This window comes from Daphnia carinata, chromosome 8 (genome assembly GCF_022539665.2).
Source record: "Daphnia carinata strain CSIRO-1 chromosome 8, CSIRO_AGI_Dcar_HiC_V3, whole genome shotgun sequence".
Taxonomy (NCBI): Eukaryota; Metazoa; Arthropoda; class Branchiopoda; order Diplostraca; family Daphniidae; genus Daphnia; species Daphnia carinata.
This window is the reverse complement of record NC_081338.1, coordinates 8,039,381-8,111,469: the sequence shown is the minus strand read 5'-3', so window position 1 is coordinate 8,111,469 and position 72,089 is coordinate 8,039,381. Positions and strand designations below refer to the sequence as shown.

Here is a 72,089-nt window from a genome sequence, read left to right as displayed (position 1 = left end):
AACCTTCCAAAATCAAAAAGAAGCTCTCACTTTGATGGTTACTATTGGTCCCAATTGCAGAAAAAAGAAAAAAATTCCAAGGCGGTGTACTGATGATTGGTATGTGAAATGGCGCGGAGTGATGAACAAAATTAAGGGAAAATAAGATTGACCAACCCGGGATCAAAAGTAAGAAGCTCTCAAGGGGTTCGACATTGTAATAATCGAGACCCAGTGACGTCTGACGCAACTGGGGGATCACTGCGCACACGAATGACTGACGACTGTCAGGTTAGTTGCTTAGTCTAATATTCTGGTACTTTGTGGGTGGTACATAGTTATATTGGTTGTGATCCGTCAGACAGTCACGTCGGCTGCCCGGATATGAAGAGAACAACTGTTTAGGAAAGATAAGAAGGGTGAACACGAGTTATTACTTACGCGGGAGCCATGGCTCTGGGGAGGCGGTGTCGAGAGGTGCGGTGGCGAGGCATTGGAAGAATGGAGGGCGGTGTAGGTCCGGATCGTGGTCTTTGCTAGGTGGTCGACTACCCGAATGGCAGGTTGCAAAATGACTAAAAAAAAGGCACAGCTCAGGCGTGGGTTTTATACCACGCTTTAGCTTGAGGACGCTAAAGTTGGCGTGGGGATGCTAACGTTTGGCGTGGGGTCATAAAAGAAATAAAAGTGTCACACGAGAAGCGAGGTCAACTGATTTACGTCCTATCGTTCACACCCCGTTGTGCGGAAGAAGGTAATAAAAAACGAAACAAGAGATAAGACCGTCATTGGGGGGGGGGGGGCGGAGGGGGGGAAACAACATGAACAATATGCGAACTAACTTAAGTAACTTATTTTTAACTTTAAGTTCATAGTAGTCCTTACAACATGCTTCTCCATCAATTGTGACAGGCACTGTGGTAATTCTCTAAGTTGTTGCTCAAGCGAACTGCACTCAGTGTATTCACTCTGCCACACCTAACACTCCAAATAGAACTGTCCACGGGGATAAGGGGATAAAATGTCTAAATATTTTGGAGCTCGTCAGGAGAATTTGTGACCACGGCAATGTCGTCAGCATATGCCGTGGTTTTGACGAGCGATCCAAATATAAAAATCAAGGGTTTATGTTGGCCCTGACGAGGGTCTCGGAAGCCAGGTTAAAAATAGGAGCACTAAGAGCGTCACCCTAGCGAACACCTGCTGTCGTAGAAATGCGGACGGATTCTTTGCCAACGACAAAATCCAACCGATTTCCCGAATAAATGTCCTCCAGGAGGCGCCGGAGGTCTCCTGGTATTGGGAGAGAACGTCTGGACGTCTGTCCTGCTCGGCCGTCAACAGCAGACCTGGCTAGGATACCTGGTTTTCACCCAGGAGGCTTGGGTTCGATTACCAGTATGGGAACATCACCAATCTATGAGTAGTATATAGTGTCCTTTTTGAAAAAATCGAAATGATCTCTTTTGTCAGAAAAAGCATCAACTTTCAAGCTTGCCTATAATCTCTGCCATTGCCAACATTCGACTAATAACTGGGAAATATTCATTTAAACATGTATGAAGGTGCTGGAGATCCTGGGCATCGGTCACCCTACTTCTCGCATGCTAAGCGAACGCTCTACCATCTGAGTTCCATCCCTGTGTGTTCAACAACTATCACACTTAATATGGGTTCATTCGGGAACTGAACCCGGAACCTTTCGCACCCTAAGCGAGAATCATACTACTAGGCCAATGAGCAACATATCAAACTTTAGCGTCCATAAAATTACAGCTACAACAAGCCAGAGCTGAAAATGCTTGATTTGTCCTGGCAAGTTTTTCAACAAAGCCTCTCTTGGCCGCAGGAAATACGTTATTGAAGGGACGGCTAGCACAAGAATTGCAAATTGATATAGCGAGCGTAGCTCGCGACGGACAATTGGGATTGTCTTTAAATGGAAATGAAGACATTAACTGGGGTGGTGTTGACCTTGATGTACTAGCTACTTTTCAGCAGGGCTAACAAAAAATTTTAACGAGGGTATACGCCCACCTTTTCCAAACTCAGGCCTTTTTATTTCCAGTTAGAGACAATTCCAATTGTCCGTCGCGAGCTACGTTCGGGGAGCTCGAGAAGATTCCTCATCTCCGAGAATCGTGTTGGAGTTTCACCAAACGTAAATAAATGACAAACAGATGGCGTTGATTAACACTCCTATGTTAGAGTTAGAACACTTATACAAGAGTGACGTTAGAGGGAGTTATCTACCACTCTATCCCAGACAACAATTGTAAGCCAGAAGACATCCTAAATCCGTCCCACTAGGACAACCAGAACGGGACCGATATAGGCGCGCTAATAGATGTGCTTCAGCGACCGTTGTTGTCTAGGAAAATCACAACATCTTTTCCTGACTTCTTTAGTCCCACATTTGGCCAAATCCTGTGTTGCCAGTTTTGACATACATGAAATTCAAACGTAGAATGTTCAAATTTTATTCTTTGCAACTAAAATAGTAAGTAAATTGATATGTAAATTTCATGAAACGAGGGAGTTAGAAAAATATATTTTATTTAGCACAAAAATGATCAAAACAAGCATTAGTTATTATAGGACTATTACCTCAAATAATTCATTTTCTTAAAATATTTACAAACCATGATTAAGTTTCAAAATCTAAAAAAATTAGCCTAATTTGTATAATTACATTTAAAGGATCGAAGGTCTAACTTAATTTCGACTTTAACTTTATGTTTAAAAATTTTTTTTGTGACCTGTTGTCGAAAAAAAACTTAAGTATTTTACTATGTTTCTATTGTATTGCTTGAAAATTGTGAGTTTTGTAAGTGTAGTATGGTCAAGTGGAAAGAGCGTACGACTGTGATGCGGGAGACCCGAGTTCGATACCAGCCACATCCACATATTTTAAAATTATATTATTAAGCGGTCCAAAAGTGGTCCAGTTCACCGCTTAAACTTATTGTGGACGACTGGTAAAAGATGCCCACGGGCTCCGTTTCTGCTGGACATCTAGATGTGCAGAAGGCAGCCAAAACACGCCATTTATGAATTTCACCGCGTCTTATGTACAGTATCCTCCAGAAAAAAGAGGCACCCCCCGGTCGCCCAAAATAAAATAATATATTACTAGCGCTAGATGGCATTCAATTTTTGCAACATGTAAACAAAAAAAGCATGCGTTTTTTTTTGTTTGTTTGTTTTGATGGCAAAATTCCAGACGGTTTGCCGATTTCCGATGTTTTCTGTAATTTTGCTTCGAGCAAAATAAAGAAAACTGAAAATTTGAGAAGTCTGGAGAAAGGCACACATTGTCTGAATCGTCACCTTTTCCCAACCTCACTTTTTATTCCAAATTTTCCGTTGTCGTATTCCTACCCGCAGGAAATATTAGGAAAACTTATTGGCCACAGGCGATTTTAAAATGCAAACAGAGGTTGGGAAAAGGTGACGATTCAGACAATGTGTGCCTTTCTCCAGACTTCTCAAATTTTCAGTTTTCTTTTTTTTGCTCGAAGCAAAATTACAAAAAACATCGGAAATCGGCAAACCGTCTGGAATTTTGCCGTCAAAACAAACCAACAAAAAAAAACGCATACTTTTTTTGTTTACATGTTGCAAAAATTAAATGCCATCTAGCGCTAGTAATATATTATTTTATTTTTGGCGACCGGGGGGGTGCCTCTTTTTTCTGAAGGATACTGTACGTCCTAGTGGTCCAATGAGGACCAAAAATTGTCGTCTAAAGGACAGCAGTGTGCTGTGTGGGATGGTGACCGGCCGTCTTTTGCTATATCGTTCTTCTACTCTGTCGTCTGCTATAATACACCACGCTGATTGATACTCCCTGCAACTTTTCTTTTTAAGGTATTTTCGTATATCTATATATATTATAATTAAATGTTTGCACAGTTATCATTTAACAATTGAATTACCTGTATTCAATGCAGAAGCCTGTGACAACACAGAAGTATGTGATAACACAGAAGCCTCTAACTAACTGATTACTCTTGAACTCAATAACAAATCGCAGATCCAAATTGATCCTGCTGCTTCTTTTCACGACGATAGAATTTTGCAAAAGTAGATTCGTTCTCCCAATGGCCGTGGTTTAAGATGGACTGGATGTTAACACCTGATACCGCGGCTTTCGATGCCACAGCCCCTCTTGTTGAGTGGGCCGAGAAGGTACTGGTGTCCACACCAGCTTCTTTTAATTGATCCATCGACCTATTGTCGAGCTGGAAACCGGCTTGTGTTTTCTATTTGAGCCAATGAAGAGGTATGGGACATTCTTGGCTCCCCTTGCAGACTCTGTTTTCGTAAGTTAAGCCTTAAGACAGGCTACTGGACAGATAGCGACGTTCCGACGCCAGACTGCGATTGAAATTCTCTTTAAGGTACCAGGATGCTGTGACTTTCTTGGTTTTCCCAGCTCAAACGAGGCTTCCGATTGCGAAATAACGATGGAGTGTGCTTGAACTGACGCTAACTCCCCACAGCGTAACAATGTTGTGATGCCAACAGTGTTACAAGCCTACGCGCTAACATAAGAAGAGAAGGGGCTTTAGTTTCTGTAGCTTTAAAATGGTCAAACACCAGTGCTGGATCCCAGGTATAGGTATATTTCGGAAGCGTCGGTTGACTGTTGTACATTCCCTTAAGAAGACAGGTTATTAAAGGGTGTTTGCCCACACCCGACAAACCGGATGGGGCTACTTTTAGAGTTGACGACAGCAGCGAGCAGTAAATATTGATCGAGCTGTAACTCATACCCTGTTTGAACGAATCCCTCAGGAATCTAAGGACTTCTATAACGCCAACTGACAAAGGATTAGCATCCCTTCGGTGGCACCATTTACGCCATGCGCTCCAGGTCGACTGGTATGCCACATGTGAATTTCACGCGTGGCTGCCAAGAGAAGTTCAGTAACCTCTGGCGGAAGGCCCTGGCTTCGGAGGCAATTCCGGAGAGTCTCCACGCGATTAGCCGAATCGAGCCGTTCTGTGTCAACGGATGGCATTCCCCCAACGGTGACGTCAACAGGTATATGTCGGGCTTCACAAGTCTCTGGATGTCTGTTACCAGCCTCAGCAGGCTAGGAAACCAGGCCTGGTTTGGCCAATACGGGGTAGTCAGCACCACTGAAGCTTGGCTCTTGATTATCTTCGAAATGCACATCGGGATCAGACCGAACGGTAGGAAGGCATATCCTTTTAGGCCCGCGAGTTCATCGAGAATGCGTCTGTCTTCCAGGCATTCGGTTGAGGAAACCAACTCACAAACGTGACTTGCTGGTGGTTCCAATCGCTGGCAAACAGATGGACCTCCATGTCCCAAACTGAGGGAATCGATTGGAATGCCATTGTTGACAGCTTCCAGTCTCCGCCAACAGTCTCCTGGATTCTATCGGCCAAATCATTAGCTGTGCCGGGCACAATGGTTGCGTGTACTTCAAGTTTTCTTGATACACACCAAGTGGCGATGCGCATTAATACGGAGCATAATGCGGCCGAATTGCAGCCTCCCAACCGGTTATGTAGCTAACCGCTGAAGTATGACCCAACCTCAATTCCACCTCTGTTGCTCGGCTTGATGACGTAAAGCATTCTAAGCCTTTCAGTGCGGCCAAAAATTCCGACTCGTTTATGTGATATTCACTTTCCCTCATAGTCCAAGGGCCGCCCGTTTTAACATTCTCCCACACCGCCCTCCATCCAGACTTGGATGCATCGAAAAAAATGGTAAGGGAGAGGCTGGCCTGTGATATTGGTTTTCCGTCAAAAAGTTTGCATGCCGATACCACCAACCCAAGTCCTCTTTAGCTTCCGGAGTAAGGGATACCTGGCAATTTAGGTTTCCCTTGGCAATTCCAATTGTAGTGCCTGGATATTTCTGTAGTGGGCTTGGGCGAAACAAACAGCTGGCGTTGCCTAGTTAAAATTACCAAGCAGAGTTGCGATTTCCCTTAATGAGAATTGCCCTGACCTACGAGCCTTCTTACATAGACCTCATATGTCCTCAACTTTCTCTTATGTGAGTGAGAATGACATAGGTATGGAACGAATGATGTAACCTATGTACTCTATAGATTGACAGCTCTCTTCTATAGATTTCTTCCCACTTATTACAAAACCCAGGGATTCCAACAATGCCCTTACTGTCTTTACTCCTTCCCATGCCATTTTCTCTGACGAATTCAGTATCAAAGTGTCGTCTAAGTATATGACTACTCTAATTCCCGCCCGTCTAAGAAATGCTACAACGAGTTTTAGCAACTTTGTAAAGGCTCGGGGTGCGCAGGCCAATCCGAAAGGCATACTAATAAATTCAAAAAACTTTTCTTCCAATTTAAAACAAATTTATTAAATTAAATTTTCTGAAATCTGAATGAATGGGAACGGTTAAGTACGCATCCTTAAGGTCAAGTTTTGTAAACCAGTCCCCTTTTCTGACAATGTGACGTAGTGTATCAATCCCTTCCATCTTAAAATGCCGCGAAATTAGAAATTTTTTTAATCCTCTTAAGTTAATGATAAGACGAAAGCCCCCCCCCCCCACATTTTCTTTGGAATTAAAAACAGCCCACTACCAAAGCCCGGATTGTTTGTTGTACGATTTCCACCTTATTAAAGAGGGATTCACCTCTAAGTTACATAACTCCCATTGAGACAAATTTGCTACTGAATTTAGGGGAATAGAGCTTTGGATGGGTTCAGACAGAAATTCCAATTAATGCCCCGAAGAGATTGTTGGCAAAATCCATGGTTCCTTTGTTACCTTCAACCAGGCATCAAAAAACGGGAAAGCTACCCACCAAAGGCTCCCGGAAAAGCTAAGTGACAAGTTTTATACTGCTCAGAAGAATGGTTCTCGAGGCGGAAGTTTGATGGGGGTTGCGCTGCTCTACTCGTTGAAGCTCCCTCATTTATCCTGATAGGACGACATGTGGCCGAAGATCCTATTGGGCTGATCTCGTAAAGTGTAGCTTGCGCCTTGGCTTCCGCTACTGTTTGATGTGTTGGAGATCAGGGTATCGATCAGCGTACTTCTGACATACTAAGCGAGCGCTCTACCATCTGAGCTACTTCCCCGTGTCTTCATCAAGAATCACATTTAATGTAGGCTCATCCGGGAAGTGAACCGGGGACCTCACGCACCCCGCAATATTAGAGCGACGACAAGCCAGAGCTGAAAATGCTTGATTTGTCCTGGCAAGTTTTTAAACTATGCGGAAATAACGAAAGGTGGGCCTGCATCATACAGTATGAACAAGGCCTCTCTCGGCTGCCGGGAATGCGTTATGGAAGGGACGGCTATCTCAAGAATGTCAGATATTCTACGGCGGGAAACGACCATAAAGAACGAAGAAAGAATGGGAAAACAACAAGCGAGAAACAGATAGCTCCAGAAAAAAACCTCTCTGCCTGAATGACGCTACTCGTCCAATGAGCCACGTCCAACATTTCAACGTCAACTAACTTAGAACAACAATCTCCTGTCCCTAGTAAGGCAGGATTCATGTCTGGACGCTCGTGAACTAAGCCGAAACCATGGCTATTGGAATTGCTGTGACAAGAACACTTTCATGTGCTGCAATCTACAAGATTTGGAAAATATTGTTTGTGCCGAAATAGCTCAGTTGGGAAACCGTTAGACTAGATCTAAAGGTCCCTGGCTCGATCCCGGATTTCGGCAATCAATGGTCTAGTGACTAAGATATAGTAGCGGTCCACAAAGTTGAGGCCTGGGAAGTGGGAATTCCTGCAAACTGGTAAAGGGCGGTGCTTGCACGGAAATGAGCCCTCAGTGTCTAGGCAACGCCACCAAAGCACGATAGGTTTGAAACTACGCAATGTTTGAAACAATTCTGACGTTTCGTAGTGCCGGAGCTTGTTTAGATAGCTTAACAACTATAACAATATCTGGTTAAAAAATGTTTCTAAAAATAGACTAAAATTTTTGGCAAAAATATTCCTATTTTACGAATTTATTCAGTTTGCTTTAGTCTTTGTACCTAGTGTAACGAAGCCAATATACGTCTTCAACTATATTCCTTTTCTGTAGTATCTTTAATAATTAATTAGTATAAAACATGTCAATTGCAACACCATGTACGCAACAAGGGGGACTCAAATTAACACTTTTTAGCTGACTCAGGCAGTCGGTACGTCACCAATATCACGCCACGCTGGACTTATCCCTTGATTGGCTGCAGGCGTGAAGTCTACAAGCACCTCCCAATCGTGCCAATTTACCAATATGCAAAGTTTAATCGTGAACCCAAAAGATGAGAAAGATCTGACAAGAACTTGCATCTGAGTAAAGTAGTCGCCTGAATTTATTCTTGTTGCGCTTATCTTTGGTTAGTAGTACTGCGTAGCAAACTGTACTCTTTAGCGTGAACTTATTTGCCGAAATTGATTTAATTTGCTGAACTTAGTTATTCTTGGACAGTGCATTTGTCCTTTTCTTAACACTTGTTCCATCTACTTGTTTGTGTTTTGATTTCGTGAGCGTGAGGTTATCTCGTTCGCTCCCGTGTCATTTTCTTTCCGTTACCTACTCGTGTTATCACAGTAAGACTTGGTTATAATTATCTCTCTTTCTCTCTTTAGTTTCCCTACTGTATCTTTATTTCTTTATATGTTCTTGATTCTTGTAGTATGCTTAAATTAGAATAATAAATCCATCGTTGTGGGAAATACGCCTCCGAGCTCGTTATTATTTCCTATTGTCTTAATACACTAAAGTCAGTCTTCCCACACGGGAAGATGCTTTACACTAGCCACTTGTTCTCTGATTCCTAGTATATTGAAACAATGTCGAAAACGTTCAAAAAGAAAATAAGGGATGTGATAGTTTTAAAAACCGAAAACGTCATCAACGTATTTCGTTAGGCGATCAACTAAAAGTTATTGAGCAGATTGAGAACGGTAAGTCGCAGGCAGATGCAGCGCGCGCGTTCAGTTTTTCGAAGTCGTCTGTTGCACGGATGAAGGGTAAGAGTGAAAAGTTGAAGAACATTAAGGCGGATCGTTCCTTGACGTTGAAGTATAAAGTCTCCGAAACAAGAGCGAAGTTTTCTGAAATCGACCAGCAAGTATACGAATGGTTCATCAACATAACACATCCAAACCGGAAGATGGAAACCTCTACCTGTCACGCATGCCATTCTCCAATCTCGTGCGAAACGTGTTGCAGCGTATCTACATATTAAGAATTTTGTAGTGTCTGATGGTTGATTCCGTAACTGGCTATGGCGGAATGAAATTGGAAAAATTGTGCGCTTACATGGAGAGGCAGGTGATGTCAACATAGGCGAAGCTGAAAAACTTATGAACAAGATGCGGAAACAACTAGCTGATGGAGGATACGAAGAAGGTAATATATTTAATATGGATGAAACTGTTTATTTTTCCGCTGCACGCCAAACAGAAGTTATATAATAGAAAATGGCGACGTACGCCATATAGGTAAAGGGACGAAAGCAATGAAAGCTTAGGATAGGTTGACCATTGTATTATGCGTCAATGCTATGGGATCATGCAAAATAGATCCCTGGTTGATAGGAACATCAAAAAAGCCACATTGTTTTCGAAATGCTGCAAGTCCGCTGCCTTACACTGATCAACCAAAGGGCTGGGTTGATAAAGAGCGCTACAGGGATCGGTGGAGAAATATTTTTCTACCATGTATTCGCAGGTTTAACAAAGAGAAAGTAGCCCTGCTCATGGACTCCTGCTCCGGACGTGACAAAACCTGCATCGACTCAGATGGACAAGATAATATATTTTTTTCCACCCAATACTACACCAATTTATCAGCCCCTATATCAAGGAATTATTTCAGTCAGTATGATTCGATATAAAACCCGAATGTTGGAAGAGCTTATCAGTGCGACCGATAATTTTGAAAGCCTGCAAGCTGAAGCAGCGACAGTGGCAAATAGATAGAAGGGTTTGAAATATGGGCTACCTGTCCATATTTTAGATGCGGCAATATTGATCAAGTGTTGCTGGGAAGAACTGTCGCAAACAACTATCTCTGGGTGCTGGAAAAGAGCTCGATGTCTGCCTACTACAACAACTACTACTACAATAAGTTCTATGGCATCCGCTGACGTAAGAGCAGATATTCATCGAAAGATTCAGTCAGATGCCGCCAGTGAAATCTGCAAGCAACTAGAACGCAACAAAATTTTCCGCCATTTTTTCAATTTCACTAAGCGAAAAAAATTTTTATAGGACTGGTTGTTCGTGGGCAAATGGCTGATTCATTGGGTCTCTCAACGACAGTCGATGCAAGTGCAGAAGAATAACAAGATATCGTGAAAAGAGGGTTATATTTAGAGAGTGATCCTGATATTATTGCCGCAGAAGAGCGGGTTGTAATATTAGACGCAACGAGTGATTCTGCCACTAAAGGGTCATTAGCCTCATTGTCTGAATCATCTGACAGCTTTCACAATTTCCGTCAAGGGGAAATACCGATGGATATCGGCTGTGATTCAAATGTTTCTACTTGCACCTCTTCGAATAGAAGAGACATAGATCGAATCATGAGCTCAACAATAGATATGCTACAAGTTGCCATGGAATCTGGTAATTCTATTTTAATTGACATCCCCCGTCGGTCGTATCTTCAAATGCGAAGCGAAATTGAAAGTAAATTTCAAATAACATTGTAATTTTTATTTTACTACAATTCAGAAACCTTATTTTGCACTTAAGTCTATTTACTGTTGTAGTTATTATACATCTTGCATGTTTTATAACATAGTGTTATCTAAAATTGTGTTTCACTTTTAAAACCCAGATGCATTTATCACTGAGAAACTACATACCCAGAACCATCTCTATCTATCTAAATCTGTCGAACTTCCATAGAAATAACAATTAGTTAGCATGCGGGAGTATTACGTGTTGCATATTGAAAAAGCTTATTGATCTTCTAGTCGTGTTTTCGCCAGTAGTGATACAACAGTGTCTTGTCTGCTTCTTTCGAGAATAGCAACTTACTGTGATTCCACTATTCCTGACTATTCTACAAACTGATTACTTAAAAGAACTCTTTTTATTTTCTTTTTTAAATAATTTTACTTTTATAAATCTGCTATAAAAGTTTAAAATAGCTACTATTCATTATGTATTTTGCATTCAATTATACAAAAGTTTACGTAAAAAATAGATAATAAAAAGTAAAAGCTGTAGCCAATACAATCTATTGAATTTGTTCAGAAACTCATATGTTTGGAGTAGCGTACATTTTGTTCACCTAACCTTATCCATGTATTCATATGGGGACCTGCAAACTGGGAAGGGTGTCCCCTTGCACTGCATGTCCCACTTTGTGGACCGCTGCTGTACCTGGCTTTCACCCAGGAGGCTCGGGTTCGATTCCCGGTATGGGAACCTTACCAATCTACGAGTAGTGTTTAGTGCCCTTTTTGATTTATGCAGATTTAAAAGCGAAATTCTCTCTTTTGGCAGGTATAGGTGTGGCAAAATCGTGTATCATCGATGTGATGCCATTGCCGAAACATTTGTGAGGAAAAGTATCAACTTTCAACAATTACAGTTTAATCAAGCTTGCCTATATCCTTCACCATTGCCAACATTCGCCTAATAACTGAGAAATCTTCATTTAAACATGTGTGAAAGTGCTGGAGATCCAGTGTATCGATCCCCGTAATTCTCGCATGCTAAGCGAGCGCTCTAACATCTTTTTTTTTTTTTAAACGAACTTTTATTTTGGATTAATATTCATAATTGCTCAGAATTAAATAAAACAAAAACAAGACAAAATAAACAAATAAATATGTTCCTAGATGCAGACGTCGTTAGGGGCAATAAAGGAAGTTTGGCAATGTTGAGTTTATCATAAAAAAACAAGCAAATGCAAGGAGATTTCATGGTGGAATAATAAAAGAAAACAAAAGTAAGCAAGGGCAGAGTCATAGAGAACTGCTTGCGCCACGCTGTGCTACAAATGCCATAAGGGTCTGCGCTGACTTGTGGTCAAATACTGGCAGTTGAAAAGCGAACCTAGCGGTTTTGGTGGAGTACTGCAGGGTCCCAACCAATGAGCTATGTCCAATCAAGATTTTTACAGTCAATCATAGCAGACCCGCCAAACGAGGGGGGAGTTGAAATGGAATCAGTATCCGTAGAACACCACTCCAGCGGTTTGTACTTAGAGTAGTCGGATGGCTAAGTCAAGCGTGTCTTTCAAGCATGGCCTACTATAATAACGGCACGTCAGCACGCAATACCTCCTGCGCAAAAAACTAAATTGCCAGAGAGGCGTAATAGCGCAAACCAAGCTCCACTTTCCAGTGTTTGGTGATTAATACACAATTGAAATGAGTGGAAAAAACAGTGGAAAGTGGAATCAAGAGCAGCGTGTTGCCAGTATACGTTAGGAAAGGGGAAAAGAAAAGGCTGCGACTGGATTCGAACTCCAGTCGACCGCAATGCAATCGGGGGTGCTATGCATTAGACCTCTCTATCGGTTAGGTATAACGTCTCCTTATGATTTTGCTTCAGGATGTCAGGATATCTCTAGATCTATTCAATAGATGGCTCTTTATCGCTGCCAGCTCCTCCCACAAAATCAGTGAGATTTCAACCACAAGTATCCCTAGACCCTTGTGGCATTTACAGCACAGCATGGAGCAACCAGGTCTCTATGACTCTGGCAAAGGTAATTGTCAGAAATTATCTTCCATATTTCGCAACTATGTCGTCCTTTACTTCTCAACCCTTTCACAATCTTTCCACCCTTTCCATTCTTTCACCCGTAATTGGCGTCCACCCTTATTTGCCACCCTAAAACCACGCGGTCAAACTCGCCCTTCTTTTGTTTCTCTCTTCTCGGTTAGTTGCTACCCGTTTGATGGTCAGTTAGTCTGACGAATCGGCCATCACCGGGTGACGATTCTCCCTCTCTCAAACTCTCACTCTCTCCCAACTCAGTTTGTGTCTGTGCATTAACCTATCTCATTCCAAGTGAAAATCAGAAAATTACACAGCGTAGGAACCTGAAAGTTTTAGTGTCTTATTCACACTGTCGATCACAAATTATCGACATTTGGTGCCGTAACCAGTTTTTTCGAAACGTAATAAGATGGCGTCCATCAATTCCCTCGTCAGCAGGCGAGCAGGCAATCGTGGTGCTGTCACGAGATTACTACCGAAAATACAAGCTATCATCGACGATCGACTCATGGAAAAAGAACGCAAAATTCACGAGCTGAATAGAAAATTGATGGATCTCCACAACAAAATCAAAACTATTGAAGCGTTGGACGATGAAATTCAAGGAGCCATCGGTGAAGACGAGCTGGAGGCGGAAATTGATAACTCTTGTTCAGCCAACTCCATTATCAAGGATGCCTTAGATGCAGGTGAATACGCACTCGAAGAGCTGCGAAAGGTAGCAATCGACGATCAGATCGCCCTCAACGCGGTAACAGTTCCCTTGGCCCCCCACGCGCCAATCGCTACAACAATAGCTGTTCCTGATTCAAGCAACCTGCCGAAATTTAACTTGCCCGAGTTTGATGGTTCAATTTTACAATGGTGTGCGTTCTGGACGTATTTGAAGTCGAAGTCCATAACAAAACTAAATACTCTGATGCTACTAAGTTTAATTTCCTAAACTCTCGCTTGACCGGTGAAGCCAAAGCTCTACTGATGGGTCTCACACCTAACAACGCCAACCATCCAAAGGCTGTAGATCTGTTAAAGAGCGTTTCGGACAACCGCACAAGATCATCATGGCTCACATGCGCGCTTTTATCTCTACCGAAACCGGGATTGGACAAGACAAGTTTGAGACGATTCGTGGATAATCTAGAGGCAAACATACGCGGACTTGAAGCACTAGGGAAAGGAATGGATTCGTATGGTGATTTGCTCGTTTGCATCTTACTGGATAAGTTAACCGCAGATCTACGTCGCAACTTAGCAAGACAACACGGCGCGATCGAATGGACATTGGAAGAACTAAGGAATGCCATGAAAAAAGAAATTGAAATTTTAGAAGACTCAACAGATCATTCCATCATTAAACATTCAGAATCGAACAAGCAAGCCGGTGTCATGTTTACAAAAACATCGCGAGTGGAAACCGAACGAAAACGAATTAAGCATTGCGCCTACTGTACAGGAAACCATTTTCCCACAGACTGTAATAATGTAGTCACAACCGAGGAAAGATACACTATCGCTCGTGGTAAACATCTATGTTTTAACTGTCTACGATCCCAACAGTCAACAAACAACGAGTGTCCATCCAAATTTCGGTGCCGCATATGTCAAAAGGCTCATCACACTAGTTTACATTCAAACAGCCGACACGGTAATTACACAAATTCATCTACGAGACCAAGGGTTGAAACAAACACTACCATTTTATCTTCAAATCCCACAACCGTGGCCCTAACTGCAAACGGATCTCGCAATTCCTTTGCATCACAATCTTTCGTCTTGCTAGAAACAGCAGTTGTGCCCATACAAGCCAAAGGTGTCACATTAAAAGGCAATGTTCTAATCGACAAAGGAGCACAACGATCGTTCATCACTACGGAGCTCGCGAAGAAACTACAACTCAAAACGCTATTTCGTGAAAATCTAGTGTTAGTCGGTTTCGCTGCTGCTTCATCTAATGCAGAAATCTACGATGTCGTGCAAGTATCATTCAGAGACATCAATGGCTGTCCCATTGACATACAAGCTATCGTCATCAATCACATAGTCGATCCACTGGATGACCCTCATAGGGCCTTAATCGGAAACCTACCTCATCTGCGAAATTTGCAACTCGCACATCCAGCATCAATGGAATCTCAGTTCCGAATCGACATCCTCATAGGAGCAGATTATTATTGGGACATCGTTAGCGACAAGATAGTGCGTGGGCAAGGCCCCACAGCTGTAAGCTCGAAGCTCGGATATCTCTTATCTGGTTGCGTATCGAACCTACACGTAAACAACTCTGATCAAACGGCAATGCTAAACGTGTCCGTGGAAGAAAAATTTGACATTTCGAGACTTTGGGATCTAGAAATGCTGGGTATTCAACCAGAAACAGAAGCCATGGACATCACCAGTGAGTATCAGAACAACTGCATCGAATTCAAACAAAACAAATATCAAGCTCGTCTGCCATGGAAGACAGATCATCCTACTCTCTCATCCAATCAATTCGTATGCGAACGCCGAACTCGTAGCATGATAAAGCGACTTGGGAAAACGCCTAGCAACTTACAATTATATGATTCCACTATCCAACAACAACTGGCAAACGAATTTATTGAAAAGGTACCGCATCACGAAATCAACATCAAGAGCGGATGTCACTACGTACCACATCATGGAGTAATCAAAGAATCAACAACAACTCCTCTCAGAATTGTTTACGATTGCTCCTGCAAGACTTACAAGGGTGTCAGCTTAAATGATTGCTTGAACGTTGGACCTTCTCTACAAAACAACATGTTAGAAATCCTTCTACGTTTTCGAACACACAACATCGGTCTCGTCGCTGATATCGAGAAAGCGTATCATCAGATACTACTACACGAAGCAGATCGAGATTTTCTCAGATTCTTTTGGATCAAGGATGGAAAGGACCCAAATTCAGAGTTCGAAACCTATCGTTTTCGAGTAATACCATTTGGAGCAAGTAGTTCGCCATTCATTTTGCTGTCGGTGATCAAAAAGCACTTGGCAGAATCCTCATCTAAAATCGCCATTGACATGGATCAAAACATTTACGTAGACAACTTAATTTCCGGATGCGAAACAGAAAAGGAAGCTCATCAATACTACAATCAAGCAAACGCCATTATGAAACAAGCAGGCCTGAAACTACAAGAGTGGGCAACAAACAACAGAGCGGTACAAACAACAATCAACCTCGACGATGAAAGAGACAAGAATTCCTTCATCAAAATCCTTGGGTTAAGATGGTCTCGATCAAATGACACACTCATGTTACCGAAGTTCTACTTGACCACTCCAAATGCTACAACCGTAACGAAAAGAATCGTTCTTCGTAAAATTTCAACTGTTTACGACCCGATGGGTTTCATCTCACCATTAACAATCTCTGCACGGATCCTGATTCAAGAAATTTGGAAATTGAAACTACAGTGGGATGATCCGTTGTCGCCAGAGATGCAGGAACGGTGGAATGGAATCACGCAAGCCATCGAAAAATCGAATACCGAAGTTCAAGAACCTACCTCACCACAGGACTCATCACAGAAATACACATCTTCGTGGATGCGAGTCAACAAGCATATGGAGCGATTGCCTATGTTTGCAATAAGACACAACAATCCTTTGCATTCTCCAAATCACGAGTTGCCCCTTGAAAAAGGACCAAAGACTCCTTACCCTACCGCAAATGGAACTTATGGCAGCAACAATTGGCACTCGCATAGCAACCTCAATTCTCAATGCTTTCAAACCACTTGGTCTAACACCGAAATGATATTGTGGTCCGACAGCCAAATAGTCTTATATTGGCTACATCAATCTAAAAGCAACAGAATCTCTTTGTTTCGAATCGAGTCAGAGCAATACGAGAATTCAACCAAACAAGCACCGCAGAATGGCGCTATTGTCCGACACATCCAAATCCCGCCGACCTACTAACGCGAGGGATAACATTGAAACAATTTTCCCATAGCTTTTGGTACACCGGACCCCCATGGCTCACTAAACCAGAAGAATGGCCCAGCTGGAAAATTGAAAATCTATCAGAATCCATCAGACACATAGCCAGCACGGTGGTGATCGACAACAAAGCTCATTCTGACCAAAAAACCAGGAACGACATTTCAAACATCCTTCATGCAAAACAATATCGTTGGCGATCACTACTTCGAATAACCGCAATTATATGTCGTTTTGCGAACAACATTGGATGCGTCACGAAAATCATGGATAAAAGGACACATTACCGCTTTCGAACTAAAATGCGCCGAAACACTATGGATCCGGTCAATTCAAGATCATCACTTCCCGGTGGAGAAAGAATATCTACAAGAGCAAAAGGAAAACGACCAGCACTAGTATCACAACTAGACCTCATTATGGATAAGAACAAAATCATCCGCTGCCAAGGGCGTTTGGGAAACCAAACTAAATCTAGATACAATAAGTCCAATCTTATTACCGAAGAAATGCAGAATCACAAAATTGATCAGCATATCATATCTACACGGGGGAACCAACCACACAGTATCCGCTATTCGCAAAAAGATATTGGATTCCCAGATTAAACAAAGCGTCAAGACCGTCATCCGTGATTGTGTCACCTGTCAGTGAATGGAGCCGCGTACACACCACACACACACGCTCCTCTACCAGCGTGTCAGTATCAACGATTTTCCTTTCACTACAACCAGGTGGACTTCACAGCATTCACCATACGAGGCCAGAAGGATATCAAGAAACAAGATAAAAAGTATACGACTATTGTTCACTTGCGCCAGCTCTCGTGCCATTCATCTGGAGGTGGTGGATGACCTGGCTACTAAAACTTTTCTTGAAGCGTTCCGATGTTTTACATCACATCACGCCATTCCATCAGTCATCATTTCAGACAACGCCAAAACGTTTGAAGCAGCTGCGAAGACCTTTCAAAATTATTCCAAAGTGCCGAAATTCAACGCCATTTCTCGGATCGTCAAATCCATTGGCGGTTTATACCGAAATCGCCGTGGTATGGTGGGTTTTGGGAAAGGCTCATAGATAACCCAACACTGAAGAAAATGGCACACTCAACGAATTTCGTGCCCTCATGAAGCCGTTCTGAACGACAGACCGTTGCAAGACTATCCCACAACAATTGAAGCAAAGGACATTCTAACACCGTCACATCTCATGTATGGAGAAGAATCACCACGCTTCCGTTCAATGAAAACCTGGCAGAAGAAGAACTGGACCCGTCATTCGATGAAAAACCCTCAATTAAAAAGATCAATCATCCGACATCAAAAACTACTGGGTCACTTCAAAAAACAATTTCTATCCAGTTATATCCCAGCTCTAAGAGAATTTCACTCACATACACGAAAAACCCAACCTACAATAGTCAAGGAAAAGGACATCGTGTTAATTCACGACGACGGACCAAGGAAACATTGGAAAATGGCTGTAGTGGAGGAACTAATCAAAAGCGCAGATGGACAAGTTAGAGCAGTGGATTTGAGAACAGCCATGGCAAAACCAATCGTCCCATCACAAGACTGCATCCTTCGACTTTCCGAGCCAAATCACGAACCAGAAAACGTCGCAGTATCTACTCCATCGTCCCGGCCACTTCGACGAGCTGCGGAATTAGCACGAGACCGTATCAAGAAGATGTCGAAGAATAACATTTGGGGCCGGCAGTGTCAGAAATTATCTTCCATATTTCGCAACTATGTCGTCCTTTACTTCTCAACCCTTTCACAATCTTTCCACCCTTTCCATTCTTTCACCCGTAATTGGCGTCCACCCTTATTTGCCACCCCTAAAACCACGCGGTCAAACTCGCCCTTCTTTTGTTTCTCTCTTCTCGGTTAGTTGCTACCCGTTTGATGGTCAGTTAGTCTGACGAATCGGCCATCACCGGGTGACGATTCTCCCTCTCTCAAAGCTCTCTCTCTCTCTCCAACTCAGTTTGTGTCTGTGCATTAACCTATCTCATTCCAAGTGAAAATCAGAAAATTACACAGCGTAGGAACCTGAAAGTTTTAGTGTCTTATTCACACTGTCGATCACAAATTATCGGGTAATAGACATTGGGGAAAATTTACGATAAGCAAAAAATAACCAAAATTTGACATATTCGGGTAGAAATAAAAACACGATAAACAAAATGATACTAAAATATGAAGCTTAATTAACAGAAAAGGAAGGTGGAGGACTTATCTAGGGTAACAAGATAAGTCCTTCACTCTAAATTGATTTCCATAGGCTCTCTACTTCTTCTTGACTTGGGATCCTTTTTTGTTTGCCGGAGATTACCTATCGGCCCAAAATGGCCACGAATCAAATCTTCCCTTGTCGAACCGCAGCCCATTCGACGCATAGTTCCTTCTAACTAGCTCCGAACGGTGAGACGTGCAGGACACTGGAACATCAGATGCTCATCGGTTTCGGGATGTTGGTGGCAGATGGGGCATAACGCGTCCTTGGAGGGATCCAACCGATGGCACCTGGTCCTGGTAGGGAGAAGTCGCTGGTTGAATAGGAACATGGTCTCTCTGATGTTGCTTGGAAGGGCTGCAGTCTCCTTCCAGATTCGTGGCCAATCCAGATTAGGCCTCAGGATCTCCAGCTTTCGCATTGTGGTTACCTCTAGGATCCAATGGTTATATGTTTTTCGGTGAACCATTGGATATCCCTGAACCAGGACGGATGAGGCGAAGAGTTGCTTGATTTGATGCAGTGGCTCCTGAAGGTAAAAGGATCTCTTCATGACTGCTACGTGTAGGGTGTTGCCTTTGTAGAGTGGTAACAAGGTCCGAAGAGGGAAGAACATGCAATAACGAAGTAGAAAGCTGTCTGGGCTGATGGAACCAGTCAGGACTTAATACATGGGGTACAAGAAAAGAGAACGGTAAAAGGGTTGTGTGTGGACCATTCCCAGTCCCTCTTGGCTGATAGAACGATAAATTACAGTTTTCTTCGCCTTTCTACTTTACGCATCCATAGGAAGTTCCAGACAGCCTTTGAAATCTGGTCAGCCATACTTTGGTTGCGTGGTAGTACATGTGCAATAAACACAGTTCTCGAGAGAGCCTTCGACTTGATGCAAATCACCCTCTGGTAGAGGTTAAGCTGTCGACAGGCATTCTCTCGCAAAATACCATTTAGAGGGCCGAATGCATCATTCCAGATCCTATCAGCTGTCTCGGCTATAGATTGGTAGAATTTAATTCCTAACAGGGACAATGTTGACGCTGACACAAGGCATTCAAGAGGCCAAAGCAATCTAGAGCTACAAGTCCCAAATCCCAGGGCTTTCGTTTTCTCTTTATTCATCCTTGCTTTTGTCCACTGAGAGATACAAGTCAATGACTTGTCCTGCCCTGGTAAAATCTTCGCCACAAGAAATGAAAATGAAGACGTCATCATAAAAGGCTTTGACAGTGAATTTTTCATTAAATAATGATACGTTCTGGAGAACTTTGGATAAGAGACAAGTAATGGCTCAACGTATAGGACGAAGAGGTGGACAGATATGGGCATCCTTGGCGAATCGACTGGATATTATTAATCACCCCAGCCACCTCCGGTCCGTTGAGAATTGATATTCCGGTTACAGAATACATAGTCTGTAACCAACGGACGCAAGTGGTGGGATAGCCAATGATATCCAGAATCCTCCAGAGGACTTCCCTTTTAACCAGAGGGCTGGCCTTTTCAAAGTCAACTCCAACAATTGCAGCGCCCATACCCCGCAGCATCCCCGGTCCTCAACGTATTGGATGATATCTCTGTAAAGACTTAAATTATCAAAAATCAATCTACCAGGTACCCCACCTTTTTTATGAGGCGCTATGGTAGATGAACAGTGTCTGCCTCAAACGGTTCGCTAAACAGATGCCATGACTTTGTAGTCACAGTTCAACAGAGAAAGTGGCCGAAAATAAGAAATCCCGCAAAGTCCTGAAGACTTCCCCGACAGCTGCCTACAGCTCAAAACGAACCCATTATGGAGATCATAACAAGAAAACTGCCAATCGAGCTAATATCAAGACGGCATGGAGACCAGACGGTCAAAGAAGGCATTAAAGGATCGCTGTATTTTTATTGATTCGACAGCTGAAGACTAGGAATATGCCTATTCCAAAGAGAAACACTAAAAGAAAAAGGCGAAACAAGAACCAACAGAAAAAACGCAACGAGTCACATTCGCAACAAAACAGAAGAGAGTACAGAAAAGAGAAGATGTTTATGTTGCAACGATAACACCCACCGACCAAATGTGATGTCACACTAGAAAAGAAAGTTGAGCAAGTTAAGAAATAAAAAAGGTGTTGGAAGTGCCTTGGACCAAATCATGAAGTGAGAGAGTGTTGGAGTATGAGCAATTGCTACAAATGCGGAAAAGATCACCACACGGCTATCTGCAATAAGGTAGTTAATCCGAAATCGGTTATGGCAACAGTAGTGGTATCTCCAATGTTAAAGGTAGCAGATGGCGCTCCTCTTTCAATAGAAGCACGCCTATTTGGCGTGCCAAACGGCAACAGTAATAGTGGAGGGCCCAAAAGGATGGATGAAAGCTATTGCATATATCGATCAAGGATTGAATGCAACCTTAATTCGAAGTGAATTGGCTCAAACTCTAGGACTACATGCGGTTGAGAAGATCAATATCTGGAGCTGCAAGCATTTGGACAAATCCATCCAGAGAAGGGACGCGGCGTAAGAAAATTGCGACTTCGAGGAATCATCCCCCTATCCGAAGAAATAGAATTAGAAGCGATCGAGCATCCCGAAATCGGGAAGGTTGCTGGATCAAAAAGACAGAATTCGTCATCGAACTTTGGAGCCAAGGTTACCAACTCGCAGATGACAGAATTCGAGGTGGAAAGGCAGGTCCGTGCCAAATAGACGTCGGAGCGAATCAAGTCTGGAAGGTTCTCGGCTCAAAACAGATCGTCTCGAAAACGGGTATTCGGGCGTTAAAGAGCAAATTAGGATGGTTACTACTAGTGTAAGATGAGACAGTGACGATATCGTCTACCACGGTGATCGGTTTCCCCGTAAAACCAAAACTAGGAACACCCGAAAATTTGGAAGAAGATACGGACCCGAAAATGGACGAACTAGATTTCGCAAGATAGTGGAAGTTGGAAAAAAATTCCACTATCAATACAGTGGAAATCCTAAACAGACTGCATCATTCAGGATGAAGATAAACTTTATGTGGCACCGCTCACATGGAAGGAAACAAAAAAAGTCTGAGCAAGAATGAAGCCATGGAAGAAGACCAGGCAAAGGCGCGGATAAGAAGATCGGACAGGATAAGGAAGCGAAGACTTCATATGAAGCCGAATTCGATAAACTAAAAGAATTCAGATTCATTTCCAAGGAAGATACGTCAGGGGCCAAGAATGATTTTTTTTGGCACCAAACAAGCATATGCAAGAATTGCACATTTTTTGTGACGCTTCGACAAAAGCATGTGCTGTAGTGGCTTACGCGAAATCGCAATATCCAGACTTAATCCGCCTGATTTGTTGCAAAACAAGAGGAGCGCTACTTTCGAAAAATGAAGTATCACTAGCAAGACTAGAATTGCTCAGTGCCGAGCTCGGTAATGCGTTAGCTGAAAGAATTGTCAATGCAATTGACAAAGTCCAATGGAAAGAATCTATGGACCGATTCGATGGCAACTTTAGGGTGGATAAAGGGTAAGCCAACCCGTTGGAAACTGTTTGTCAGAAAGAGAGTTGAGGCTATTTGAAGAAGGTCCAGAACAGAACGTTGGAAACACTGCTCTGGGAAAGACAATCCAGCGGACTGCGCATCAACAGGAACCACGATCAAAAAACTGATTGCGGCTTTTTTATTGGGGAGGTCCATCCTAGTTGATATACGATGAAAAAGAATGGCCGCAACGAGGAAGTCTGACATCAGAAGAAATACAGTTGATGGAGATTGAAGCAAGATCCAAGAAAAGAATAGAAAGTCTTGCAATTAGCAGTATCCTGGACTGGTTCGATGCATTAATTGGCATCAAAAGCAAGCAGTTATCTATGATATCTACGAACAATCGCCTGGGTGTTTAGGCTTTTTAGAAAGGACTTGCCCGGTAAGGCAATTTAAACGGTCAGAGGAAAGGAAATACCATGTCTACCTGTCCGCGAAATCACAAACGACGGAAATCTTTATTTTGAAGTATTCAGAAAAGGGCATTTACAGAAATCTACGAATCCCTTCAAGACGGAAAGCTACCTGGTAAACTGCACTGCAACCTGGTAACCTTAAGACCGATTTGGGATGCGCAAGAACAACTGATAGCAGTGACTGGAAGAGTAGGTCCAGCCTTAAATGAATTGCTGATCGACCCGCCAATTCTTCTCCCAGCAAACTAGAATATTGGACATGATGATCTAATATTATCATGTCAAACGGAAAGATGCCAGCATATCCAAAACACTCGTTATCACGTTTTCACGAAATCGTTTTTGGATTACTCGCGTCCGCCAACGGATAAAAAGTGCTATTGTTGCAAACTAAGCACGTGTAAAGACGAAATCGAACTTAACGAAATGAAACGAACGACGAAATAAAGTAGAGAAATACTATATTTAACTCAAGACAAAAAATGGACAAAGCGAGAAAAATGGTGACACGACAAGTTGAAAGCCGAGAAGCGTCTGAACGATTTGACACGTTATCAATTAAATTCCGTGTCTATAAAAAAATGACTTAAGAAAAGCGGAACAATAGGCCGCTAAATTAAAGAAAAGGAAGGGAAATTGTGGGCGCGTGAGGCCCGATCTGAGTTGCCATGGCAACTCGGTAACAGCTATCAAACAGTGTGTGAAGTGTCGACGAGTTCTATCGCATTCCTGCACTGAAGAAACGGCTTCAGTGCCCTTGGATCGTACCAATAGAACACAACCCTTGGAAGTTATCGGGATCGACTACTTCGGACCAAGGTACGTTTTGGAAGAAATAATCTTAATTGAGAAAGACTGCGAAGGGAACGATATCGAAAAGACTCGTGTAAAAGAGAAAAAGGTGCATGCGTGTATATTTACTTGTGCTGTCACAAGAGCTGTGCACTTGTAACTTGTGACTGACTTAACTGCCCAAACGTTTATGCACGCGGTATGAAGAATGATGTCACTTAAAGAAAATTGTAGAGTTATCTACAGTGGCAACACGTCAACATTTACTTGTCCAGCAAAACTAATACCAGAAGATTCTACCCTAGCCAACTGGTTGTCAAGCAAGGGTATTAAGTGGAAATTCTCCCCCAGTCGTGCTCCCTGGTGGGGCGGGCTCTGGGAAAGAATGGTACGCTCCGTAAAAGAACCATTAAGGAAAGGGTTGGTGATGGGGTATGGAGGTGAGCTACGGCCAACTTCATACTTTACTGGTAGAAATCGAAGCCATCGTGAAATCACGGCCCCTCACTTATGTGTTTGAAGACGCGCAATCATACGAAGTGTGATTATGTCCTCAAAAGCTGCTAACTGGAAGACAACCTGGTCCCACAACACAGTCACCCGACTCTACGAAAATGAGCCGCAACGAGCTTATCGAACTGGATAAGCAGAAAAACGAGCATGTTCTGACATGGTGGACGCTATGGCAAGACTCGTACTTGTCCGACCTTAAGCGATTTTACTGCCGCAAGGGTAAGGGTACGAGAATTCCACGTGTTGGCGAAGTCGTCTTGTTGAAGAGAGCCGAACATCAAGCGAGTTTCATGGCTGACGGCCATTGTTACTGAACTGTTTTTGGTCCCTGGCTACGACGGCAAGGTGAGAGCTGTTGCTACGGCTCGTACGAGTTTGTACGGCTGCAATCGGGAAAGGAAACCACCCGAGGCATCCAGACTGTCTATCCTTTAGAACACAAGCCGATATCGACACACCCGCCGACGACGCTGAAGCCGGCGAAAAGGAGAAAGCCATGTACAAGAAGAATAAACTCCGTAAGAAGAAATTGGAATCTCAGAAGGGAGCTGGCGATTCCGGCGTGGAGGATGTTGTGGTTCCTCAAATGGAGATCAAAAAGGGCGGGCCCGTGAGAAGACCCCTTGTTTTTTAACATGTAATTGTAATAATTAGTGCAAGCCGCTAGGGGCACTCTGTAACAGAGCTTTCTTGGTGGCCCATGTCGGCAAAGGCCGACCCTTCTAAATTTCCTTTTGTCAAAGAGCAGACGTCTTTTGGAAGTTCTCAAATTCAATAAGAGTAATAAAAGTTCGTTACAGAAACAGAGAGCTTCAGAAAAAAAATCTCAACGAGAATTATACTACTCGTCCAATGAGCCACGTGCAGTATCCTGAACAAAAGGAAACACTGATTTTTTGTGGGAAAGCCATCTGTGGGCAAACTTTATTAATTGCTTACTTTTTAAAATAGAGTTACCGGGATTGGCGCTAAACCATCATGTATATTACAAAGACTATTCATTGTTTCATGGAGGGGTACAAAGCATTTTTTTTTATTTTTACCAATCATCTCGTGAAATGAAGTGATCATTACATTATTGTCAAGAACCAATTTATTTATCAACTTTGCCTAGCATAGCACGCAGGTTTGCCGCATCCTCAGCGGAAATTGACCGCATGTACCATTATGTGGTTACTTTATGGTTACTAGCATATAAATAAACCCAACTTCTGCGGATATTTGTAAATGTTACGCGACTTCCTTTAAAAAATAACAAATCCTTTTTTTAAAAAAAGGACTCTAATGAACCTAAGTTAAATAAGACTTTTGTTGCCATCTTCCGCTTGACAGAGGTATCCATGTCACTGATCTTATCAGATGACCAATTCACGTTTTTTCATAAATTGGTGACGTGTATTCGTATCTTTTACACCCCACCCTGACTTTGTAAAGAAGGTGCTGGCTCTTAAGAAAAATAAACTGTTTGGAGTTCTAAACTCGGTGTGTCCATCGCCCATTTCTTTCAATAACCACGTTGCAGCATTGTTCCAGGCGGCACCACTTGCTACCCACTCCGCGGCGCCTTTCGTTACCTCTACCAGGCACTAGGATGAAAGTGACCAAATTATAAGTAACATACATACATCTTTCATCTCTTTCCTTATAACTGATCACTTCGTATCCGAGCAGCCGCCATAACTGGCTGACGGATCCTATTTCATCGATTTGTGTACCACGCACGGCAGACTCATCAGAATATTCCCCACACCGTTTACGTAGGAACTCGCATTTACCTTTTGCTGTAAGCAATTAAACAGGTCGCGTCTGACGTGGTTGAACAATTATTGCATCTGGGAGCAGCGAAGTCGAACAGTGGCTTCGTTTTTTGACCGAGTCGCGTACGCTACCAACCAATGATTTACCCTTTCAGGCTGCGCTGTGCGAGTATGATGTGTCGCATGTGCTTTTCTCGAATGACATGCGGTGGGTATTGTTAAAATACTGTATATTTTCTTATTTCAATCTCATACATCTTTTTTCCTTTGTTCTTTCGTATGTGTTTAAGGTTGGTTCACTCCTGTTGGGCTGGGGGGGTACCACTGATCATATGCGTCGTCTGGTCTTGTCCCGTGTTCCTTTTTATTCACAGTGAACTTGTGTGCTTTTTGTGTGGGTCAATTTCGAAAAAGTTGCTATAAAGAAGAAACCAATCAAAAGTTTCGTAGGTTTGTTATCTACTTTAACAGATATCATCGCAGGTAGCGCGATCGAACGTGGTGATCGTGCAAACCAAGCTTGAAGTTGCCTTTGTTTGCGGTCCGCTTCTACCTGAGATCGTTGTGGTTGACGTTGGTTTCAGAAACCCCCGTTTCTCCTACACCCCCACCGTAATTTTTTTGGTCATTAAAGGGCATACAGGAGCAGAATCAAGAAACAGCCGACCATTCACGCGGGAGTGAAACGTTTCAGGACATTGGATTATCGTTTTTTTAAGGTAACGGTATTACATAGAGATATATGACATTGTTATGCTAAAAACACTCTGTTATAACGGAATCACGCATATTCACGCTGTGTCACGCCGACTCACGATACCCAAATGAACATGTGCAAACAACGGATGCACTTTACCTCCCCATTCTAGGTTTCTCTATTATTATCAAGGGCCCCACTAGCCAATGAATTTCCCGGCCGTTTACGCGGGAGTAGTACAATTTCACGAAAACAGGATTTTTCGTATTTTATCTATGGTCTTACTTTAGAAAATAAGAGAATTACAAATATGTGCATGTCAATCAGCCAATGTGACAGTCAGGGAATTTAGTTAGACAGATGTCTAGTCTGATCACGAAACAGAATTGCGTCTTAATTTGTTAAAATATGCTATTGCATCAATAAATATGTCCATTAGTGGCTGTTCTTCTTGAACTTCACCAAGAGTTGCGTGCCCATGTTATAAACATTTAGTTCCGATTATGCTGTTTGATTTCGTCACTTTGCATCGCCTCTAGTCTTCTTTCTATTTTAGTCAACATATTTAATATTTCCAACATGTTTTTGTTACTGAGATAAAGCAAACGATACATACGGGAATAAAAGGTAATAAGAATCAGTCATCACCTACTAAATGCTACTATGGCATCTGATCAGTTATGCGATCATCCGGTTATACCGCACCAAGTGGTCGTATAGTTGTACCTACGTGTAGCTATTTGGCTGATTGGTTGCGTCGTTTTGGATTTCTGTTCGGTTTATCGGGTTTGGGAGAGGCTTCTGGGTTCGAGAGGATTGTCTGGAGCGTCGAAGCACGGACTATATTTTATTCTAAAGTGAAAATTCGGCTGAAGCAAAGAAATTTAGCAAAAATCTCTGAGAATCCCTAAAACTATTGAACTACTATATGCAAACCCTAGACCTTACGGGTCCAAAACTCCACCCTCAGCTTCGAAAAATGGGACCAAAATTCCCTTAAATGAAAAACCAAAAAACTCGTATAGGCTACATTTGAAAAAAAAAGTTTGTCTGAAGAATTACGAAAGGGAGAAAAAATCTGACTCATGCAGTAAGAAATACATAATTTTTGCAAGAAAATCAGGATTCTTTAACACAAAATTCGTAAAGAATCACATATGATTTGAAGATCAGTCCTGATTCTACAGTGTAATAGACTTCACCAAAGAGCTTTACACCACCCCAAATATGAGTTTTTGCTAAATTCAACAATTCATGTTTTTTTATAACGTTGTCTTTTCTGTTTCGGGGCAAGTTGTTATATTAAATTCACACACTGCAAAAAAATCATTTATCTTTGCTGATCATAGATCCCTGTAAAATAAAGACGATGAAACTTATGCCCTAGAGAGATGGAAAATGCGATGAAGTTCGCATTGATCTTAATTAAGATTGCTTTATCCTCGTTCTATATTTTCTATTCATAAAAATTGTAGATTCATAAGTGTAAATGGGTCAGTAGATTAACTACGCAAGCTACCCATTTTTCGACTTTTTCAGTCGAAGCTTTGGAAACGTACTTTTTAACAGCCAAACGTCCCATATTTCGGCAGTTTTCTTGATCATATTTAGTCTTGGTGTAACTAATCAATATACCAGCTAGCATGCTTCAGTAGGAGCGCCATGTTATACATTTCCAACAACTTATATAGCTACGTTCCTATAACTTTATACCAGCAGTCAGGTTTTTGTCCATTGAGTTATTATAGTTTTTTCATCGTACCTATTATATAGGAAAAGTCGAAGAAAAATACTAATTTCAGATTGGTGGACTATTAAGGGAGAAGCCTCGAGGAAGAGCTATGCAAATCTAAAACAAATTCCACGCAGGATCTAATGTCATTATCTCATAGAAACATTTTTTTACTGAAAAATTTATTTCTTTTTGGTATTAACATTTTACGCGTATTTCCGTTTCCTAAGATTCTTGCGTTCGCAAAAGCCCAGTAAAAATCATGTAGGCCTAAACAAAAAAGGAAATACCAAGACACACGTACTAACCATGAAACGTGAACCAAAAAAAATTGACCGTATACTAACTGGATTAATATGAAAAAGAATGAGCTTAATGGCCGACTTTGATGCCCTTAAAAATAATCTTGAAACACAATCATTTTTAATTTTGTACCAACTGTTAAAGGTATTCTTCATTGCTAATTCTTTTCTGCGACGACGTTATCCGAAATTCACCTTTGTTCTGCCAGACTGATTCGCTGACTGTTTTCGCTCCCTTTTCTCTCTGTTTCTCTCTGTGTCTCTCGTTCACCCTCTATTTCTCTTTTCCTCTTTTCTCATCTGAATCCAGTTGCAGGAGTTGCTAGAGCCAACGATGCTGCGTGTGCATGCGAGCTTGGGAACGGCGAGTGCCTTCAGGGGGTGGAGCAGCCAGGTTTGCTTCAACTTTGATGAATTGGAAGTCAGTCACCGGAGCACCGCCGCTGCGGTACGTGTGCGTCGCGGGCTTGAGAAATCAAAAGATTTTGGCTCTCTCTTTTTTTGTTGACGTATACACTTTGATGTACGACGCGCGTACCTCAGTGTGTTGGTTGGACTAGATTTTTGGTTTTTCCTTCTTGTCTTCTTAGAAAATCCTGACGCCGAAAATTGTGCGACAGTTGCCCTCCCCAAATTGTGTTGTGGACCAGGCCTTACAGCATTTTACAAGCTAACTCGTTAAAGAAGCAGGTGCGCGCCCAAAATTTTGGAAAACTGAAATTGTGAATGCCAGTTCACTGAGTATTTTTTCTAAACTCATTACATTACTAGCGAGACAAAATAATACCCACCAACAAAATGATATCGCTGAACACAATGACATCTGTGGAGCTCGGACCTGACCTTCCAGCATTGCCTCCTCGTTTCCGCTTACGCGATCTCCTTTTAGGAGGGGACTTTTTCAACGACGACGGCGAAAGGTAGGCGTACGCCGTTTAAAATCTATTGAACTTGAACACAAACGTTGCTGCTTCCCACCGGTGTATCCGTCCTGTGTACATCAACGTCCCGTCCCTTACCAAAAACTAAACTAGAAAAGCTGGTATCTGTATACTTACGTACTACCGGGGACTTTTATTATATGGAGAATACAAAATAAACAGACATAATTTAATTCAACTGATTTTTTCCTCTTATCATACTCTCTACCCGAAACTTTCTTCGTCGATAATCCGTGATTAATGATGTCGAACATTGCCAATAATTCCAAATAACCTTCTGGCCCATCCACCCTCTCCTTCAATGTTTGGTACTACTTACCTATGTACAGTTAGACTGCAGTAGCATATCCACAATGTCTTTCATTTCCTGTGATGAGCAGTGATGGTTCGGCGCAATGGTTGGCTATCAAAGGAAAGCTTTATCAAAACAAGCAGCTGTTTTGCTTACAGCCTACTCGAAGCCTACTCGAATTGCGTTTTCTACAAGCCGTTCTGTAGTTTTACTCTTATTACGTATGAGCCAATCCTATTTATGGAATGTGGACGGGTTCTTGTGTTTTTTTGTTTTTTTTCTTCACATTTGTAGTATAATACTTGCAGTTGGTTGCCTAGGTAACATGTGATGGCTATGCAATGTTATGTTGTTTCGTATATTTCATCTTTAATTTCCATATTGAAGAGGCAAGCCAGAACTCAAATTCCGTTATTAAATTAAATTTTTTAACTTTTTTTTCTGAGAGGTGGCAAGTCGTCACTAATTAATGTGGTGAACACATTTGGTTGGATAAATCTACAATAGCCAATCGACTGTATTGCAGAAGCCTGCAGAATAGATAGGTTGCGAACCCTGTGAAAAGCCTTTTTCGGTAGGTTTTTCGTCCTTTGTTTTCGACCTGAACTGGTAACTATCAGCTAGTAATGTATATTTAGCGTGCAGATCTATTTCGATTTTCGAGAGCCCTACAGGTTGCTGGCACTGCGGTGTTTTCTTGGAACTGAAGAATAGTGAAATGACTTTTCAATTGCGAATGTAGGGCCTAAGAACGGATTCTTGGTCGTTTGTGAGGTAGATTTTTACCAGTTCAAAATTCATAGCTTCTGCGTCTACACTGTGCACGTAGATATCCCCATAGGGACGTAGCCACCGACGTCAACCACCGACATTCGATAAATCGATTTTCAGTGACGAGGCATTGTTAGCAACCAATATCCCATATACAGACGTATTGACGAGGCAGAACGCAGATGTACAGTACTTCAGTACGTGAAACAGCACTGGAACAGGATTTAGGTGCATGTTTACGTTTATTTACTATACAACAGGGCTGGAACCTGTCGATGTTTCTAATTATTTTTTTTTTAAAGATATCTGTGCTATTTCTTTTCTGTATTCCCTATCATGTGCGTCTTCGCAAGGGGATCAAGAGAATGTATCGATCGTTCAGCGGTTGGCATTTTGTCCTACGGTATATACCTTTTTCTTCCTCATCTCCGGTTTGAACTATGCGAGCTATCTTTGTCGGCTTGTCTTTATCTAGACTATGAAAGTCTTTATCTTTCTATAATTGCTTTATAAAGCACCCACAAGCAGATGATAGTTTATTTAATAATATTTTCGATGTAACCTATCGCTCGTGAACTGAACCATTTTTCAAGGGAAAGCTATACAAAGGAAAATTGCCCCGTTCTTTCACGAACCTGAACCAATTCTCTTAGAATAAAGTGTCTAACAGAATGCAACTTTGTACGGCCTATACATTCATCCCTGAAAAGTGAAAATGACAGATCTGCAAAGGTTCTTAGAACAGGTCTACTTATTCCTGCTTTAGTTTTACGTTAAATTGCCAGTTTTTGCATTTTTTTAAAATGGTGAAGTGCAAACATTATAGTAGCCTAGCAATTCATTATTTCTTTGTGAGGCCATAGCCAAAACGAGGAGAAAAAAATACCAATTTTCCCTAAAACCAATATTAAAAATATGAAATAGTCTACCTAAACGAAAACATTTTTGCAAGCCAAATCTGACGTTTTGATTTACGGAGATTTTCTAACACGGAAAAAACCGCTTTGTACAGGGCGAATAAGACTTCTGCACATACCATAACAGCCTTGGTGAAATTCGTTTATTCGTGTATGAGGGCAAAAAAATTCAGAAAAGTTAACCTTGAATAAATTAAACGCTGAGTGACGCCTTGTGATTGCAAAATTTATTTAATTGTTGCTCTACGTTGGTGGACAGACAGAGGAATTTCGGAAGAGTAACATCCAAACTCTTGTAGCGATGCGTAAAAACGTATGATGAAGCGTAACGAGAATGAGAGAAGGTACGACAGTATGTTCTTGTTCCTAACGAAACGCGATGATTGGGAAAACGTGGCACATTGAACAGTATTGTTATGGCCGTATAGGTTCTGATCGATCGCAACAAGTGATCAAGTATAACATAGCTACCATAAAAATTTGTTTTGGTTTTTCTGACACAAATGATAGAAATAACACCACGACGTGCATTGTAGGACCTCCCATTGAAGAAGAATATTTTTTCACTCATCTCGTGATAACAACATTTTATCCTCTTTATTTATTTACTTTATTTAGTGCTAAATGGGCTTCTTACGGGATAGCTGAATTCTTTTGTTGGTATACAATCTCATCTGTCTCGAGAAAACCTGTTCCGTAGGCGTAAACTATAGAAGCGAACGCAGTATAATTCAAACGCGATGATTTGGGTTAAATTGTAACACACATTTGCTAACTATTACTTTTCTCAGTCCCACTCGCGGTTGATTTCGTTGGAAAGAGACGCCTTAATTTCTCTAACTTTGCTTGCTTCTTTGTTGATTCTGTACATATGACCCTGCAGGTTTCATAATAGATTCCTTATAACCAATTGTCATATTAATTTGGTAGCATTTAGTCTTTCTAATGATCAAACTTAAAAATTTAAAGATGGGTCTAAATCTTTATATCAACTGACCGTCGAAACCAGCTACGGCCGCAGAGAAGAATACTGTCTGTTCAATAAGCTCTCATTTATGTCCTTGAAAGCTTTGAAGTCGTTTCCCCGCATAAAGCGGAACATGCAACCAATTTAGATTAAAAAAGAACAATAGCTTAATGGCATCGGTGTTGCCAATCGCGCGATTCTGACAATGGTTGTATAATGCACTCACATATTCAACTACTGCCTGAACTGGGTCTTCCTTCACTGCTTTGTCTTTTCATTGTTTCCAAACAACAGCCTATCGTCGATCTATGAAGACATAAATAATATAGCACGGTACGATCCCTTTTTGATTTATTTCCCTTTAAATGCAACAGACACTGCGACGAAGCTGTTGGGCCTCCTCTTTGTTCGTAGAAGGGTTCAGTATTTTACCTTTCGCACATTAGAAATATTTCCATATTTGATGGAAAGTAGTTTAATTTTTCTTAATTTTTGGCTACAGTTTATGTAAATGTGCTTTCATCGTTTCTGTGTATCCGAACGACGCATGCCTGGGACATTTTTCGTGGCTGTGCTTAAGAAAAGGAGAAGGGCGCCGTTGAGTTGGAAACAGCTGCAAATATTCTAATACCCTGATTGCGTAAGGTCTAATAACCAATCTGTTGCTGATCTTCGTGTCCTTTGGCATGATAACTACCTTTAACGGCAAAATGCTTATGTTTTTCGGTTGTTGAATCTCACTTAACAGCAGGCTTAACAGTTATCTCGTTTATGCTAACAATACTTATCGCAGCTGCATTATTGTGCAGCAATGTATGGGCTATGTAAGATAGTGAGGTTAACTGTAAGAGGACGCCATGACAACTCCCAATAGACAAAGGGTCCGACTGATACGGAAGTATAGTGACATCAATCACACAAGATCTCAGGAGGCATGAGCCTATGATCTGGAAGCAGCCCAGCCGCCCCACGCTGCAATGATCCCTGCGTCGCGTTACTGCGTGTTAAACCTTCAGCGTCTGGATCTTTGAAGGAAACCTCGGACCTACAACAATACATAGAAGAGCGGAGTACGAATCGCTGCTGAGATAATGGCCGTCAAAGACGATAAGAACAAACTTCTTGTTGGCGGTTCACACGTTTTACGTGCAAGCAAGCTGAGAACAACCGAAACTATTGTGTAAAGAACCACCAGGAAGGAATGTTCGCTTTCTTTTATCGCAACAATAAAAAAAAATACAAAAAATAATAAAAAATAATAAACAAAAAAATTTAAATTTAAACGGCGCGTAATACCCAACAAACGTTTTGATATGAGAACAGTAACGATGCCATCTTTGCGAAAAAACTGTGTATATAAAGTCTGCTAACCCATATTACGTAGTAACACCGCTATAAGCGTAACCAACGCTGAATGGCAATGAATTGAGTTTTACGTCCTTCATGTTACCATACTACATTATGTGGTGTTTGTACTAAACCTAAATCTCTATTGTTGGCAGTTTATCTTTTTAAAAAAGTGCTTGTGCACTTTTAAAACGTTGAAAACTTAAATTACAGCAAATAGTTGTCCATTTGCAATGCCTGCTTTAAACTGAATTTAGTTTCCAGTCACCGAGAACGGAAAAACTGTATTGTAGGTTATCACAAGTTCTTAAAGTAGTAACGCGGACACTGCCACTATAAATAGCACTTTTCGTAGAACTCTGAAGCAATCAGCGATACATTGCCCAGTACAGTCAGCCGGAAGTGGCGTTTTCGCGGAACGATACTATTCCACTGTTTATAGTAATGGCTAATGGCATATAGGCTTATGTGCAGTTGCCAGTACGTTGCTAATTTCCATTTGAAACAATACCGTCAACAATCACAGTAGATTTGTACGCCAAGCGATAGGCAAGCCTATTTACTTTCTGCTACAGTCCGGAAACTATTATCATTTATTATCTATATGAATGCCATATGACTGAGTTGACAGTCACCATCTGGGATTTTTTCGTTAATACAACTCTGTTGGGCGTATGTAGGCGTATACACACCTCATAAAGGGCTCATGGCGCTCATGGCTGTGGCTTGATGCAAAACACATATATGTCTGTTGGTTCTGGGTTTCTATGATTTGAACTGGGAACGACTCCTATAACTCGGAAAGGGCGCCTTATTGTTGGTCAAAAGCATTCAGTTGGGGACGTGAAAGCGGGGCATCAACACGCACCACATTTTCGTTACCATCCTGTGTGATATAGTCCCACGGCGGACATCAAAAGAATTGCCATTGAAAATTCCCTATTGGAGAAGGCGGGCCACGAGATTTGCAGTATGAGTCGTCTGTTGGTGGCCGCAGGTTTTCCCAATAGTGATACTTCCGAACAACAAAGTGAGAATGGCGACAACGACGAGGACGAATTGCTCGATAAAAACCGGTTGGCTGCATCAACTGCTATTGGTCAACAGGGAGTACATTTTCGGCAACGGCATCAGCAGTGGAGAAAAACTGGTGCCCATGTTGACGGCAATAATTGCCAACAACACATCGAACCACTCATTAAGAGCCCACAGCATCAGCTTCAGCCTCACCATCGGCTCAGTCACAGTAGCCTAACAAGCGGTTGTAAAAGCGTGGATTTCTGTTATGCCGACGAAAGGTAATTGGTCTACAAGCTACAGACTATGTGCCGTTTATTGATTAATAACACGGTGCTTTTGCTGTTAAGCTTAAAGTGCGCTACGGATATACATAAATATATCTGCACTTTAATCGACACACACCGCTTCGCTATATTCATTGATTATCAGGGGTTCATGAACCGAGAATTTTGTACAGCACATAAGAAATAGGGTACCGCAGGAAACTGTATAGATTTTATAGTCGTACATGTTGTGTGCGTTCTTGTTCATGTACACGTGCCGCACACAAATCCGGTTCCGCTCTCACAGGCATACACTTTTACTCCAGCACTGCTGGAAAATGTTTCTATCATGTTGATATGCATACGTATGCGCTCAGCCTATTTTAATTGATAGGCCGTTAGCGTGTTCGTTGTTTCTTTATTTATAATTTTCTGAATTACATCGTCGTACATCAAGTTTTCTTTTTTTCTGTGAGACAAATGGCTGAGTTTAGGCATGCTCGGTTGCAGTCTTTTAGTCTATCGAACAGTGGCTACGGTAATCGATAGCTAGTCCACTTTGTTGTCCCTTTTTTCATCATGCATATAGTTGCTTAGATTTACGGATAGTTGCACGCTGTGTTGTAAGATAGTGGTCTACAGTAGATAGGGATGTGCAATCGCGTAGATTGTTTTCCATGCCTCGTTAGTCGTTGATTCATTATTGGCTAAATATACACCATATTAGGGAAATAACAGTACGAGGATGTCAACACCTAGAAGGAGAAAAAGGGCAGCGGTGACTCCACCCTTACGTTTGATCGTTATTACATGCTGCGTTTGGTAGCCTAGGGACTGCTAGTGTCACGATCACCTTATTATTTTTATTATTATTTTTTGCCATGCTCTAAGGTTCCTACATTTATAGGATGTCGGGCGGATTACCTATCACTCGGATATGTATTCGTGTACCAACATACTGAATGTACATTTATAGACTATAAAAATGGGGGAAAGGATGAAGTATAAATACGATTCGTCACGTTTTCAACAAGAAATCTTTGCGCGAGATATCTAGCCTACCTTTTGAATCTGTTTATAATTGCCGATTCTGTATATCGTCACTGAAAACGAGTTTTCTCTATGGGCATAGTTCCTATGAAACATTTTAGTATTAATTAAATTTGGCATTCGCCTGTACATGATGCTCTTCTTTGATCGTCGTTGATAATCAATTCAGATGGTGTGATATGAACTTCATTAAGGTGCCTCATAAATTGGTAAACTATACTACCTACCAGCATACTACTTAGTGAATCATACGCCTTCAACAATATGCTAGTCGTTAACGGCCCCTGCTTGCTAATTGCGGCTTATTGGGTTTTCCCTATTGAATTCGCTCGAATTATCGAATTCAGGGATCTATTGATAAAATTTATAATAGGCTCAAATTGAAATCAGTCTCTCCTCGTTATTCTCGATGGAGGATTTCCGGTGACTAATAAATGTCGCAAGAATTGATGTAAGGGAGCACACTCTTGTTGTTGGTGATAGGCGACGCATCTCCTTGACATCCAAATTATGGATAAAAGCACCACTAACCCTTGCGTAAAACAACGAAAGCAGAAAAACTAAAAACAAATTCGAAAAGGTATAAACCGATCGATAAATAAAGTCTTGGAAGGGTGTTTTGCCACAAACTATGTTGACATGATAGTGGTTGCTCCTAGCTTTGCCTTATTCATTAAAGAATAATGCTATTCCATACCATCCTTTACACACCATTAAAAACATTGCTCTGGTAGAAACTTTGGTTTCAGTAGATGCATTCTTTAAGCTTGACGCGGCAGACGTGCTGCCGAAAAGGGAGATTTCGGCCGTCATTTAAGGCCCATTACGTAACACGCAATTACTAATGTTCAGCGCCAAGTCTGTTGCAGTCTTTGAGCCACTTCCAAAGTCATTAGGTCCTGTTGCCGCTCTGGCATTTTTTGGTCGGTACGAACCGTTTACCTCTCACAGTCCTTGCATTACGCACAAAGGATTACATGAACATACGCTAAAGTGAAAAAGTAAAAAATAAGACAAAAAATAAATAAAGATCTGCTTGTTACTCGGTTACTTAGTGAAGACGGCGATAGGCTGCTGGGTTGGAGACAGAGGTTTGCAGTTAGGTTCTTTTTGGGTTCTCGCTGAGCGCTAGGTGACGGTTGCTAGGTTGAATGAACTGTGGGCGATGTTGCTGCAGGTGACAGCGCCCATATGAGGCTGTTCAAAAAGACTAGCGAAATTCATTGAATTCGGATATGGCGTTTGTAATGCTACTCTCCCTTCCAGCTGGGTCTATTATATACTCGTTACTTTGTAAAAAAAAATGTGACTTTTCAGTTAAAATGAAACAATTGCTAACTGATTTCGTGACGCCTTCACAGAGTGCTATTTGCGCTAGTCTTTTCTCTCATTATTTGTCGTCACTTTCTTTTGAATGCTCAAATAGGACATAGCACAGGCGTAACAATTTCATGCTTACAAATGTCTTAGCCGAAATATTTCCCACGTACACATGCCGCAATAAACAATGGGCCCCCTCTCCGTGTCGGGAAAATTTTCCTAACGCTGCAATTTTGTTTCAGACTTAACATTGTTTCCAAACAAAAAAAAATATATACTGTATACGTATACATATTTTTTTTTTCTATTTCCCATAAATGCTTGTTACAGTCAATTACAGCAAAGATCAACACTTTGCATAAATGTCGGGCAAAAGGGATGTCTTTCGAAATTTGTGGGTGAATGAACTTCTAAGTACGGATGAATAAGTAACTGATGGATTCTGATGGAAATCAGGAAAGGATGCCTACACCATTAGGCAACTAACTATCCGTTTGTTTGCGATACTTTATGTCAATTGGATCCCTCTCTCATTTAAATGCTGACCTTCTCACTTTGTACACATACTTGCTCTGATAAATACTCTAAAAACAAATTTTAACAATCCCTTAACCTATAATAACTCACTAAGCAGTGTTACGAAATTCTCCACCAAAAAAATATATTAGTACCTTATTTTTTTTTTTTTTACTTTTGATGCCTTTACGTTCGTTGGTCTATAGTGAAGTGACACGGCGTAATCTTTTTAACTTTCAGAACACATTTGTTATTGTATCTCGTACGCTGTACTCAGTAAGTAGCAATCATTGTACTGTATATGCAAACATTACGATTTAACGATCGGATATTTTTTTCCCCTATAATTGTAGCATGATACTTTTATGCACTATTGTCGAGGCCGGTCTCATTTTCTTTTCTCGTTAACGGCAATAAGCGGATATGATATTTTTGATCCAGGTCAAAAGCACAATGATCACAAGTCGCCTAGTGCCAGGGAGCTTACATTTCCTATTGATCATTTCCATTAAAGGTTGACCATCAGAGTCAGTATTTTAGTCTGTTTTTTCATTCAGTTTCTAAATCGATTGGAAATAGCGGATGGTTACTGATCGTTTTTCGTTTTTGCTGTGTGTTTCCGACTGTTTTCTTTTCTAATATTTTAACACCAGTTTCCACATGGCACATAGACGAAGCATTTTCGTATGGCATTTTTTTCGCCGTTGTGGTTTCCTGACTTGGGGTATCATTAATAAATTGCTTCCATTGGAAAGAGCGCATTTAAAATTCATAGAATACTGAAAATTGTGCTACGTTGAATTGGTTGTCGCAAGGGTGAAGTACCAGGATTCTGCCTTTCTCGAAAGGTGTTTTGCTTTCGTTATTCGATGAATATAATAATAGAATACCGACAGAAAGACACATTTTAACCATTCTGTTTTGCATCCCCACGTGAAAAGAATATTTTCAGTCATGACATCGGGATTTCGCCATTGGGTATTAACTCCGTGTTCAAATGAAATCGCGCTTAACAAAGATAGCGTTTCTTTTTTTCTTTGTCATCAGTTAAGAGTCTTGAGATTTTTTATGCCTTACCAGTGCAGTGTTTTCAGTTGCCTGTGTGTGAGTATTATTAATCATGCCAGGCTCTGCTGCTCGAGACGACAGATTACCAATTCGCCATCTGTTAGACGAATTTGAAAACTCGTTGCAACCGAGTTTTAGAGCCATCTAGCGAGTACTAAGAATAGCTTACATATTTAATGGGAGGTTATCCTAACACGACGACGATTTTCAACTTCTGCTTTGGATGAACTAGATAGACGCATTTAGCTAACAATAAAAAAACAAAAAATGTAATTAAAAAAATACATGAAAAAAAAATGTAATCCTCTGATAAAATGAAAAGAAGTAGAAAATTAGTCTAATGTTCCAACATGTTACAACTTAGTTCTACCTGTCCACTGCGGGTACAAAATCTATACTCTATAAAAAAACAAGGAAAAGAGGAGGAGCCTGTGTCCGTCACGCTGTGCATTTGTTTTGATTGGCTGGCGTCAAAACCGCCACCGGCTGCTGTGATTGGCTGGCGCCAAAACCGCCGTCTGCTACAGTGAATTGGTGGGATGGGGATTTGGAAAACTAAACTGCGGATGGAATTGCGGATTTAAGCAATTTTTCAGTATATGGGCTTTGCGTAAACGGGTGGGCAACGGCACGTAAGCTAACGGGCAGGGCGTTTTATTATTATTATTCTAATTAAATTTTAATTAATTGTATTTTATTTTATTGGTTTTATTCATTATTTTTATTGGCGGCGTTTTGGCGGGCAGAGAGGGGTTGGAGGGGAACAACGGCGAGTGGTTGGCGAGCAAAGTGGGTTGACGGGCAGAGGCAAAAAGTGAGTGGACAGGCAACTAAACGGGCTTTTTGACGGGCAGAGACTGCACAATAGATCGGATAAATGCTTTTTTTTAGTCTACGGGCTTGGCTTAAAACGGGTGTGCGCTACAATAGGTAAGCCGACGGGCAGAGACTGTACAGTGGAAGACGGGCAACTACAGAGGGTTTTTTTTGTGGGTAAAGAGGGTTGATGGGCAGAGTCTATTCGAGAAAAAAGGGGCAGAGGGGAAAAGTGGGTGGACGGCAACTACAGCGGGCGTTTTCTGGGCTGAGGCTGTGAGGGAAAGACGGGCAAAAGCAAATGAAAAAGTCAATGGGCCACTATAGCAGTCGTTTTGGCGGGCAACGAGTGGGGTGACGGGTAGAAATGGGATCATCGGGCAGCGAGTGGTCGACGGGCAGAGAGGGGGTCGACTCGCAGAGAAGGGGTTGACGGGCAGAAGGGGGCCGGTGGGCAGAGAGAGGGTCGACGGGCAATAACAGCGGGCTTCTTAGCGGGCAGAAGTTGGGTGGGCGGATAACTATAGCGTTCGTTTTGACGGGCAGAGACTGGACAAAAGGACGGGCAAACGCAAAAAAGGTCAATGGGGCAGAAAGGGGAACTCTTGATTGATACATAGAATTAAGAGTAGACGGGCAAAAAATAGGCACTGGTCAGGTTTCTTAAAAATAGCGTTAAAATACGCTAGCGCCACCTATACCCCTGCCCTGGACGGGCCCAAAGTTACTAGTTACTATTTAAAAAGCTATGATGTTTGGTATGGTTGCGGCTCTGTTCCTACTAATGTCGACAAATCATCAGTTTCGGACTTCTAGGGCGGGTTTTGTTTTATAACCGCCGGCTTGTCTCTTGGTCGTAATGATGTCTATCTTGCCTCAGGCTTTTGTACTGTTCAATGTCCTCGTATCTTTTCAGAATCATTTGAGGAAAATCCACGTAAAATACAAAAAATAAATAAATAAATAAACGTAAAGGATTGAAGAACAAGACCTTCATTTATGTAACTAACGACAATTTGTTTTGAAGGTAAAAAAAAAAAAAAAAAAAAAGAGAGTATCTTCTTTTCTTCCCTGTACGACTTCATCGATGAAGGGGTGGCCCACTGCCCTCTTAGGCGTGTCATATACCTTCGGTTGTACCGTCATATGTTCGTCCAATCCGGTCATTCGTTATTGATTCATTTGAAGGCATGTGCCCTTTACTTGTTTTCACAGTTCGTGATTGAAGAAGAAAATCTGAGAGCGACCGTGGCCTCCGAGCAACTGAGCGATCACTAAGACGGAAAGAGGGAGAAAACTGTTATGGCGTGCAAAATGATTTTTCGTTGTATAAAGAGCATCATCCAATTTCTGCGTCTCTTTTCAATTTTCCGGCTTTTTTTATCCAGCCTTTTCAGTCTTTCTCTATTTCTTGCTGCAAACAGGACCTACATCAGTTTCGGATGAGATCCACAATGTACAAAGTAGAAAGTATAAAACGACGGTAACGGCCGATCGATATAGTAAATATAGAAGTCATATACGTGGGCTATCATTTTTACCATCTTCCTTTGCGCTTTGGAATTCTTTTAAAAACCCGACTTTATTTGTTTTGTTCTTTCGAGGAATTTCCGTGTAGTCTAGTCGCATTTCATCTTACGTGCTAAGCGTATAATTTTTGGTATATAGATGTACGTTCAACTTAACACATATTCCGCGAAATTTGAATAATCTCAATAATCAAGTGACGACACTCCCTTGGTGGTCGACCCGCTTCACTTGTATGACTACGCCGCTGTCTCCTCGCTAATAATTTACAATTTGCTGAGTGCCGGTGGCGTGAAGTCCTCTTCAGCTCTATAACTTGTGTGCGTGTGTGTGCATTTCGCCATTGAAATGATAGTCTATGGTGCTATGCTATTTTAGTTTATGCCCCATAGACAAAATCGTGTCGTCGACCGATACAGACAAGTCCTCTAGCAAATATGTTTTTGACACTCCCACGCTTTTCCAGCTTGTAGAGTATGTACGAAAACATAATTCCGCTATATGCATCGAGTGGCCCCAAAACTTTTGCCGTTTCTGATGAAGCTCTGCTAGCACTTGCAAGGGACATTAATGTACCTCATTTTCATAAAAGTCTATTATTTGACCACGCACGCATAGTCAATTGACTTGTATGATTTTCAGCAAACAAAGCGAATATGTCACGAAAGTCCCGTGTTGTCTTTGTGTGCAGTCGGCAATTGTGCTACGATTAGAAACTTGACCGTAAATATATTAATAACGTGAAATTTTATTCATAGCGCAGTTTTCATCCGGACGAATTCCTTCGGTGTTTTTCCCTCTTTCGTTTATCTTCTTCTTTTTTCTTTTTTTTTTTTTTTTTGCTGTCGTAATCTCAACCGTAGATCAGCGAAGGATCTACAATGATATGGAAGTATTAGGATATGTTGGACAATTGCGAACCCAACCGCAATCGTGCGACAAACACGCACAGAGCTCAATCGATCTTCCTCTAAAAATGTATTGATGGCATGAATTTTCTGGCTATGGTTTCATGTTTCGCTTATAAACCGAAGTCATCGTTGTCCTCCGTGCCGTCCGTGCACGCCATGAATAGTTGAACATGTTCTTGCTTATTTGCTGGCTCTTTTGCCAATAAAGCAGCAATCCGTCGACGACGTCGAGAGCAGAGATGCTGTCACGCATCAACTGGCACGGAGCACGAACTCAGCAGCTGCGGGAGGCCCCTACAGATGCGCACTATGAATAGCGGATCCTCTTTTTTCATCTGCCCTTTTTCTTGTTTGTTCTTCGTCAAATCGCACACGCTGACTGCCACAAGCTGATAGACAATGTGAGGAAGCACGATCCAAAATCGATGATTGATCGCGATCCGTACCGCAATTCGCAACCTCCGCCCGTGTCCCTCGTGACTTCACCTATGGCATTATGGTTCGTTGTTACAGACGCCACCTTCGGCTACCGCTGCCCTCTGCCATGGAGCCGTCAACCAATCATCCAACAGGAACTTATTGACGAGTAGACTAAGAAAGAAGAGTTCGCTTTAGTCTATAACACAGCATTAAGAGTTGCTCTCAGCAAAAAAAAAAAAAAAAAAAAAGAAAAAGAAAAAGAGCCTCTGCTTCTGAATAAGAGTTTTTTTTTTGTTTTTTTTTTTTTTGTTTATGTATTATTATGTTTTTATTTTTTTTTTTTTTTTGCTGATAATTGCATAGAACATTTGAAGTGGCGTGCTGCACATGTATAAAGTTTCTTGTTTGCAATGAGTATTAAAAGCGTCATGATAGGAAAAACTGGATACTCATTTTCTATTGTATTGCATTTAATTGGAACTTTCTGCTCTGTAGGGAAAACTAGGACGGATACGCAAACTTTAATAACGAATAACGATAGCTTTGTCAGGATACAAAAAGCACACGAGCGGACACAAATCGCGTAAACAAACGCAATAATTTTGCACTTGGGTAAAACACAAATTTTCATTAAATAAAAAAGGCAACAGAATGGGTCTTACAATTTTCATAATCGGCATCTGATTAAGCCTGTTATTGTGCATTGCGTTTGTGCTCGTTTCACGTTGTTGATCACAACGAGGTTAGCTGATAATGAATCTGCTCTGGCAAGGGAATTGACAACTATTGGCATATAGTTGCCTCTGATTCCTCTGCCAATCGAATCACGTCGCATGATTATATTATAATTATTATTATAGTATTAGTTTTTTTTGTTTTTTTTGTTTCGTGACATTGCATTAACGATTGCTTATTCCCTTGCCATTTCCTTGTAGCCTGAATCATTTTCTGTAAACAGAAGGGGTTTCTCATGAATTTCATATCTCCAGAAGGTGCTAGTTACCGGGAAAAAACATTCAAAGATTAGGGACTTGTTTTTAAAAGACTTACGCTCACGTCCGGATGATTCGCGATTGGCAACATGAAGCGAGCAACCAAAAATAATTTCAACCAATGCTGCGAACGTATATGGACCAGGTCATCAAATAAAAAAAGGGATGGCAGACTTTTGCCTTATAGTGCACGCCGCTTTAATTTTGTTGTTGCTGAAAAATAGAAGCCCAGAAGGTTCGTCTCGTATAAAAGCTGTAGTATTAGCTTCTAATAGAGATAAGAAGGTTATCAATGCTGTTTGCTTTGTCTGGACAACGTCGGTAACGTGAACTGGATCCGTCGTTGTTGTCCAGGGTGACGGCAAAATGTATGTTTTCTACAACCGACTTTCGGTTCTGCCCGTGTGTAGAAGTGCGGTTGCTAGTCAAAGTTTGAGTAACGATGACTTGAGGTTGCTACTGACATTTCCCGCGTCATCAGTCGGGGGTAGTCTCCCAGGTGGGCAGATACCTTTTAGCCATAATCTCCATCAAATTACGCTGATAGAGAAGCTAATAGTAGTGGTAGCGTGAAACGCACACGAATTATGATACATCGTCATTGGCCCAGTTTCTAAACATCCTCAATTCAATTGCAGTTGTTCAGCTGTATAACACTAAAGTAGGGTTAACTCTATCAATGCCAAATGTATTAAATCAGAGCATCATTTGGGAGTAGGCACTGCCTGCGAGAGATCCAGTGGGATACGTCATCTTCCCTCATTTCTCTCGTTGTTTTCTTTCTTTCCCACTTGAGCACAGCAAAAAGTAGGATGAGACGACAGCAACCGGTGACATCAGCGCTAATGTACTCGTGTTCGGCAGTCATCAACTGCTTTTTGGAAAGGAAACTAAATAAAAAGACACGTAACGAATCTCAGAACAAGTCGGGTGAAAGTGACAATTATAATAATAAGCAGGGAAGCAGGAAACAGAAGAATAGCAACGCTAAATAAGAATTGAGATGCACTGACATCGGGTTGGGCAGTGCATGATGGCAACAGAAATCGCAAGAGTGTGTTGCTACTCGTAATACTGCAACGAGACACAAATGGGAGATCAGAGAAATGATGTGTCGAAACGAATGGGATAGAAAAATCTATTAGTATACGTCTTCAATTCGAGCAGTTCTGAAGAACGGGTCAGGAAAATGAAATGCAAAGCAAAAGCCATCCTATGGCCCCATTTTTGTCTCATTTTATAGAAAATTTACCTACACAATCGGTAGCGTCGAAGAACCCCTTTGAATAATGGTCTGGCATCTCGCGCTAACTTCGCCTACCATCTTCGCCCACCCTGCGAACTCCCAACATCCTCCCAACTCCCCATTCCCGCCTCCCCCCCCGTTTTTTTTGCCTGCACAACACGGGATTGAACGTGTTCTACGGACTGGTAATGCACGCTGGCGGAGTCAGTCTCTCGAACCGTGCGCGACGTAACGGTCCTCGGTTGCCCTTCCACTCCCGAACCGAAAACGTATCAGCTTCTTAAAAAATTCAACGATTATCACAAGAAGCATCACAATCACTGCTATTGTTACCACCCTCTTTTCCTCCCCCTCTCGCCCTTTTTTGCGACTCAATCTCTCATACCCGCCGTACCCCAGCATCTTTCCTCTCTATTTCCAGCTGACACTTCCCTTCTTTTTACGTCCTCAGCCACCGATTGTTTTGCCCATTTGTTTTTGCTTTTGTTTTCTTTTTTGTTTGGTTTTCTTTTTTTATCTATCTCCTTCTCCGTTTCCTTGACCGATACACAGTGCCATCGAGTTCTACAATTTTGAATATTCATTACCGTCTACTCGTCTGCTCTTCCGCTAGTGTCAGATTCCGTTCTGGCTGACAGGTCGACGCACGCAGTCGCCAGCACGTGTGGTCAACGATAGCCACTGTTTTCAAAAATCGGAACGGCCAATAGCAGAAGCAGAACATACGGGCAACCGAACGCTATAGATATAGAGGAATCACAAGCGTGTTTATCAGTGAACTGTTTTGTGCTACATTATTGGCGACTGGGCAGTTATTTTTTCGCACCAGTTTTCTATTATCAAGTGACCTCGAAAAGCGACTCTCCCGTTCAACGATCTTCTACATTGTGTCTTTGTTATTGTTCCCAGAGCGTAGTCAGTTGTTTTATAGATATAGTAAAAAAAAAAAATGCAGGTTGAGATAAACAACCAATGCGTCTGAAGGTTTCCCATTTTGTCATGTGAAAGTGAGATTCAGTCGAACAATCACGAACCGGTGAGCCTCTCATTCTTCTTTGTCAACCTTTGCCTACGCAATCCCCTAGTTTTTGAAAGCAATTGGGCTGCTGCTGTTTGCCATCTTGACGTATACAGCCAAGCCCAGCCCACAGAGCCGATGCACGTTGGGTAAAATATTCATTCAGTATTCCACGTATTACCACCTTTCACAGTGACTGATGGACTGTGATTGCTTTCCTGTCTGTAATAGACGGCCGCGTGACTGATGACGAAAAACTAATGGCTCTTTGGCGCGATGGAAGGTTGCATCTTTTTTTAGTTTCGTTTTTTTTTGTTGATTCCGCTCTTTGTTGCTTCCGTTTGCTTTTGACTCGCTGAAGTAATGCCCGTGTTACGTATTACTTCCCATATTTTCATATGCGTGCCATACTTGGGTAATGTCAGCTACTATCTATAAGCTATACCATAACGCAGGTCACGTGGGTCAAGTCTAACTGGCCCATTTATTCCGCCAAATCTGGAGGCATAGACGTAGAAAGGTCTTGCAGGTCGATGTTTTTGGCATTTTCGTGGCCTTGTTGGAACCATGGGTGGCTTCTGACTGGGTAAAGGTAGTAGGTGGCAGTTGTATCTATCAAAGTAAGTCGATTGGCTTTGACTGCGATTTGATTTCAACTCGATTTAGCGCAGCCTAGCGCAAAGCAGTTTCCCGTCGTCAACTACGGTCGTTTTTGAAGCCGGGCATCTCGAAAGTTGTGATTTACCGCTGCCTTGGGAATTAGGGGGGTCGGTATGGAATTGATTGCGTTCGATCAATGACGCCGCGAATCAGGTGCTGTTTCGCTCTCTATTTTCCCTAGAGAACTTCGCTGCAGATGGGACAAAGTCGTCTATTGTGAACGCTGTATATTTATTAAAAACTTGATAGATACAGGCCGGCCAGTCGGATATCTTTCATGGAGATAGATCGCTCGTTTGGCGTAGATTGAGAACATCAAAGAAAGATGATGGAATCGAATTGATTATCGATGATCGTTGGCTAAGGCTGGGCCCCGATGTAACTTGCAATTCGGAATCGATTATAGCTTTGCGGGCTGTTGGCTTCTTACCAACGAATGGAGCCTACTGTTTCTAACCGTCGCCCCTCGCTGAGCCTGATGGTCCTCCTCACCGCTTTATTTGTCACGTACCCGTGACTACAACGTAGCGATTGTCTGCGGGCTCCAGGTCACCATGACAACCTGCAAAGGGGACTAGTTGCAAAGAGGAAGCGACCCACGTCACCAACTGACGCTTCCCCGCAACGGTTTTCATTTACTCAAAGTCTACTGAAACCTTGGCTATCTTTCGTGTCGCCTTCATTTTGACAGCCCATAATGTGTTCGTTATGCGTGGGCTGAACGTATGGCGCGTCGTTTTAGAGTCAACGCAGGTTGTAGAGCAAAGGTGAAACGAAAAACGGTCGAAAAACTATTTCTCAAAGCAATCGTTGAAGTGGAGACAAGGCATTTGACTGAGTAAAAAGCGAACTGATCGACGCTCGTGTCGTTTCCGTTCAATATTCGGCAGTCAAAGTCAAATGTCTTGGTTAAAACTTCAATGTACTGAAAGGTTTTTAAATAAGCATCGACATGACCGTATACAGTTGCATGTATGCAATACCAGTGATGTAAAACTGGGAAAGAGATAACTTGCGTAGAATTTTATCAAAATGAGATGACTGTTTCCTAGTTTCCGTTCTGTACCTTTCAAAGGAATGGTAAAAAAGCTGTCAAAGCGTAGCAAGGGTGGAAAGAAGGCTGAAAGAAAAAATCGATCAGACACGAAGTAGGGAACCGCTATTAGAATACGGTAAAACCTTGTGCAACTTTATCAAATAAATAAATATCGATGGCTTTGAGAGCTAGTGTCTCAGGTACAATTCCTCGATGCGTCCAGAATGCTTTCTTTGCCTTACATATGCATGCGGTAGCCTCATTATTTAAGCATTCCGTGCTCCTAAATCGCCCATTTATCGACTCGGCATACCTTCTCTTCCAAGAACGGCCAAGTGCCAGCAGTCAAGCTTCGAAGAAGATAACAACTTTAATTTATTTATGATTTTGCCTTTTTTTCTTCGTTCCTTGTTGCCTCGTTGACGAGAATTATTTTTGGATAACCAAACTTGCACTTCACCATTATCCCTGACGTTTGCATGTTACTTTCTATTTTTGAACTTTGCCATTCGTCAAAGAGTCGTCGTCTTGGGCTACGGGTCGTTGTTAGATTGAGACATTATTTTTCTCAAGGGAAACACAGGCTTCATAAACATCTTCGATTTTATATATAAATGTATTTTATACCAACATAATTACTATTATACTAACGGGCACATGATGTGACGGGTACATTGTTTAGTGAATTTTTACGGGAAACGAAGCAAACAGGCTGACAACGCGGAAATAAGTGGAAATATTGAGAGAAAAAAAAGGAGATAACGAGATTGAGAAAAGAGTACGGTCGCCTTATTTGAAAAGAAGCTGTCACGAAAGCAGCCAAAGAGGGCCCATACCAAGAAATCTAAAGAGCTTCAATAAGACGAAAGGATGTCGAATGTCTTCTTCTTCCGACTGCACAAGCTGCGCCGACAGCAAGAACAGGAACAAGAGCGTCGCCAGCATCAACAGCAACGAAGACTGTCTGGCTCCAGCAGTCTCAATGGAAGCGGAAAGAGGCCAATGAAGATGGGACGCTTCCGGCAGTTGACTCGTCCGTCTATCCACTGCCCGTCGCTCGTCGATTCCAACGTCCTGACGATGGTGCCCGGCCGTCTCTTTGAAAGGCCGGCCACTATGGACCCGTCGGATAGTCTCGACTACATTGCCTTGCAGATTCCCAGGTAGTTATTGTGTCAACAATTTCGGTCACTATTTTCACGCACAACTCCGATGTGTTTACTTAGAAACTCTACGGTTAAGCGGAGCGCGATGCGTTCGCAAACGCTCACAGGCTCATCAACGTCATGCATATTAGCGATGGCCCCAGCTGGTTTTATTTGCCTAACTGCTAAGTCAATAGTGAAACGATGAAAGCGGAAAGTTAGACCATTATAACACGATTGTTTAATTTAATATTATAATATATTCAGGCGCATTACATATGATTCTCGAGTCTGCCGGGATTTACATGTTTTCTTGTTGCAAATCGTGTTGTGTCAACGTTCGAGGGCCACCAACTCAACATCGACATGATGTCGTTGCCCTGCGTTACCGTGTCATGCAGTTTACTCTCCGGTGTTGCTACATCCAGCTCAGTACTGATTAATCCTACTCCTCCTGACCTTTTGTTTTTTCCTACTTCGCGCCACTCAGTCGTGAAGTCTTTTTGTTTTGTTTTTGTTTTAGTTTAGTATTACTGTTTTCATTACTATTTTTTTTTGGGGGGGGGGGGGAGGGAGGAAAGGGAACTGGGTAGGGAATTCATGATATGTCGGCAGCAATGATAACGACTTCAACCGTAATAATAAGTGAAGTCAATTTGTAATTCTTCTTGTCTTTTCAGCGTTTTTGTGGTTAAAACAGCCTTGCCTTTCATTTTCTTCGGGTTCTCTTGGCCAGAGCCTTTTTCTCAGAACCGTACTTCTTAACTAGCGTTATTCGTTTGGAAGTTATCCGCAACCTCTAAAATCTTGTCGCTTATCATTTATTCTGTTTTAATAATGAGAATTACGAGATTCTAAAGCAGTCAATTTAGGACGAAAAGATGAAACCCTGAACGCCCTTTCCTCTTACTATGGCGCACGTTTTCTATTTCTTTTCAATCCATGCAAGACATTTTGTGGAGGACAAATTATCGCGACATTTGATAAAATTAGCAACAGATTGTGCTGACCTTCGTTCATTTCTAGACGCCAAATGAAATACAGGAAACAAGTAGTGGAAAAGGCGACGAAGAGAGAAAAAACGAAATGCGGGCCTAACTCGTTGCTAGGCATTGCCTTTTGACGTCTACAACAAATAAAAAATAAACGGCGCTTTGCCCTTTCTGTTGGCTCTTTTGCAAAGATTCGTTTAATTGAGACAACTCAAACGTGTGCGTTTCCCAGGTTTTACCAAATCCGGTAAAAATATTTTATCGGGTTGGAAAACAAATCTATTAAAAGGTGCCTGCTGTTCTCTACGTTGCTACTTCAAGTTTTTTGTACTATAAAAAACGTCTTCTGCTTCAAGACCCCGTAAGCTACGCGAAAGGTTGGGCTTCTTAGCGTGATTAAGTGTAAGCGACTTGAAAGAAAATTAATAAAACAATTATTATAAACGGCAGTCTAAAGTTGCATTATTTTTCTTTATTAATAATATTTTAATGGTTCCCCTTTTTTTATAGATTTTGCTTTTCTCCTATTGAGAACAAAAATGCATTTACCTGATAACGCTTATGATTATATTTGCATTATTTCTTATGATATACATATATTTATTATTTTCATGCAACGCTCTTGCATTTGATTCTGTACAACAGGTGGGAGCCTGATTCTAATAAGCGTTAATGAAAAACAGAACCTATATCTACCGTGGTTAATTTGGCTACACAATAAAAATTCCGTTGAACATAAGTAAATGACTTTCAAAGAGAAAGTGAGCGGGACGTCCTCTCAAAAGCATCGAATGAGGCATAGCAATATAAGTTGCTGATTGACGCGCAATCCGCAAACAGCTGTGAAATGGTTTCAAGAAGGTTTTCATAATTACCAAGCACAGAATACGGATCTCTGTAGAAATTGAAAACAACATTCGGAGAAGGGGGTGGGTGAAGCCAACCAGGGATTTCATCGCCAGTGGTTGGCTTTCGTCGGTCCCCGACACCATTGTAGTACTTTTCCTTTTTTGACATTTCACAAGGCGGACTAATAAAGAGTTCATGGATGGGTAGTCAAGAGCGAACAAACGCAAAGCGCAAAAACTTCCCGAACCAGTCTGTTACAGCTCCATTCGTCTACGTGCCGCACCTGCAGGTCCTTTCAGGATCACTGATTGAATATCACGAAGGTTTGCGTATGCATGTAGGAAAAAAAAGTGGTCTATATGTGTACATGAAACGATACAGAGATACAATAATACATAATGAATGAGACCAATATGGTTGTCCTTTGTGACTAAAAATCGACCATTGGCGATTTGTGCTCCATGGACTATTGCGTGCAAGGCCGTGTGCAAGGGAAAAGGTCGGCAGGATAGAAAAGTTGCGCGCGCGCACTCTTCAAAATTTAACGGAAACTAGGGAAACAACCCCGAAAGAAAAATTAAATCATAAGAAAATTGAATGGCACAGATAAAAAGTGGACGGAGGATCTTGACGAGGTCTCAGAGGGCGCATGATTATGTTTGCGCAATCTTTAACTTTGCTTATTGGTTTAAAAGAACCAGAGAAGAGGAATGAATATCAAAAGTTGACATTTGCTAGATTTCTAAGCTTTTTTTAATGGAATGAAAAAATCGACGCATTCAAACAATTCACGATCAACTTAAAAGCTCAACCAATTGGTCATTTTGAAAAGAGAACAGCCCCGAAGTGTATGCTCAATTGGTTGATGTCTCTCGAATGGCTGATCCACTAAAGCAATCCTACGGTTCGATTTTAGAGATGCAGTCTGATTTCTATTGATCTTCAACACGATCCTTTTTCTGGGTATTGTAACATTTTAGCATAATAATACAGTGTAGTAAATGGAAACAAAACGTAGGAAATTCGAATTCAATTTAGATTCGAATAGGCCAATTGATGCAACGTAAAGAACAAAGCCAAAACGGAAAGAGAAAAAAGTGGGATTTTTATGGAACTGTTTCTAGGCAAATCAAAGGCAAGGAAATTTAGCCGGTGAAGAGGAAAAAAGAAGAAGAAAACAAAAAAAAAAACACGTAGAGTTTTCTGTAGATAAAACTGCGCCCTGTACATTGGTAGTTCGGCGTGAGCGCTGCTTTTCAGGACGGAGAATGCGCATGCGTTGAGCAACAGGGCAACTGCTTATTTACCGCCGGGATGGAAAAACACTCAACTTGTGTCCACCTTTCATAGAAACAGAGCAGCTAACACTGGCAAGCTTATGTATGTTACAAAGGACAGTAGTAAGCATAGTAGGTGGATGCAAAGAACAAACGCCATCGCGCACTCAATCGCTCTCCCGACACTGTATTAGAACAATGGACTTAGTAGGCTATATGTAAAGTATCTTAGTATTATAGGTTTATAGTGCTTGGGTGATGTAGAGTTACGCAGCTGAAGGTCTATGAATTGTAGACAGCTCCATTGTCCTTCGTTTTTCCCAATGCCAACCTACGGCCAATACACTACCATAGCTGTCGATTCGTTACGTAACAGTCATATATTTTAGGTACTACACGATAGATAACCGAGGCCAGCTTGAGTACTGTGTGTTATATATAGCACCCACCGATGGGCATGTCTTTAACTGGTGTGTAGAATATGTACGCTTGCACTGTGCCATAACCATCACTCGCCGCCTGCGGTATATCCTTATTGATACGTGCTGTCCTTCTGCTCCCTCCTGTTCCTCAGGGGGCCCTGAGCCACTGATGCTCTGTGCATGTGCGCCGTTGTGATGATGCCGTGAGCTCATATTGGTAGGTACCTTATTTGGTTTTCTGCTGCTGCCTTGTCCACGATCACGTCACCATACGGTGGATGGGAAGAACGACAGATAGTCACGCTCTTGCTTCACTGTCCCGTAAATACTCAACGTCTAGTTCACGGTCCGCAAACTCTCCCCTCTACTCCTCTGTCCTGTACCTTGCTCAGTGGATGCGATCGGAAACAGTTGTGCTATAGGCGTTGGCTGTATGTGCAACTGCTAGTGTGTGCGTGTGTATGTGTGTGTCAACTCTTCGCCGATTCCTTCTCAGTTGTATTGCTATTGCCGCTGCACTTGACGCTTCGATATAATTTGTTCCGCGCTAGTTACCCGTTGGCGAATCGGGCACTGTATGCAATGAACTAGTGTGAGCTGATACAGGTGTAAACGCAACCTTTCTTAAAGCGGGTTGTGGTACCTCAAAGAGTTTGAATTCATCTCTTAGGTGCTTATGAGAGGCTCAGGCGAACAAGTTTTCGCGCAAGGTTAGCCTGACTAACTTCAAAAAGGGATTTTTCAGCATAAATTATCGTATTACTGCCTGAACGGTATTGTACACACGTTTTAATACAAGTGGAGCCCCAGTTGTACAGAAGCTTTCGTTGCATATCAAAGGAGGAGGCTAAAAGGATGTGACGATCTGTATGGTATGCTCACGTTGCAGTAGGCAACTTTCAGTCGCTTTGTTGGCGATGGCGTCATCGGGTCAGGCAGAGAATCGTATCACTTGCGCAAGTGGCACGGCTGGTGCGTTGGCCACTGCTGCCGCTTCGGCCGCCAGTAGTCACATGTATTCATACAATTGCTTAGCCTCCGTATGGGATAGCTATGAAAACATTCCTCGGTAAGTTGTTTTTCTGTCATATGTTACTTTAGAGCTGGTTTTAGCATTTAATATCTATGCAAAGTCTCTGTACGTATGTGTATTGATGCCAGCGTGGATATTAGGTGTGTGTATCACGCGTTATGGTTGAACAGGTTAGTGTGCCTTTGTTTTATAGCGGAGACTTGACAACTGTATCGACCGCAAAGTTCGAACGGTGTTGTCCTCATTCTCTGTGCGACTGTCAGCAACCTTGTTAAATGATTACGTCGACTCACTCTTCATTATTGACTTTGATGATGGAGCTGTGTTTGTTTATCCCTGTCTTTTTTTTATTTTCGGTGCATGCAGAGTGAGAGTGGAGTACTACGTCAACGAAAACACATTCAAGGAACGGCTCCAGCTCTACTTTATCCGCAACCAACGATCAAGTGAGACTTCCCACTATTTGCATGTTTATCCCTCACAACCCAGGTCTATCAGCATCACCTTAAGGATTTGATCCGTTGCTGTAGTGCTTGTAATAAATCCCTAGATGTTTCGAGAAAGCGGCAGCTTTCAATCTAGAAAACGGTTTCAGCAGCACGAGTTGGCCAAAGAATGTATTCCTCCATCGATGAAAAGAGTTTAGCCATTATCGTTATTGAACATTTATTTTTTCTTTCCTTTTTCATTTTTTTTTCTTTTCGTGTCTATGCGTGTTCGACAACGAATCAATTGTCTCCTGCCGTCTAGGTCTGCGGATCCGAATCTTCAACCTGTTCATCAAACTGTTGACGTGCTTGCTCTACGTCGGCCGCGTCATTTTCGACAATGATCCCACTCAAGCCACTTGGTAAGATTCCTTTAAAAACAGATTTTTCTAATCTTCAATCATGTACGTAATTGAGATAACCAGAATAGCAAAACAATCAAGTACGTTCATCTATCAACGTAAACGCACTAGCAATTTTATCTCCGTCTTCTTGGTGCTGCGTTACGCACATGGTCATATTCTTATTTCAGCTTTTCTTTTATCTGAATTTAGCTTACATCGTTACTCTCCCGGAGCGCGGGAGCAAAAAAGCAAGTGACTCTGAGTCCGGTGGTCTTTGGGTGTATGTTATAAGAATAGAACGCTTGATACCATACTAATCATAGCGGAGGTAGTGGCTAACGATAATAGAGCTGAGCAGGATCGCCACATTTTGCCCAACGCCATCGAGGACGGGGTCGTGTAATGTGGATACTTCACGATTGGGATGCTTTCTATAATGAAAAAGAGAAGAGAAAAAAGAGAAAAAAGAGGAAAAACGTGAGGGAGAGAGCGAGAGAGGAGCAACTGCATTTCGCTTTGTCGAAAAGTGCCACTTAAAATCGTTATGTCCTTCATTCTTTTCTATTTCAGCGGTAAACATAGGGATGGGGAGTTCATTTGCTGGTCAGGGTCGTCTGTTAAAGGCCTGTGTCAATTTGTAAAATTTCTCTTGCTGTTTTCCCAATAGTTTGGATCGTTAGCGCGGTGACTATAGAAACGAGCGGATACAAACGAGCTCTCCGATGCGCTGCGTGTTTGTCCTGCGTCTAGACTCTAGTTTAATCTTTGCCTGCAGTATACGTGCACCGTTCCATAGATCATCCTTTTGATCATGGGCATCACCGGGCACATGAGGCTGGCAGGTTCAGGGATGGACGGTTCGATTTCAGTTTCCTATTACCGTTGCTCTGTCGTCAGCCGTACAAGCAAACTGATAAGGTGCAAGAGTCGCTGGGAACCAATAGCGAGTTAAAGGCAGTAACAAGTTGGATTATATAAAGGGGAATGCTGGTTACTGGTCCGTTCGGTTAGGCAATCATGGAAACATATGAACAGCTTTATACAACCAAATAAAGAAAAATAAACGTACTTTGTAAGTTCTATGTCATTACGTGGGTGCGAATAAGAAACAGATTATGGCCAATGCCCTCGGTTGTGCTTCTCAAAAATTAGAAATAAACATACTCACTGTCAAAATAAGGCATAGGTTCATAGAAGGGAGAATCAATATCGGAATATAAAAGCAATCGCAATACGTCGACTACTTTTCGCCGGTCGCCGTATGTCACCATGGTGATCTGCCGCGACACGGTGAGATGGTATTGCGAAGGTACCAGGATTTCAGGAGAAATTCGGCATCTCAAGAGTAAAAAAGCGTTATGACTATCTGGCGGTAGTGCTTTTACTAGTGGATGAATATTTGGTGTTTTACTGTTACACTAATAGGCGGTTCATGAGGTCCAATCACGAAGCACTCGCATATTTGGCTGACTATTCCGCTTGAAACTGCTAACAATGTTATCGTTAACAGTAGGCAGTAATTTACTGCACAGGAGGGAAATGTCGTAGATTGATATCTCATCTGTTGATTATTGGGTTCGGCATTTAGGTTAGAACACGGATTACAAACCTAAGAAAATGTTGGCAGAACTCGATGAATGATTTCATAGATCGATGGCATTCTGTGAAACTGCTCCGTGATTTTATGTGGAGCAGCTACACTGAATGCCCACTGGGCCATCCGAAAATTATCACTGCAGTGCCACTTAGGGGCGCAAAGTGCGATGACTTGTCCAAAATGCCACAGAACTATTTTAATCCATTAGTGGAGGAAAAATTAATTAGTAATAAATTGTGCACGAGGCTGATGAACTTTTCATGGCTATGATGTGAAACAGATTTTGTGTCCTTCTTACCTACCCTAGTTAAACAACTTATTTTAAAATTCTAAGCCTGTTCGAAGTTTAAATTGTACAAAACATAAGGTTCGCCTTGGTACCTACCCGGTAAAACGTGTAAATGACTAAATTTACAATTTTGCATTAAAACGACATTGCCAGTTTTGTTGCATAAACATACAACCAAGAGAAAATGGGCAATTTGCCCATTAGTCTTAGTCTCGTTACTTCTATCATTGTATTTTATAACTTGTTGACAATTTGGAAATTAAAGAAATCATTCTAAATTGACTTGATTCTGCAATTCATTTGCTAATTTCTATTCCAGTTACGGATGCGAGGTGGGTAATAAGACTGAATATTTGGCTGCATATGAGAAGACGCCTCAACAGTTTATGGACAATCCCATCATTCACTGGGAAGCTATCTGGTGGATAGAACGGCCCACCGCACTCTGGGTCATCGAAGTCATTTTCGCCCTCATCAGCCTCATTGAAACTCTCCTAGTTGCCTATCTCAGCTACAAAGTATACCTTTCATTACATTCTATACGTGTCTGCATGCCACCAAAATTTCTTGATTGTGCAGTTCTATCTTTGTACGTTGGTGTGAGTTGTGCGATGGTTTCAATTACGGTTGTGTTACGCAGCTATAATTAGCATTATACAACGTCGAGTAGTTATTTGTCATTGCACATTTTTATAAAAGGGAAACATCTTGCAGGAAATCCTTTCGTTTTACTTCATCTTGGAGCTCGTGAACACCATACCATACATTTTTACGGTACGTATGGTATATGGATTGCGACGTGTTTAGCAATAAAACTACGCCTAAAAAAAAAGAATATTAAATTTTTTATACTTTTAATTCAAATAATGTACATATTTTTTATTTTTTTTTACCTTAATTTTTCATCCGACAATCACATCACGCTGCCGGAATTTAACAGTTGTTTTACTCGCCATTACGTCATCTGTTCATTCCCGTCTTCCTCAACTGCTGGCTGGCCAAACGGGCACTGGAAAACATGTTTGTGAGTATTATCGCTGTACCTTTTACCAGCTGTTGCGTTCCTTCTTTCGTTTTGTTGCTCTTGGTGATTTTGTATTCCTGGTAAAGAAAAGTTTTGATTGGTTGGCTTGATCGGTCCAAAGACCGAATATCGAACTTTTCTAAACTTAGGTGGGGGTACGCTGCATCTAGTGCTATTGTGTACATTGTACACTAGCTGTGTGCAGCTATGACACATATCGATGCGGATGCTCATAAACATTGCATCTCACAGTTGCAAGATGCTGCCATACTAAAGGTTTCAGCAGTTCATCGAAAGAAACTAGTTCGGTCCATAAATAGCGTTCACCACACGCTGGGCAATTGATTTGTTTAAATCGCGCCCCTTGGGGAATGCTTAGAACAAAAACTTTGTACGTTTGTTAAAATTGACGTTAACAAAAGTTTGACCTGTTATTTTAAAAGAATGACCTCCATCGGGCGATGCAGCGTTCCCAGTCTGCCCTGTCTCAGCAGCTGATGGTCTTGTCAGCCACTCTTCTTTGCCTCGTATTTACCAGGTCAGTGTTATTTGCGTTTACTGCTGACCCTCTTTGCTTCGATTTATTTAACATCTCGATATCATTAAGGCTTGTGAGCTTGGCAACTTAATTTTTATAATATATTTACGAACTCCAAGATCGTTTAGCTGACTTAGAATTTTTCTGATTAATTGTAAAATGTACTGTACCTGATTCCCAATGAGACCTGCAAAACTCAAGTAAAGATCTTGCGGGACTAAAAACTTAAATAGGTCTAAGGTCTATATCTATTAGCCTAGATCTATTCATGCTAGGCTTTTCAGCTATTATCGAATAGAAAAATAATAAAACTGTTTTTTGCCGAGCTGATCGTCGGTTACTAATGCAGTTTACTTTAATAAAGCGTGTAAAAATAACAGAGTATTGTATAAATTTTTTTCATGGTGACTGAACGTTTCAGTGTGTGCGGAGTTCAACATTTCCAGAGAGCAGGTCATCGCCATTTCAACTTGTTCCAGTCGTGCTATTTTGTGGTGGTGACATTCTCAACTGTCGGCTACGGCGACTACGTTCCAGACATTTGGCCGTCGCAGCTCTACATGGTCGTCATGATTTGCGTCGCCCTCATCGTTCTGCCCACGCAGGTATATCTTTCCGTTTCCTCATACATGCATAGTTAATGAGTTAATGAAGTAGCCTAGAAACTACCCAATTGTCCATTGTTCCGCAGAGATCAGAAGCATTCCGTTTTATTCGTCTATCATAAAACCTTACCACTTGGGTTGCTATTTTTTTTTTCTTGGCCGCCTTGGAATAAAGCGACTAAGTTGAATAGTTTTCATAATGAATACTTCAAACGAAAGTCCATTGCTGCGATTGAACTGCGTATTGTAGATGCAGATACCACGTACCTGCGTTGTACATGTTCCCAGGGGCGGAAAGCGTATCATTCGAACGATAAAGATACTGAACTAGCGAAACTCTTACTAGCTTGAGATTTCTTCAAATTCCTCGTGGGAATGGTTTCCCATTCTGCACCAATCTACTGGCTACCTTATAAACTATTATAATGCGGTGGCACATTGTCGAAGAAAAGGCTTTACGACGTGGGCAATTATGTACTCACGCCCAACTTTGCTCACAGACACAATGATATGCATTATTCGCCATTGGCTATCATCTGCCAAATGTGAAACTTTGAATTGTACGATAGACGAATAAAAAGTGGTCTTCCTCAAGTTTACTCTGTCGCTAACTTGAGGGGGCGTGGAATTAATGTTACATGCTTTTACCTCAACGTATCCTATTAATGTGCAGTCAACGTGCCGTTCGAAAAAACAAAAATCAATTGTTGCTGTACCCAAAAATGCGCGCATTCCGTTACTCGTAAAAGTTTGTTTTGAATTTAGACAAGTAGACCATAACTGCAGGTTCCTAACCGTAGTATGTAGACCTACAAATACCTATGCAATATTTTGCTGTCAGTTTTGCAACCCTAGTAATAACAAATTTTTCCCAATTGCAGTTTGAACAATTGGCCTTCACCTGGATGGAACGTAAAAAATTGGTAGGTGACACTAAGATGTATCGAGGTCGGCCCAGCGAGGCTGCCGACACATCGCTATGTCTTTTACGACTTAAAATACTTTAAAGTGTGATGCATAATCGATCTAGGGAGGCACTTATTCGTCTCATCGAGCCCAGTCGGAGCGTCACGTGGTCGTCTGTTCGACATCGTTACACGCCGACACCATTATGGACTTTCTCAACGAGTTTTATGCGCATCCTCTTCTCCAGGTACGATTGCTTCAGCTACTCTAGTCGACATCGTTGAAGCTTAGGGTTGTCCTTTCTAACCCCTTGTTATTGTTGAGCAAAGGGAGGGGGGTTTTCGTTCATTACGAGCTAAGTGTCGTGCAGGCATAATGGCAAAAGGCTGTTCTCAAGTTATAGTATGCAATGCAACTATGCTAGCAAGCCTCTAGCGAGTACCGGGACACGTTTGCCAACACGGGTTCTCATTAGTTTACCTTGCCTGCAGTCCTACAGTACGAAATTAACGAGTTTGTTTTGTCCCACGAACTAGCTGAGTCATCACTGGCTAGGATTCTGTCAACCATATCCCACGTGCTGCATTTTGCCTGGGGTAGCCACCTTTTCATCCGTTGGCACTCGATCACGAGAAGTTTTCCCCCGAAATGTAGGAACAAAGTATTTTCAATGCGCTAGTCCTTGGCTAAACGCTAGTCTTGGACTCAAACGTAAAACATCCTGAAAAATTGTTCACAAATAAAATCTTGTCTATGGTTCCCCGAAAATGCTGCAGATGACGTCATGTTCTTTTCAACCTTTCATCTTCTCACGACGGAAATCTATTATGCAAACTCAGAGGAAGGAAGCGATCGATACTTAATTAGATAGCAGGTCGCAGCGGATGCCAAAAAAGAAAACGCATACAAAGCAGCAGACAAGTAGTGAAACCGCTAGAAAACTTGAAAAGAATGTGAGGAGAGCAGGAGACATGGTGAATGAGGAAAGTAACGGGAAGCAGATTTTTTTCTCCTGCTTAGATGGAGTGTACTGCTTGACAGACGGATCAGGTTTCACACCCTTCCTTGTAATCTCCGCAATATGCTGTTGTGTGTCGTTTGTTTGTTTGCATTCTTTAATGAGAAATATTTGATGACTCATTACATTAAATGAGGATGTACCTTCTCCGTTCTCTTGTACACCTTATTACAGGCGAACACAACATCCAAGTTGATGCTTTTAGCACCGTTTCCGTCATTTAGTGTCACGCGTCTGCTCTCACGAGTAGTCGTAGCTAAAACGAAATACAAGGGACTGTTAAGTCTCACAATGCTGTTTGATTTTTTGCTCAAAGAAAGTAAGCGACTCTTTCTGAAATTGCATTGGCTTTATGGGTTTCAGGACATTCAAGGGGATCAGGACATATGATTATAAAGAAAAATCACGTACTTGCCAACCCCCCTCATAAGTCGTGTCTAATCTTGTGTCCTATGTGTATGGCTGTTTTCTTGTTATACAGGATTATTACGTGGTACTTCTATCGCCCATCGAGCTGGACACGACGATGCGGATGATCCTGCAGGTGCCGATGTGGGCCCAACGGGTCATCTACATCCAGGGATCTTGTCTCAAAGACGCCGATCTGGCCAGGGCACGCATGAACGAAGCCGAAGCCTGTTTCGTTCTGGCCGCCAGGAACTATTGTGATAAAACGGCAGCCGTAAGTTTATTCTGCCATTTTATAATCTTCGCATTATTTTCCGTCTTATACGCCTACCGCATCAAGATCTGCTATGAACTTGATAACTCATGAGCTTAACAAACCACGTCGTGTTTCATAACTGGCAAACTCGTGGCAAGCTCAAATTCCGGGCTTTAATTTAATGAAACCATTTTACGTAGCTACCCATAACTAGTCTAATGAAATAACAAGTTCATAGTTTGTGGACCAGATTTTTTTTTTGTGCTTCCGTGCGTCATTTATGTGTTGGAACTTTTGATCTATTATTATCAATTAAAATATGCCCCGAGCCCCGCCATGCGGCATTGTTGTTATATAAATAATAAAAAACTTGAGTCTTTTGTTCAATTTTTCAGGATGAACACACAATATTGCGATCGTGGGCCGTAAAAGATTTTGCGCCCGAAGTCCCTCAGTACGTGCAGATTTTCCGCCCAGAAAACAAACTGCACGTTAAATTTGCACAACACGTTGTGTGTGAGGACGAGTTCAAGGTAGGCCTTAATGCCCAAAGCTGGCGGTTATCGAAAACCCGCTTTTTATTTTATTTTTTCTTTTTGTACGATTTTTATTATTTAATTCAATCAAAAAACCATTTGCCTTTTTTAGTTATTTCTATGCATAGTATAGCTGTATTTAAAAATTCTGGGTTAAATCTTTTGGCTGAAATTTCTTGTAGCTCCATACACACTACCGGTGATTTCGTTTTCGCGTGAAATGCAGAATTCAGAGAACTAAAATGATCGAACTTTTATTTCTTTTTTTTTTCCAGTACGCTTTGTTAGCAAACAACTGTCTGGCTCCGGGGACATCAACTTTGGTTACGTTACTTCTTCACACTTCTCGCGGCCAGTAAGTATGCGTTGTAACTGCTAATTCCTTCATGATTTTTGGATGTGACCGATTCGTTTCTTGAAATCCCTTTACAATATTTCAAAAATTTACTACCAATAAAGTGCACATGGTGACCTCCGAGGGTCGGATAGAAAATCCTGGATGCTAGTGAATAACTGAGATTTATTATAGGCGTCAGAATTGTTAAAGAACGAATTGGTGCTGTGTGTGTTCACGTATCACTACAGTTTTACACGTGTTTGATCAACATACGTATTCACGTCTTCGTAAATTACTGGAAAAAAGAAAGGAAGAACTCGACGGACTTGTGTTGACGGCGTAGAATGATTAAGTATTAGGTTCTCTGTTGGTTGGTTTTGCTAGTTTTTAGATATGCCTTTTTGTTTGTGTAGGGAAGTGCAATGCAAATAGGTTGAAGGCAGGCTGATTGCAGTATGCGAGGGAAGAAACAATTGCAAAAAAAAAGTAAATACGATAGAAGGCTTGAAAAAAATTTCAGTTGTAACAATGTTTATGTAAAAATTTCATAATATGTAGTGGGTTTATGCATACAGCTATGGAATTTTCATCCTTCTAGGGGAAACACATTGACATGTTGACATTAGAGTTTTCACGTGCTGTACATCACCTGGCCAGCATATACGAACCGATGCGTCCGTACATGTTAGCAAAGCAAAGTGAAGCGCAGTTAACAGCATCTGTAACTAAAATGCCATTCGGAAACATAGTTAAACTATGAACTATGAATCGTGTTTGCCTCGAAATGCATGTTATGCTTAACGTTTTGATTACGTTTTCTCACTATCAAGGGAAGGCCAAGTGTCGGACGAAGAGTGGCATAGACTATATGGAAAATGTAGCGGCAACGAGATCTACCACATCCTGTTAGCGGAAAGTCGTTTTTTCGGCGAGTATGATGGCAAAAGTTTCACGTATGCCAGCTTTCACTCACATCGGAAATACGGTGTGGCATTGGTGGGAGTGAGACCAGCCGAGATGCCCGAATTCTACGAGGAAACCATTTTACTAAATCCAGGCCCTCGACACATCATGAAAAAAACTGATATTTGTTTCTACATGAGCATCACCAAGGAGGAAAATTCGGCCTTCGTTGCCACACCGACTGCCTCCAGTGGCACAGATGCCGCCGCCCAAATGCAACAACCAGCTAGCAGCAGTGCTCAATCCAACATGGAGGCTGGGATGACTTCCACCATGTCAGGAGGTTTCGTAAAATCTAAAGAGACGGTTTTGACGACGACTACTATGACAACAAGCGGAATCGTTTCAGCTCGTCACGTTATACCAAACAGCAAAACACAGACTTCTTTTCAAGGAAACATTTACGATGGACTAACAGCTCGTTGTTCGTCGCCCAACAGTAAACTGAAATTTTGAAATTCTTTGTTGAATTAATGCAAACATTTTGACGTTCTTTTCAGTATTTGATAGTGGAATGCCTCGCCGTGGTAGTTTCATTAATCGAAACGACTCCATGGACAGCACGACGGCCTGCTCTGTTGGCAATCAGAGTCTCAGCAACGCAGCAACGTTTGCCGGTGGTGCGAGCAATTTTCTCGGCGTGCCAAAGAGCGACTCTCCCGGCCTTTTAGCCGTTCCTAGTGGACACAGTGGTAAGGTTCTACAAGCTTGCTCGCTTTACCGCATCTACGTATATACTAACTACTTGTGTAACTTCTTCGTATCACACATAGTATTTTGATTTTCTTCATTTGTTTTAGCCTGGGGATGGGGGGAAGGTGGGAGGTGTGCGTATCAGGCTTCTTCATTTAATACATACCGAAACTGATTTTGATTGGTATACGCCTTATCAGAGCCTTATCTATTCTGAAAATACTACTGAACGTGGCACAATACGTCCAATCGAAACCGTTGTTTGAATTACAATTCCAAACTCCAATTATCGAAGGATATAGCAAGAAAAGAAAAAAGAACATTCAGTCGCATGATAGATCATACACACGCTGGACTAATCCGATTGTTTATTGAGAGTCTGATAAGCTCTGATACATACTACGGTATCTATGTTGCGTTCTATTGGGCCCCTAGTAGTCGCTTTTTGTTCATCACCTCCAACAACCATCCTCCTTCTCACAATGGCATTATCGTTCTCGCTATGGTGCTTTATGCGCCTACTATGCGTGTATCCGAGCTAATTAACAGTGTATTAGTTGCTAGAAATGGAATATTTGGTTGATTTTAGTAGCGGAATAGCTATGCCTAGTACACTATTAGATTATGGCTTCCAGTAATTTGTACCGTTTGCTAGACGAAGAGACCACACGGATCGCATTGAAGTTTACTAGTCATATAATTATAATACCTCGTTGGAGAGTCCAATAGGAAGGACAGCATGGGATATGTAAACTTGATTTAAGAACTTTTTCGTCGTACATCCTCTAGGTTTCTAAACCATCTGAATTTACAACGAGTACATTTCCTGTGTATCTCGTAGGATCAAGACTCCTATGATACACGACAAAGACATAAGTCATTTCACGATTGAATAACTGATGGTTTTAACTATACGTCGTAAAATCTAGGTGTAGAAAAGATTGCTCTGTGAAATATGAAATGGTATTTTGTGCTAGAAAAAAAAATTTATAAAAATGAAAAAATAGAATCAAGTGGCACTCACATCTATTTTTTCATCGAATTTCCAGAAAGCCGACGACCGAGCATCTTGCCAGTCCCTGATATGTTTTCGGGTTCTACTATAAACCTGGTAGCTGGTCATACCACAGCCACCGAGGATAGTGAGGATGAGATCGACGATGACGTTCCGTGGCCCGCCCCAACCGAAAAGATCTCGTAAGCCTAGCAATTATTGCCTTAAGAAAAGCCAGTCGGAATATTCTTAAGTACTAAAGGTAATCTCTTATCTATGAATAAGGATCGTGAAAGGTTTTCCACCGGTGTCGCCGTACATTGGCGTTAGCCCCACCTTATGTTACCTTTTGAAGGAGAAGAAACCACTTTGTTGTCTACAACTTACTCAGGTATCTGTTTTGGCTCTTTCACAGCATAATTGATGTACGCCTGTAGCTAGCGGTCTATCGCAGCTCATAGAGGTCTCATTTTTGTTTTGGTCGAAAAATGAATAAGGAGATTTTTGTCGGCATATGATAAATTTTATGTATCTTCCGTTGGTTTAGGTGTGTGAGCACTCGAGCCATCGAAGTGCCAAGGAATATAATTGGTCTAATAAAGTCATCATCCTCGCAGCTGATTACGCCTCTACCGGCATCTATAATTTCGTCATTCCCTTGCGAGCTCATTTTCGCACTAAGTCGAGTTTAAACCCTATTGTGTTGCTACTGGAACGAAAACCAGACGTCGCGTTCCTGGACTCCATCTCTTATTTTCCATTTGTCTACTGGATGCTGGGGACCATTGACTGGTAAGTCCATACTGTGTGCAGTGTCTGGATAGGTATTGCCATCCGCATGCAGACAATTATTCAGAACATTTTGAATTAGTTTACATTATTACCTGTCTTATTCTTTATTTAAACTGATATAGTTTGGACGACTTAATAAAAGCGGGTATAATACTGGCTGAAAGCGTCGTCGTCGTCAACAAGGAATTCTCCAATTCGGCCGAAGAAGACACTCTCTCCGACTGCAACACCATCGTCTCCGTCCAGACCATGTTCAAGTAATACGAGAATCAAAATTAACGCAAATAATAATCGTAAAAACAATAATAATAAGAAGAAAACAAAATTTATAACTATAATGGAACAACTGCTAAGGGCTTACCGAGTTTAAATGGCAGTTTTTAAAAACTATTTTAGGTTTTTCCCAAGTATTAAGACCATTACTGAACTCAGCCAGTCATCCAACATGCGTTTTATGCAGTTTCGTGCACACGATAAGTATGCTCTACATTTGTCGCGCATGGAAAAGGCTGAGAAGGAGCGAGGATCGCATATTTCCTACATGTTTCGACTACCGTTTGCTGCCGGAAGCGTTTTCTCCGCTAGCATGCTTGACACACTTCTCTACCAAGCTTTCGTTAAAGACTATGTCATCACTTTTGTCCGTCTGTTACTTGGTATTGATCAAGCCCCCGGATCAGGATTCTTGAGCTCGGTACATGCTTTATTACGGAACGATTCTTCTCAATAAAAAAAAAATTGTTTTTGTTACAGATGAAAATCACAAAAGAAGACATGTGGATTCGCACCTATGGACGTCTCTATCAGAAATTATGTTCTACCACTTGCGAAATACCTATTGGTATCTACAGGACGCAAGACACATCCAACTCTGAGAGTGTAGTTATAAAAATTGGCAATTTCATTCTACTGCATCTTTAGCTTGACGACACTCTCATTCTTACCTTTCTCAACAAATAACAGGTTAGCGAGGATATGGCCCGTGAAGATACCGGTTGCGCTGACATACCTCGACGAGGGAACTATGACACCCCAGTTCACTCGCGGCAGCATCCCGGGCGCGTTTCACTGGTACCCATTCAAGAATAACCTTTAAAATTGAATTGTAAAAGTTTAGTAATTCATACCAATATATATTTTTTTTTGTGAAACAATAGTTGACTGACGAAGCACGTGACAATCATACACAACTGATAGAACGAGCAGAAATCGCCAGCTTAGTTCGTTCAAGAATGGACAGCCTTGGTATCGATACCCTTGATTATGATGATGTCTCAGAGAAAAGATCGTCACTTTCTTACGTCATCATCAATCCTAGCTGTGATCTTAAATTAGAAGAGGGCGATATAATGTATGGCTAGTGTATTTATGGCTAAAGTAGCTACAGTTTGCTAAAATGTCTGTTGGATAATATTTTAACATTTCGTTGCTCCTTTCAAATTCACCAGTTATCTGATCCGACCAAGTCCATTCTCGGCCCAGAAGACGTTCGAACGACACAACAGTCGCCGTCGGTCGCATATCAACATCTGCGAGGAAAGACGTCGACGCAATAGTACGAAACCAATGCCACAGAAAGCCAACTCACTTTCTCTGCCAGATAGCCCAGACATCTCTCTAGGCCCACCTTCCGGCCTGGGTGCAAATCGTGGAAGATCACATTCTCTTCGCGTTGATGATATTCTGATGAGGCGTTCTAGCTCTTTGCGTCAAGGTTTGATGACACGTAATACATCAAGTGTGGAGGAGGTAAGCTTGAATTTAGAACCTACTGGAGGGACGAGTGGTCTTTTTTCTGGATCAGGCTTACGCGGTGGAAGCATCAAGATTCCTTTGAATGGTAGCATTGGTTTAGAGGTCACTCCTCCTGCTGACCAGGATTGTAGTGACTCTGAGGAATCTCTAGATCTTCGTGGTACGATCGTATGACACCACCCTCCACCCGTAGCTCAATCCAATATAAAAAGTAGCAATCACTTCCCGAAGCCAATTACACCCGCCATTTTTGTCTGTGATTCAGATGACTAAAACATGATAAGGATGAAAATTTCCATCACTGAAAATCCTACCGTTCACTATCATTCCAATTTACATCAACATTTTACATCCCGCAAACAATTTGGAGGGCATGTTAAGCTTCGCTTATTTTATTTTCTTTATTCGCAAGCACACATAGAAAATACCTTATGCGACACTATCCGAAATATTTGATCAACACTCCGTCATTCCCTATAGCCTCCACTGCCTTGATTCTTTTCACAGATTGTTGAAATTGCGCAGAATGATTAGACAATAGCATTTACCATACATCCGTGATCGACTTCTTTGAAATTTGTACGCATTCGATCATTTAGAAGTTTTGGCATATTTATCGGAATGACAAGGTGAAATCATATTGTTATTCGAAAAATAAATAATTCGCAACTGTGATTTTAATATTACGAAATCATGCATGTTAGTCTCTTATAGAAGTATCCTTGTTATATACGAGTTTCCACATTTTCTTTCACTTGTAATGGTCCATCATTTGCACCATACGCCTTTCTACATATCTCTCATTTGTTGAAACACCAATGGAGTTTCATACTTTCGTAAATTTTTTGAATGCCATCAAACCCCTAACCAGTAGTATTTTTCACTCGAAAGTATACTATTCGATCACAGTATTTTGTATTTGATTTTCATGTTGTGATTAATTCTTATAAAGCCTAATTTTATCATTATCGATTTGCATATTTACTCTATTGTTAACCGAATCCTAAATAATCAAGAATCACGATGAATGAAGTGGGCCTGGTTTTTTTTTTACTGAGAGAAATGATCACTCCTTTATGAAAATTGTCATTAATTTATTGGAAAAGCAACGATCTAGAGTTACAATATTTGTGTGGTGGCAATCATAAAAAACAGAAACTGAATTTTAATGCTTATTTTCCCTTCTAACTCAATTAGTTCTTTCCTTCCACTGTATCAGTTTTCCGTTGCTCTAAAAAGTGGTCTAAAAAAGATAGACATGATTTGTGAAGAGAACATCCATACAAATAAAAGGGTTTCACGGAGGTAAGGTAGAGGTATTGAAGGCTGCATCTGTTCAAACCCTGTATGCCGGCACTTGACACCATCGAAAATGGGCTTCAAAAATACAACCAAAGACTTGCGTTTCCTAAGACGAGATGAGCTCAGTATTTCTGACAAGAAAACCGAGAAGTGTAACGAACGACCAACCGTATTCTGTACATTTCCCTCTCGTTTCCCACGCTTGTAATCCTTTCCCTTCTTCCGCCAACAGGTCATCTGCCGATGGCTCTGGCCTTCAGCTTTCCTTCTACTTGGCCTTCACACTTGTCAATTCTTCACATAGCTGTTACATCTACAAGCAGAATATCAATTCCCTTTGGGACGCCTAACCCTAAACGACCTTGTATCTTCGTATGAATGTTGCGCCTTTTCCGGATTATAAATCAATCCTCTCGCAGTCTTGTAATTAATTTGACTGCTTGATGGATTTCAGACGACCCTTGGAAGTGAAAAAAAAATGCGGAAGCTAAGAAGAAATTAGGCTAAACGGCAACCGAAAAGCGATAAGCAAATAATAATAATAAGAAAATAGGAAAGCTAACGGAGATAATAGACAAATAAACGGTAAGAAGGACGTTTATAACAACTGCGAATATTCTGTGCACCAACTGTGCAACAATAAAGCTCATCATCACAACATGCCTCTATTGCCCACATCCAATAAGTAAAAGCAGGGGAAAACTTATTTCCATCCATACAGATGGAACGCATCAGTAATGTTCCTATTGAAACAGCACAATGAAAATTTTTTGTCTGTTCAGACTCAATTTCGCTCCCGAACATCAGGAAGAAACACAGTTGCACAGCAGCTGAAGGTTGTGCGCTGCTAGCACAGAGCCTTTATTAGATGAAACTATTGTAAAATCATTAACGTACCCCAGGATAAAATTTCAGAAAAGGGAAGAACAGGAATAAGACGTATGCGACCAAGATTGTCCACAGAAATAGCAAGAGGACACGTCCTTGTGGGCATCCAAAAAGAAATGTGTGCGAAAGATTGGCGCCATTGTAGAACAAACGGACAGTTCGATTCGGACACTAGTACACGTACAGTCTTCTCTGTAGACTAGCATCCATAAAATTATTTTGGGTTTTGGGGATTGGGACTGAACCATTTATGTATGTGGAGAAGATGATGGAGAAAGAAATAAAGGTTTATACATTTATCAACAATGAATGGTAGATGCACTTTCATGAGGGGGTAGTTTCTTTACACAACGGGTGCAATTACAACATGCTCACCTTGCAAGGTATGCAAAGGATCAACAGCAGCTTGCAGCTCCCACTTGGAGCCTAATGGACCTGTTGAGGAGAATGGATCGGTAATATGCCTTTCCAGCTTGGAGAACATTGTAAGATGCAACTGTCACAGAACCATAACTTTAAGTTGTGTAATAGGAAAACCCACATTTGCACCTCGCTCTGTCACATGGCCTACTGTATTAACGGCCAGAGCATGCACAATTCCTCCTGCGCCTTAAACTAAATTCCAGAGGATCGTAACCCGTACCGAAGCCGAATTCCATTTTCCAATGTTTGATAACTAATATACAATTGAAATGGGTAGAAAGAAGTTGGGGAAAGTGAAATCTGTTAAAGGTACAGTATCCGGCACAAAAAGAAGAACACCCGATTTAATTTGAAAAAGCCATTTATGGGCAAAATATATGAATTTTATACCTTTTTTAAATAGGGTCGGCCTGTGTTTGGCTCAAAAACGCAATAAGTTGGGAAGGGTTGTTTAAGTCCAGACACCTTTTGCTAATGCCCCAGGTGTTACGAAAACTGTCTGGAAAAAGTAGATTCTAGTCTTTTTTTGTTAGACCCCCAACCCAATGTTCTTCTTTTTGTGCAGGCCAGGATACTGTACTACGACGGGGGCCAGAGTATTTTGGACTAGTTGCCAAAAAGACTCCAGGTTTTCCGACAGTTGGAATTTCGTCCCTCGTCCCTTGGACGTGCTGTTCGCAACAGTAGGACATCTGTCTAGCGACATTTGGACTATTGGTTCCCGAAGTTTGGGCGCGACAACGAAATGTTGCTGAATCTAGCAATCCCTATACTGCGCGACAAGTGACTTCCCATGCCTGTAATATTTGGAAATCTTTTTTTGTGTCTTTTCACTGAATGCATAGGTATTCATAATTAACTTATAACTTATAACTTATAATTAATGATTACGCATAGATATTTTTGCTCGGGTTATCGGGTAATGAACTTAGATATTGTTATTGTAAAAGAAAGATATCATTACATTTGCGTGGGTTAAAGTCACTTGCAATTAAACTATTATTTTTTTATTTTTTACATGGCATTTGATAACATTCTATATGGATTATTATATACTTTTAAAAATCTACTTAGTAGGAAGAGTAGCCCATAAAATAGTCTTTAACATTCACATTTAGGCTAAATTTTAATTCAACAAACAAAAGTAAAGGACTTTTAGTGAAAATGACCATATTGACTAAAGCTTTCGAAATGTATAAAAAATAACAAGGAATTAGAAAGTAGGAGGAAAATTAGTAGGGTCCTAGAAAGAAGGGTCCAATTGTCGCTGGCACGGGAGCTTACTTGTCGTAAAGTGTACCGCTCGTGGGTTCAGCAACATTTCATTGTTGCGCCCAAACGTCGGGAACCAGTAGTCTAAACGTTGATAGGCAGATGTCCTATCGTAGTGTACCTAGAAGTGTTGCAAACCTGCAACCATAAACTATAGCTATAAGCTATTAATTCTTGAAATGTTTTGCTATACATATAAATTAGTGATGTGGGTTGTAACAATCGAAATGGATATCATCCAATAGTCCGAACTTGAATATAACATTTCAGTGATGTGCACGCAAGATTATGCATCTGAAATCAATGGAAGATGGTCTAGTACAATAAATTCATAATTAAACAACTAAATACAAAATGAATGTAATAACAAACCTGAAGAAGAATTAATAGTTTCCAAAAAGTTAAGATTTACTTCATGTGTTTTCATTAAATTTCCTTAGCTCGACATTTTGAGCATTTTGGTTTACTTCCGTATAGAATTTACGAATATGTTCGCTTAAGAACTACTGGTAACTAAAGGAGTGTTGCACTGCATTGATGTAATTGTCAATTGAGTTCTCTTTATTTGTTCAATGGCACTCAAGCAATGGACAACTGAGAGATGGTCATTGTTACCGCAATAGTTACGTGTTGCGCCCTGAGAACGTTTGATGTTGTTGATCGAAAAACGTCTTGTCAGAGCGAATTTAAAACCCTTGTCGAAAAGGTGTTTCATGCAATTGGCTGTCTAACGGAAGTTAATATTATTGTGTCTAACGTTTCTCGAATGAAACACTCTAGTGCATTTTTCTTCTCTACATTCCATAGTCAGGGATTTCTTCGTTAAACTCAAATGGTTTTCGTTGCCTGTATCCGAATATGGCTATTTCACATCCAACCTCTATTGATAGTGCTGCTTCAGGTTCCACATGTCATGGTAATTGTACCACACCAAAAGAATTCAAAAAAAGTAGTCTGTGGTTTTACATTTTCAAATCGTACAAACGTACAAATCATGCATACTCAGCAATGCTACTACAACTTCCAGCTTGAAAAAATCTCAGGTATATGATACCTTCATTTTTTTCAAAATTAGTTGGATCAACATGCCATTTCAGTTTTCTTTCAGATTCTATTCTTCTTTGAGATTACTAAAAATAATTATTAATCGGAACAACTTGACATTGCTTACTTCAACTTGTCTCTTAGTCGATCCTGTTTCGAAG

General features: G+C 41.4%; 2 protein-coding genes across 5 annotated transcripts; both read left to right on the top strand.

Annotated features, from left to right (window-relative positions):
* The first annotated feature begins 13,111 nt into the window (after positions 1–13,111).
* Positions 13,112–16,650, top strand: LOC130700500 (uncharacterized). The gene is made up of 2 exons (XM_057522552.1): positions 13,112–13,550; positions 13,592–16,650. The coding sequence occupies exons 1-2, from the start codon at positions 13,112–13,114 to the stop codon at positions 16,648–16,650; spliced, it is 3,498 nt and encodes a 1,165-aa protein (XP_057378535.1).
* A 12,762-nt stretch (positions 16,651–29,412) lies between these two features.
* Positions 29,413–67,295, top strand: LOC130700418 (potassium channel subfamily T member 2-like). Of its 4 annotated transcripts, none has more exons than XM_057522466.2 (24): positions 29,413–29,560; positions 53,823–53,902; positions 54,207–54,306; positions 56,494–56,692; positions 56,874–56,948; positions 57,115–57,198; positions 57,642–57,736; positions 58,158–58,341; positions 59,223–59,264; positions 59,372–59,494; positions 60,747–60,947; positions 61,325–61,462; positions 61,741–61,820; positions 62,633–63,204; positions 63,266–63,457; positions 64,508–64,655; positions 64,738–64,843; positions 65,000–65,244; positions 65,367–65,501; positions 65,641–65,938; positions 65,998–66,123; positions 66,208–66,315; positions 66,402–66,595; positions 66,693–67,295. In XM_057522466.2, exons 1-24 carry the CDS (start codon positions 29,439–29,441, stop codon positions 67,171–67,173), a joined length of 4,128 nt encoding a protein of 1,375 aa, XP_057378449.1. In that variant the 5' UTR covers positions 29,413–29,438; the 3' UTR covers positions 67,174–67,295. The 4 variants fall into 4 exon arrangements, with proteins under 4 accessions (XP_057378449.1, XP_057378447.1, XP_057378446.1 ...); XM_057522464.2 differs by lacking the exon at positions 29,413–29,560 and adding an exon at positions 34,718–35,173 and having other exon boundaries at positions 56,889–56,948; XM_057522463.2 differs by lacking the exon at positions 29,413–29,560 and adding an exon at positions 34,718–35,173.
* Positions 67,296–72,089: the final 4,794 nt, after the last annotated feature.

Excerpts from the sequence above, each read along its gene's own strand:
- LOC130700418 (XM_057522463.2), top strand. The coding sequence starts at position 34,848 with ATGAGTCGTCTGTTGGTGGCCGCAGGTTTTCCCAATAGTGATACTTCC. Across the intron at positions 53,903-54,206 it reads TATCCGCAACCAACGATCAA|GTCTGCGGATCCGAATCTTC; the intron begins GTGAGACTTCCC and ends CCTGCCGTCTAG. Across the intron at positions 57,737-58,157 it reads CTTTGCCTCGTATTTACCAG|TGTGTGCGGAGTTCAACATT; the intron begins GTCAGTGTTATT and ends TGAACGTTTCAG.
- LOC130700500 (XM_057522552.1), top strand. The coding sequence starts at position 13,112 with ATGGCGTCCATCAATTCCCTCGTCAGCAGGCGAGCAGGCAATCGTGGT. Across the intron at positions 13,551-13,591 it reads TAACTTGCCCGAGTTTGATG|TCGAAGTCCATAACAAAACT; the intron begins GTTCAATTTTAC and ends ACGTATTTGAAG.